This window comes from Genypterus blacodes, unplaced genomic scaffold (genome assembly GCF_046128005.1).
Source record: "Genypterus blacodes isolate CSIRO-AG114 ecotype Tasmania unplaced genomic scaffold, CSIRO-AGI_Gbla_v1 ptg000021l_1, whole genome shotgun sequence".
Taxonomy (NCBI): domain Eukaryota; kingdom Metazoa; phylum Chordata; class Actinopteri; order Ophidiiformes; family Ophidiidae; genus Genypterus; species Genypterus blacodes.
The window spans coordinates 5,294,185-5,366,273 of record NW_027466834.1 but is presented as its reverse complement, the minus strand read 5'-3'; the positions used below and the strand labels follow the sequence as shown (position 1 = coordinate 5,366,273).

At 43.7% G+C, this 72,089-nt stretch overlaps 2 protein-coding genes across 2 annotated transcripts; both read left to right on the top strand.

The window, feature by feature from the left end:
* Nucleotides 1-18,865: 18,865 nt before the first annotated feature.
* On the top strand, nt 18,866-40,677 carry sema3ab (sema domain, immunoglobulin domain (Ig), short basic domain, secreted, (semaphorin) 3Ab). The gene is made up of 17 exons (XM_076142104.1): nt 18,866-19,644; nt 26,912-27,072; nt 27,448-27,510; nt 29,941-30,060; nt 30,937-31,027; nt 31,828-31,947; nt 32,096-32,238; nt 33,822-33,936; nt 34,024-34,093; nt 34,205-34,349; nt 34,624-34,843; nt 34,999-35,090; nt 35,193-35,234; nt 35,616-35,773; nt 36,926-36,993; nt 37,717-37,862; nt 38,076-40,677. The coding sequence occupies exons 1-17, from the start codon at nt 19,530-19,532 to the stop codon at nt 38,610-38,612; spliced, it is 2,406 nt and encodes an 801-aa protein (XP_075998219.1). The 5' UTR covers nt 18,866-19,529; the 3' UTR covers nt 38,613-40,677.
* An 11,697-nt stretch (nt 40,678-52,374) lies between these two features.
* sema3e (sema domain, immunoglobulin domain (Ig), short basic domain, secreted, (semaphorin) 3E) lies at nt 52,375-70,526 on the top strand. Its single transcript, XM_076142103.1, has 16 exons — nt 52,375-53,242; nt 62,230-62,390; nt 62,686-62,745; nt 62,955-63,074; nt 64,926-65,019; nt 65,173-65,289; nt 65,569-65,711; nt 65,809-65,993; nt 66,075-66,219; nt 66,564-66,789; nt 67,086-67,177; nt 67,403-67,444; nt 67,707-67,873; nt 68,086-68,156; nt 68,565-68,698; nt 68,828-70,526. Exons 1-16 carry the CDS (start codon nt 53,095-53,097, stop codon nt 69,329-69,331), a joined length of 2,409 nt encoding a protein of 802 aa, XP_075998218.1. The 5' UTR covers nt 52,375-53,094; the 3' UTR covers nt 69,332-70,526.
* The last annotated feature ends 1,563 nt before the right edge of the window (nt 70,527-72,089 follow it).

Sequence of the window (72,089 nt, the reverse complement as noted above, 5' to 3'; positions counted from 1 at the left end):
ATATACACCGAGAGACAGAGAGAGGGGAGAGAAAGCCCAATCTGTGTTAGAAACAGCTGCTGCTCCACCAGCCACCACCCTTGCAACAAAAAACGCAAAAAAACAAGGAGCAAAAGGGAGAGAAAGAAAGAGGGGAGAATATGAAATCACTTTATTTCTCACTGATGCCATGCAGGCTTTGCTCTCTTCAGTTTGAATGTGTGTGTTCAGTATTTGACCCTTTGATCAGCGCCCTTGACATCTTCTGTCACCTTTCAGTAGCAGTGTGACAAATCCAAAACACACTAAAGACGCACTCTCCCTCACACTTTCTCTGTGGTCCATCTGTTTTTTCCATTGTGTACCAGTCACACAGAGACACGTGATCAATCACATTCAGTCAGTCAGGGGGTCACACACACACACACACACGTCAATTACTGGGCTTTTTACTGATGCAGGCTTGCACGATACCGTGAAGATATGAAAATGGGAGGATAAGACAAAGTTGTTTTTAATCCTAAAGGAGGAGGAGAAGGTGAAGAGGGAGATGATCAATCACTGATGAACACTTTTACACACCCAGCCAAACTGAATAGGGTTCAAATATGTATGATTTGAAGGGCTAGGAGATGGACAGGGTCACTCAAACATGATAGGGTTCATAGAAGTTTATTCCCTTACGTGATCTGTTGTCGAGGAAGCAGAATTTCTAGCATCAATCCCGGATGCAGGGATTTTAAGATCATCTCTTAAACTCACCCTAAAGTATATGGCATAACTGGGCTGTTGTCAGTCCAGCACAGATCTAGTTTCCAAACATTTCCCTCACCGGTTGGAATAATAAATAGTGAAGCTGGGCAGGTCAGATTAGAGAGACCAGTGTGTATTTTCCTACAGTTAAGACAAGGGCTGCAAACTATGACTGTAATGCCTCACAGATGGTTCCACTCATTTCAGTCCAACTACAGGACTTAGCCTCTCTCCGTCCCGGCTATTTGATATGCTGAAGCCAGACTCGACCTGTGATAATGTGTGTGTAGACATTCTGGGACGGTACCCTCTTTGCAGCGATTCGTTAGGGATTTGCTACGTTAGATCTGCCTGTCATGGCTCACAGAGTGCTTTGGAGATAAATCATCTGTCTCTGGTTGTTGGAATCAAGAACATTGAAAATAAATAATTGCAGTCCTTGCAGCAGGTTCACTTTAATAGAAGATTTGTTCTTGTTAGGAATGAATAGAGGCTCCAAACTCACATCATCTGTCCGCTGAAAACACAGAATCTCTTTTTGTTAAGTTTACCATTTCACTTCATTTTAATCAAGGACAAGGTTAGATTTTTTCTGCCATCACTCATACAGAATGTATTATTTTAATCATTTGTCTCTTCACTCACATTTCTATCTTCACCTTTCCATTAGCATTCATGCAGGTAGTTAAAGGGCATTTTGCAGTGACCTCATTGTGCAGTGCTCTTTCCAATGGAGGTCAGAGAAATGGCGTTTATGTGAAAGGGCTGAATGTTACCTTGCCTCACAGTTACTGCTGAGAAGTTTGTTACTAACAAACCACGTAGTTTCAAGTAATAGTAATACGTTTCAAATATTCCATCCATTCGACATGCGGTCAACAACTGTGACAGCATGACAGCATGTTACATTTAATTTTAACTTCTTGCTTGTAAACAGTCCTAAATTAGTTGCTGCTCTTCTGTTGTTTGGCCTCTATTCATTGGAAACTTAAATAACTGTTTACAAAATTCACCCACTAATGTGCCACACATAATCTCTAAAGTCTTTTTTCTGTTTCTTGGAGATTCATTTCCTTGAAATTCATTAGACTCGTGACGTTTGGGTCAAGGTAAATTATCTTGCCATTTTACAGTAATTTGATGCATATGAGATTTTGCTGATGGCATGGGTCATGCCTCATTCATCGTGGACTGTATTTTTTTATAAACTCTCGCACAATGGACAAATGATTCATCCCTGTTGTTTTACATAACGCTAATTAGAGTGGGCTCGTATGTCTGTCTGTGTCGCCATAGGAGGACAGACAGGAAAGACAGGAAAGACAGTACAGACGTTAACACAGAAGGGCTTTGTGCAGGGAAGCAGGAACACACACTCACATGTATGCATGCTCCCATGCACACACAGGTATGTCAGCTGCACGGCGGCAGGCAGTCCCACTCCGTTTGGGGTAAAAACACAGAAATTAAACGCGGCGTGCTTTTGGTTTTTAATTTCGCATGCTGACAGCCATCCAATACTCCTGCGGTGACTCTGGATAACTTTATGGCCCAAGCAGGCACAGACGGAGACAGGGACCAGGACAGACACCCACTCAGACACCACCCTCAACACAACCTTAGACTTCATTGAGCATTATATCTGAAAGTACAAAATTACTAATACAGATGTAGATTCTGTAGGGAAACAATAGATCTATTGATCCAAGCACACTGACATCATCGCTATGGTCCAAACTGGAAAATGAACAGACACGCAAACAATATGGTGCTGTGCCTATGTAGGTTATGGCAGTCTTTACTAATTATCTATCTGAGAATACAATACTGTCAGTACTGTCATGGACAATATGAATACCAGATGTGCACGTGTGTATCTTTGTGTGTGTACAATACATTGTTGTATATATGCACTGCTGACCGATGTTCTGCTGAGTGCTGCTGACTGCGTCATACTTAAGTTGTGCGTGCTGCATCTTTTCCTCATTATCATCGTCTCCTCAGCACAGATTTCAAAAGTGATAGTCAAAGTGAAAGTGTGAAGAGTAAACACGAAACTCTAGTTTAAAATGACTTCAGAGCCATTACCGGTGAGTAATGAAAAGAGATCTCACTCTGTCTTGGTGTCGTTACTATTGATTGGTTGAGCCATGTCATGAATTGGAGATATTGACATGCTGTCAAGTCTGACCGCTGTTTGGCAGTGATCAGTATGACCTTGAGGTCTGAGCTGAATATGTTGACACCACTATACTTACCACCATGATGTGTGATGATGACATTATTTACGTGATTTGTTCCCAGTGCAATAACTGTTACCGGCTTGAAAGAATCCAGACACATTTGGATACAGACACACACACACACACACACACACGCAATAAAAGAATACAGGCACACAGACACAGCAGAATCCATATGGGGAGACAAGACATTTCACGCACAGTGTGGTCCACATGTTTTCCTTTATGAATCCGAATATGGATGTACAAATAAACGAAGACGGGAGATATGCTGCCTGGGAGGTGGCCCTGTGGGATGTGTGTGTACGCTGTAGGTGCTGGAAATGTGGCTGTTCCATTGCCGCACGGTGGTGACAGTGTGTGTTGATGAAAACCACATGTCACGCCATGTGGCTGTGTGTATGTGTGTGTGGAAGCCAAAGCTAAATGGATTGCGGCGTAGACCCAGTGGGCATCACATTAATAGACTCCGACGGCGACTTGCATGTGAGAATTTAATTCAACTCGTTGACACGTGTCTGCAAATTAATACTCGGCAATATGTCTGTGTATGATTTTATGAATGAGGATCTACAGGACAAAGCAGGTCATATGAAGTCATGCGCTGGATTGCTGCAAAGGAAAGATTTGGTGCTGGAATATTGTGAAAGGTTACCAGGCAGCCTGTTCGACTGCATACAACACATTGGAGAGTTATAAATCTTTGTCATTTGGGAACCATAGACTTTACATACTGAAGTCTTTTTGTTCCGATGTGGCATATGGAACACACTGTCACACGCTCTCCACAGATGACTCACAGGTTATTCCTCATTGGTTGGACCTCTCTGGTGCAGTGTGAGTGCGCCCAGTCTTCGTATTTCTCCAAAGGGAGACATTCCCATCTGTGATTCCCCTCCTACACTCATTCATTCACTCCCTACACCTCCGTCCATGTCCTGCTTTCACGTTTTTGCCAGCTTAGCGAACACTCCCAGGCTCCCCACAGAGGCCGGCAGCAGGCAGGCAGCATGCAGGCAGGCCCGGTGCCAGGCCCTCTCCTCTCCAAGGAATGGCTGACATCACCATGCTTCTCCCAGGTGATTCAGCGAGACCCGGAGCGCTGTGCATAAACACGCTTACATGCAAATATGGCTTTTAGCGTTACAAACACAAACACAACGGTGTTTATGTTTAAGGGAAAGAGGCAAGGAGAGAGAGATGATCAGGGGCTGGCAGATGGTAGAGTGATGTACTGAGGACAGATATTACTGCCCACTTTAACTCATCTGCTGTTGCTCCAACCCCCAACAGGACTGAATGCTCCGTGCACACACTCTCACACACACACTCTCCTTGCCACACTCTTTTTGAAACGCACTCGTTCTCTTTCAGAGACAAGGGGAGTCTAAGCATCAATCTGGATTTATGATTGTAAGTGTCTACCCTTTTAATTAAATCCTTTTTCCAGGTGTGTTTTACAAGCGCTATGACATAGCTCAGTAAGGTAAGACCGTGTAGTTATTGTTGGTAATCCAATCGTTATGTGTGCTATTGTTCCCTCTGTGTAAGGAATTCAGTGATCACATCTTTTGTCACGGCTGTAAAATGTATCTCATTTTGCAGTTTGTTTGTGATGTCGGCGTGAGTAAATGATATGGAGATGGAGCCTGTAAATGCACCTGGGGGAGGGGGTGGGGGGTTCCTGGGATCTCATAACACAACCTAGTGTTTTCCTCTGTGTTTCACACCAGTAACTGGGAGAGAAGCTTTGTCTGTGTGAATGTGAGTGGAATTTATGACGGCATGGTTTATGGAATTATGAAGGTTTCAATGTGAAGTCATAACTCTAAGGCTTTTATGGAGTCTAGAGTCTCATGTTCAGTGAAAACACTTGCACGCACCGTTTCTTTTACTGGTTTCATTGGAACGATATTTTAAATTGTGGAGAGTCAATTTCAGAATCCAAAAAATTATCTTTTAGTGCAATATTACTGAAGATGCCACTTGTTCATGCTAAATGACCTCTGAGTCAATAGTACTGGAAACTACCGATGATCACTATGTAGAGTACACACAAACGCACACTGCCACACTCAAAAGTAAGCACCTACTTACTGTATCACTGGCTGAAGACTTTTGATCAGATATCCTGCTTCTGCCACATCCCTTAATCTCCTCAGAGCAATTAATCTTGACCCAGCCGTCAGCTCTCAAGGGATCGCTTTCGCAAAACACCAAAACATTAGTGTTGTAGAATCAAACACTGAATGCATGGGCGGCAGCGCTGAAACTCCATACAAACGAGGACTCAGGGTGCACTGTGGTGATGTAAATTCAAAATGTTAAGATGTAGAAGAACATAATTAAGGTTGTCGTTTGTTTTTAGTGTCTAATTAAATGCTATGTACAGTGCAGGGCTCTCTTTTAAATAAGGGGCTGAAAGGTGTGATGGCTTATTTACTTGCATACTGTTCTGTGGGGACTAGTTAAAGGTGCTGACAGTTGCCCGTGCAAGTACACATACTGTAGCGCACAACACACACTCACACTCACATCAGTAGACGGAGATAGATCGAGCACAGCTGCCTTGTCTCAAGAGAGAGAGAAAGAGGGAAGGGACAACAAACTAGTTTCCCTCACAAGACCACAACCTGAATTACAAACTAAAAATCAAGAGAGGAACAGTACAAGTGACGGATTTTCCCTCTTATTTGTACCTGAATGCATCATAAAGTGATGATGTGTACAAATGGCGCCAGCGTCATCATTGTGCTAAGTAGCAACCTGTTTTCTGGGATGTACAAACTGCTGAGTCTCATGTAGTATTTGGGCCATGGAGTACTGAAAAAGCATTGTGCGCTGGGTATTCAGTCCAGATTTGCCCCTTCACATGGTCAGCTGTTGCTAAGCCAGGCCTCTTCCTCGCACATGGTTTCTGTTTCTCCGGGCACAATGCAACAGAATACCTCTCATTAAAACATCGCTGACCGTTACCACATGGAGGTGAGGTTAAGCAGGGTTAACATAACTCTTCTGCTACTGCTCAATCAGACGCTGTAAAATGTGATCGCGCTCTCAAAAAACACTGAATGCTTAAACGTGAAATATGCTTGGACGCTGCCGTAGCCAGACAAGACTTAACAAGCGTGAAAGGAACCGAGGGAACCGCAAGTCCAGTCAGGGGAAATGTCATTGTTGTTCAGTTTCAACGCATTCAGAGATGCTACACCACAGCCCAACTTTGCTAATTATGTCCGTCTCAAAGGGTAAGCAAGCTTCTTCAGGCTGTATTGTCGTCACGAGGCAGAAAGCATGGAGTCACTTATGCTATTTCCTCTCATTACACCCTCTTCACACACTGTGTTAGGGTCAGCGAGCAGAGGGCTAATTGAGCCTTAAGATAGTTCAAAAGAAATGTGCTACTAGTTTACTTTCCACCGCAGGCCGCTGCTGGCATGACGGAGCTAACAGCAACTCCTAAGTGCTTGTTATGGTTTCGCTATGAAAGGGAATTCCTGTTGAACATTTGCTGACAGTTAAATATTTCTCTCAGTAGAGACTCTTTGTTACGTTCCAGACATAATCAGTCGTCTGTCAATAGTCTGGTTAGCTTCTCGAAAAAGGCTAAGAGGAATGAATGCTTGATGAATGCTTTGTGGTTGTAATATAAGCATATATCCATCACAAGTCCTAAAAATCTTTACATGACAATCATATCATGTCGCTGGAGCGCCTCCGACCCCAACAATACCAATATTTACCACAGGGGGAAGCACTGCCTCCTTCGTCAGTCATTGTTTATTGGAATGGGAGGAGTTGTGGAGGGGGGGGGGGGGAGCAAGAGGAGCAACAGAAATGAAGAAGTAAGAAGGATTTGTTCTAATTTGTTTCTGCGATTCCACCCACTCCAGCAATATTACACACAGCTGCTTTTAATTACAGCATGGTAATTAAAAAAGCAAGTTTAATGTTTTTACAGATCAACAAAGGTGACAAAAGGGATTGTATGGATTTATTTTCCAGATTCCATTCCAGTCATACCAGTCTAAGCCTCTCTCATTTCCTCTTCCAACCAAAGCCACTTCTTGTTTTATCCCCCCAAAAACAAAGCGGCTCACAAATACAGGTAACACCTATTTATGGTTAAGACAACATATACAATTTGAATCATCCAGTCATCCATTATGGCTGTAACGTGATCCTCTTGTGTCTAACTCTCTGACCTCCTGTCAGCTAACACCTCCAAGGTTATCTCTGAGAAACTCCCCCTCTTCATCAATGTCCCCCTACTCTAACCCCCTCAAACATCTGATGGACCTGAATTGTTGACTTAGTTGTCCTTTCTGATTTTCCACTTTTGTGAAACAGTGCAAACGTGCCTCTGGGATATTTGTTATCCAGAAAATCAGGTCAACAGTTTCGTCCCTGCCCTTTGTTCTTCCATCTTTGCATGTCGTCCCCTCCTGAGGAGTCGCTCCTCATTTCTATCCGACTGCTTTGCATTCCCTCCGTTACCTCCTTTCATCTCAGCCGCCCACCATCGTCCCCACCCATCGCCCCCCTATTGCTGACACAGACGGGTGCACCATAGCTGACCCGCTTGGTGAACCCCCTCCACCTCCGCCCCACCGGATGCTTCTGTTTGCAAACTGCAACAAAGTATCGGATTCTCTCTTTTCTGTCAGTGCAGGTAGCGTGGAGGAGGAACAGGAGGATCTGGGCATGTTTCTCTTTGTTACACACCGCCTCCCTCCTCCACCGCCGCCATCATTACACACATACTCACAGAGACATACACCTGCTCTCTCTCTCTCTCTCTCTCTCTCTCTCTCTCTCTCTCTCTCTCTCCCTTTCTCTCTCTCTCTCTCTCTCTCTCTCTCTCTCCCTCTCTCTCTCTCTCTCTCTCTCTTCTCTCAAACACACACCAACCTTGCATGCCAGGAACAAACTGAGTGAAAGCCTTTGCGTGTTGATGATTGCTCTAAATAAAAGTCGGTGAAGGACAAAGGCTTATTAAATTAAGTGATTATTTGACAGTTCCTAAACTCGCTCCGAGGCATTGAATGAGAACATGCAGTCTCTTTCATCTGCACACAGATATCCTATTTAGCTAAATGAGTCATTAATTTCGGCAGAGTTATTAAGATAAAGTTAATGAAGGTAAGACTAATTAAGACGTGATGAATTGGCATGTCTGATACACCCATTAAAACATTATCTACTGCTCCTTTGTTATCATGCTTATCTGCTTCTGCTACAGAATGCCTCCTGGAATTAGACATTAAAATGTCATTCAGTTGGTTTATCACATAGACTGACATTAGCTGAGACTTTCATAGTTTAACTTTTCTCTACTTAGCTAAGGACTTTTGCAGATCAGCTTTGCGTATATAGCGAATATGAAATGTCTTAAAAAGTCTTAAAGTAATAGTTTGGCACTTGTGGCTTGTTAATACACCTTGTAAAGTTGCACCCTGCTCCCTAAAAGAAATGAAGTGAACGCTCCATAAACGCCGTTGCCAGAACCTCAAAGTGCTGGTAAAATGTTCTGTACTTGAACAAGTGATGAAGTGATATATCTGCATTCTTTCCACCAGTAGCAGAGCATGTAAGCAGATCAGAGTAGACCTCAGCGATACTGGAGCATGGAGCCACTCTTTACACGTTAGATCAAGAAGTCCCAAACCGAAAATATCCACAAAGATGAAGAAGTGATTTATCTAATGAGCTAGAGTGCAGTAAAGATTCCTTGTAGAAACTGACACCATGCTACAAAGTCGAAAGCCAATAAGTATGAGTTTTGATTGTCTTTTACTAAAATTGTCTTCAACCAAAATGAATCTTCATTGTTAAATTTGATTTGTTTCCCCTTCTATGGCCGAAGTGGAACGACTGTCGTGATTAGCAGATGTTGAGGTGCTCAGAAGTGTGACAGTGTCGAATGCAGCCTGAGGGAACCATTTTTATCTGTGTGTTGTTTAGGAAGGGGAGGAAACCGACTGTATAACAACCAGACTAAGTCAGCGTTCCGATGACCCTGAGGTCCTGAGGTGAGGTTTCACTGTTATCACAAGGGTTCAGAGAACTCTCTAAGTGTGCCATTAACTCCCACCCGCCTGCTTAAAGTGCTGAACCTCTTCCCAGTGGAGTGCATGTGAGGACACCAAAAAACAACATTTAACCCAACGGTCTCCAGTGAGATTTGATTAAAAGATATTACATTTACACACACGTGCACACACTTGTGCCTGTCATGTGTGGGTGACATAAGCAGTCTGTTTAAGCTTCTTAATGCCATGTTTTCTAAGCAAATTGGAGATAGAGGCTTGGTTTAGTTACAGAAAGCTGAGCCGAATAGAACTGGACTAGAATAGAAACTCTCACGTGGATATTGTGGTGTGAAAAATGATTCAACTCTAAAACTTAAATGTGGGTCAGTTGTTTGTATTTGTATTTGCACGTGTTATTCATGTGCTGTGGTGTGATGTGGTCTGATGCCTCCTATGAGCTGTGTACAAAAAGTCTTAAATCAGACTCACGCCACTTCTTCTCTATTGGAGGCAGCACAACACGGTAATCTTATATGACAGCTGGACAGAGCTCGTCCCAAACACTGAGCCAAGCATGATAATGCACTGCAGCAGGATGGAGATAATAGCTCAATTTAGAGTTGTGGCTAACGTTGTGTTCTCAATTATGTTTTGTTGCGATCGAGTCAGAGTGATGGATTTGAGTCATTTTCCACTCAATTTGAAACAAAATATTTGGTGCTGGTACAATATTTACCACTGGGCTACATTGCCAAAGGAAGGCAATAGAGTATCATTTACACTCTTGGGCCTGCCATGCTTTACACAAAGTGGTTTTGCTGAAAATGTATGCAGCTTTATAGTGAAAACTTGGAACAGTTAATGCTGAGCAGAATTAAATGGAATCAAAACCCTCATTAACGATCATGTAAACTCTTGTCTGCAACTCTGCGCGTGAACAAGCACACTCAATGTATCATTATGATGATGAACACAACATGATGCGTTTACTCAGTGTTTCCCAATTTGGCCGGACACATGAAAGAACACAGAACATAGTGTACACACTGTGGTCTGATTGTAAATGGCGGGTGGGGCTCTGCGATGCTCTGTGACGCTCTCTGTGATCAGGGCAGCGGGACAGGACCATGGAGCTCAGAGGCCAGGGGGGCACTGTGAAAAGTGGATGTAAGGATCTTTAGCTCAGTTCTTTTGTTTAATGTTTGTATACAAACAGAAGCATTAGTTGATTGTGTCCGCTCACTGTAACGGCCGCTGCCTTCATGTTTATTGACCCGTGGGCCATCTAAATGTATACATCCATGGGTGCCATGATTAGGCACCCAAGCAGATGAACATGAGGCTTGGATGAGGAGGAGATAAAGGGATTAGGAAGAGGAAGGTTGGATAAATGAAGCTTTAGACTTGGTGATCAGTAACTGCGCTGTGTTTGATGCCCTGGCACAGGCCGGTGCCTGACTAATGCGGCGTGATACGGCGGGTACTGAAAGCAGGGCCAAGAGCTGCTTCCTGGGCATGTGTTTCTGTGTTGGGGCTTCTGCTTAATTAGAGAAAAGTGTTCTTTCCCTGTATATTTACACAGAAGGGGATGCTTTCAATGTGTCATCTCCTTTGTCTTCTTCTCAGCTTCCCTAATATTGACATTACCTCAGCATTGGGAAAGTGCTTGTTATCGGTGCTGTAATCAGAGATTGCGATATGTATATGTGTTGTTTCTTTCTTCCCTCCAGGTAACAGTTTCTCTCGCTCGACCATGACGAGCCAGGCAGTTATTGATACTTTAGCTAAGGGGGTCATACAATAATACCCCCTTCTCTTTCTGGATGTTGTAGGGGTCCTCCCCGCCTAATATAGAGCTGAGACTCTTGGTAGTCAGTGAGTGCCCTGTATTAACTTACAGGAATGCTGGTTGTCTACTTAGAAGAGAAACTTAACACACCATGCTTTCACTGACTTTGTTTTTGTCCGCAGGGCACTCATTTGAAAAATGCTTTTTGCGCAACACAAAAAATGATGTGTGTCATGCATCAATTAAATATCAGGTTCATTGAAAGGCTTTGGGACATTACACAAATGAAACTTGAATCTTGAATGCTACTTTCCCCATAATTGAGTTAATTTATGAGCTGGATGTTAAAAACCCTATAAAAATTCTACGTCTGCACCTGGCAGACAGCAGCAGAAGTCAAAATATGTGTTTAACAGCTGATGTTTTTAATACCTGTGGATGTAAGCTGAGCACCTGTCTGGAGTTTAGGGAGATGGAATGTTTTGCAGAGGGTAAAAGGTGAGACTGAATGTGGATTGAAGGGTTTAATTGTTCGTCTCCTATGAAAACAGATCAGATTTACTTAAGAGACTAATATGCATTTTATTTGTATGTTTTATGATGAGAATATAACAAAATGCTGAAATGAAATTTTCAGCCGTAAATGCTGCACCTGGGCTGGCTGGGCAGGGTTAAAGACGTGCTGTGTCACATATCTGCAGTGTGTCCAGCAATAAGTTCAAATGAGGTGCAATTTCCTGTTCACTAATTAGAGTTGGAAATGGAGGGGCAGTTTTATCAACGTCCCTGGGGCTCTGTTTAAACTCTGTGAGGTCGGAGGCAGGAACTGTCGAGCACTGAAAGCTGCTCTTGATGAGTCTTGGGCGGACATAGACGAGGTGTCAACAAGAGAGGGAGGGGTGACAGAGGACATCAGCCCACGGTTGTGTCCATTGGGCTGAAACACAACCCACCTCTTTGGTCTCATCTCTGCTGGAATGACACCAGAATGACACTCCTCAGCTCGGGTAATGTTTGACACTGAATAGAGCATTGATGGAGCCTGCGAGCTATGCATCAGGCCCCAAATTACCTTCTCCCTGAGAGGCTTTTTTGCACAATGACAGAGTGGACTCAGAGGGAGGAGGGCGCTGAGAGACGTTTAACTGCATAACTCCCTGCACAAACATCAACTAATGATCCTGTCCTCTGGATTCAATCTCGATGGACATAAATCACAGTTTTTCCATCTCATTTTGCTTCTTCACTCTCCACAATCCCAACGTGTTTTGTTATAGCACATGTTGCCCTCCCTTCATCCATCTTCCTCTCTTCATCTTCCGGGGTCCTGGGTGATTTAGAGCAGGTAGTTGTATTCACTAAGGACCGAACAGTCCAAGGCTGAATGAGGATTATTGGGTTTATGTCAGAGTCAAGGTTCTTCCTCGAGGTATAAATCTGAGAGGAAGGCCCAAGGCTCACAGATACCTCCGGTTTGACCTCAGCTTAACACAAGAAGCCCCATTAAGAGAGACGGCCCAGATCGGTCGATCAAGCCCCTCCCCCCCCCCAGTTATTGACAAGGTCAGTTAATCCGTTGTTAAATGTCAGAACATGCAGTGTTTATGGGCTGGGCTGACAGTGCTGATGTGCACACTCAGAGGTCAGTATCAACACTGGCAAAGCAAATCAACTTTTTAGTGAAGCAAAACTTTTGTAGCTCTAAACTCAGAGTTCAGGCTTAACCCAGAATGACGCAGCCTCTCCCCCCCCAAACACACACACCCTCATTTCTTATGAAGGACTCAGCAGGGGTTTAATCCAACAACTGCCCTATTGGTTTTTACAAACTGGAAACTTTAACCCCTGATAACACAGCATACCGAGACAATCATCAGTGGTAATTTAGTTTTTTTTCTCATATTTGCTGCTGTGTAATATTGATGAAAATATGCTGAAATATGGAATCTTGAAAGTCGGATGTAGAGGGGCCTGAGGAGGACAGACTATATCATGTAAGCACAGCATATCAGCAGGTTGGAACATTTTGGAAGTGCAGAAACAGTGGCTCCTGTGTGGGACGCTAACCACTGTGCCATAGGCGCAGCCCACAGCGGAGGGAAAATGAGGTTTTTGTTAGTCACATGTTTGCCTAGAAGTTATTGTTATGTCTACTTCCAGAAGGTATACCGTTACATGCTGGGCGAGGGTTGGTGCTTTATAGCTCCGTCTCTCTACTTTTTCGTTCACACACTCCGTGGCGTTTTACTCCACATACCTCCAGCTACATCGGCCATGCGGCATTAATCACCACGAGTGTGATAGAAGGACAAAAAGTGAAGTGTACGGCCGTGTCAATTCTGCACGCTGTCATGTGAGGGAAGTGTGCTGTGTGATGTCTGGACCCCTGTCACTCCGAGCTGAGTCAATAAACAGCATCAGTGATGAGTTTCGGCTTGCCTCTCCCACACACACACACACACACACAGAAAGGGAGGGAGGGAGAGGGAGAGAGAGATTTTCCCCCTGAAAGGAAAATCCTCCAGTGATTTATTGCTTGTACTGTAAATCTGTTACACTCATGCACTTTTACAATCGTTGTAAAAATATGCAATTTACATGACAGATGTTGTATTTAATGATGGATCAAAGTAGCCTAAACAATCACAACATGCTGTATGAAAACAGAGCGGCCGGAGGCTGGAGGCTGCATTTCATGCTTTGGTTGTGTCTGTCTCATCATCGCTGCACTGCTTGTTGGCAGCAGCTTGTTATCTGTAATTGCACTGTCATCAAATGCTATCTCTTTGCATCGCTCCTCCAGAATAAAAAAAAGAAGCTTTGTAATAAGGTTTGCATTACTGGTTTGACATTGGGCTTTGTTTCAGCATAGCGACACTAAAGTTTGGACTATTTCAGTACAGAAGAAAGTACAGACTTTTTGTGCTGTCAGATTCAGATAATCATCAGCAGGCCATTCAGTAATAGGAATTGTTTACACTTTCTAAGCTCGGTTTATGAAAGCGTATTTGGAAAAAAGGTCTACAGGATCACAGATCAAGTGTGATGGTTTCTTTCTCAATAGCACCAATGTTATTCTCAAGTTAATGCATTTAGAGATAACTTGTGCTGAGATGGTGCACGAATTAAGCTGCGTCTGTATGTCTGGACTGTGTCTCCTCAACCGTAAAAAGCTCAGCTGGGACAAATACAGTTTAGAACAGAGTCTGATTCACCATGATAGCCGACTTCTATAAAGGGAGCACCTCTCTAAGACTAAGCATGGAAAACACTGTCAAGGAAATTCAATGTGTCTGCCAAGCGGCCCTGCACGAGAACTTGGAACAGAGAGTGGAACTGTTTTGATGTTGAGCACCTTTGGCTATCTAGTATTAATCTACATGAGCACATTTTAAATGAAAAGTGTTTTAATGAGACAACCCATCCAGCAAATAGCCACACAACTATCCTGCTCTGCTGTTGACCCTGCAACCCCAAACTCCAGGAAGGAAGGCAAACCAAAACTATCATATTGCATTAAAAATACATGGCCTCGAGCCCTTGGCCATGGCCTTTTTAGTGAAGTCATCAAAACTTCTGCCTACAAAAATTACAAAGGCAGGACCACTATGTGGGTCAGCACTGTTTTCCAGGAGTCGCCCTTATCTACTGAAATCAGATTAATTGAAAACAAAAACTGATGCAAACACGACAAACTGGGTCCATTTTCATGTTGGGTTTATATGTGTGGCTACATGTAAGACTGAGAGAGTCTGTGTGTGTTTGTTGTTCCCTGTGGAGGTAAGAAGCAGGTAGCCTGAGGGCTGAAATATTCATGGCTGATGATAAATTAATGTGGCAAACAGAAAAGTGAAGCCGAACACCTCTCCTCTGATCTCAGTGTGGATGGCCGGGTGGCAATATTCATTATCGTCACTACAGCGTTGGTCGTTTGTTGGTAATTTACTTTAGGATCCTTTTTCTCAGCATCCCCATATGCAGCGTTCATACTGCACATTGCATAGAGCATAGGCCAGCTCTCTGGGTGTGGTCGCCTCCATATTTAAGGCGGAACAATGTTCCAAGTGATTTATTCATAGCTTTGAGGTTTGTGTTGTAAATAAAGCATAAAGCAAAAGTAAATGACCAACAGCATGTGGCTTTTTTAGTCACGAATACTTTATGGCATAGACAGTTACACCATCCTGTTACCCTTATTGACGCAGAAGAAGCAGAGAAAGGAATAATTGTTCCACGCTTTGATGACAGAGACAACAAATAGGAGTATCCCAGCTAGTATCTGAGGTCGTACTGCTGGTATTCACATCAGCTGGTCAGATTTGATGTGTTTTTCTTGTGTGCTATCTCTCAGTGTCTTCCCAGGGCTCTGGGGCAGGTCAGGCAGGACTCCCAAGGTGAAGAAAGGCCTTCCCCTCTTCCTCCATACCATGATCTGCCTGGTTGCACAGATGGCTTCCATCACAGCATGTCTGTGTGTGTGTGTGTGTGTGTGTGTGTGTCAGTGTGTGTGTGTGTGTGTGTGTGAGTGTGTGAGTCTGTGTGTGAGACCACAATACAAATGCATCAGTCCTGTCATATAACCCAATATTCATGTCAATGGGGTAGAAGTGCAGAGTGTCTTTTATCTTGCCTTGCTTATGAGAATACAATGTCATAAAGTGGTATTTTAATTCTCTAGTCGGATTCATTTCATGTATTGGAGCAAAAGACAGATGGAACATGACAACCCGTCTGACTCATCATTTTGTGAAACCATTCTCAACATGCTTTCACGTAAACCAGTCACATGTGGCTCGATACATTTCATTCAGGCTCTTTTTGAAGCTCTTTTTTTCTCGTTGCCCGTTTGCAATTCTCTACTCGACCCTGGTGGGTGGAAATACGGGTGAACTCTGCAAGTTAGTGTTGTCAAATAGGTGGGCGGCAAATGTGGTTAATTTGCTTGTATTTGGGCTTGCGGTTCATTTTGCTGAGCCAAATCCTCTCATTTAGAGGATTATGTTCCCCCGGCGCCTGTAGAGGTCCACTGGAGAGTAGGTGGAGGTGACTGGAATCAAAAAGAGGCAAAAAAAGAAGGAATGGACTGAGGAATGGAGAAAGTGATGGAAATAGGGTGGAGGTGCAGAGAGAAGGGAAGACATGGAAGCTGGGAGGAGGAGGGGGGGAATGGTGAAGGACTGAGCCGGGGGAGGTGGTGATCAGAGACAAAAGAGAGGAAAACAGCTTGTCTGTGGGGAGATCTGAAGGTTGGGGTGGTACTTGTGTGGGTAGGAGCTGTGGTGTGTGTGTGTGCATGTGGGGGGGGGGGGTATTGTTTAAGGAGGGCTGAGTGAACTCTGATGGTAGGGGGGCTCCAGCTTTCAATGGGTATCGACAGATCTCCTCTACAGGCATCCCTGCACCCCCCCCCCCCCCCCCCCCTCGTCTTCATCAGCCCGACTTCCAAACATACCAGGCCACTCATGAAATTAGAAAAGCCCCCCCCCCTCCCTGCTTGCACCCCTGCGTATGAGTTGATGAACTCTGAGATGGGCAAAGTACTCCAGACCCTCTGTTCTTGGTGAATAGGAGAGTTTAGACCATAAGACTGAATTGGTGCTTGAGAAAGGGGCGTTCTCCTTCAAGCACACAGCTCCCTTTGGACTCTGTAAAAACCCACACATAGTCAAGGACGTGTCCCCCTTTTTTTTGGACTAATGTTATTCAGTATATTTTTGAACCAAAGCCGAGCTGAGAGGTGCGAGGTGAAAGAGGACGAGATTCAGCACTTTTATAACACGCTGAAAGCTAAATAAAAATCTTGAATCTGCAAAGTAACACACACAGACACACACACACACACCCAGACACAGAAAGGACACTCAGCGACACCGCACGTTTAGAAGTGTGAATGAGGAAAACGATAAAAGTGGAGAAACAGAAAAGAGAATGAAGGAGAGAGAATGGTTCAATTAGATTTAGATGTGTATTAAGAGTTCAGTGGAGTTCAGTGGAGAAGTGGAGAACTCTTGAGTTTGGAAGCTGTGAATACCTCCTCTATGTCACCGGCTGGGACATTTTCACCACCTTCTCTCTTTCACTTTGACGGCCAATAGGATTCACAAGCCACTTTTCAAGTTTTTAATTTTCTAACCCACGCAAACGGAATGATAACATCTATTCTGTGCACTTTAAAGCTTCGATTTTACCCTGATTAAAACAACAAATCAATTTAACGTAACTGACAGTCATCATCATGCAAAGAGTACGGTCAGCGTGCGGACCAACATTCTCAAGCGGGCCCCCGTCTGGCCTTGGTTATGGCAGATTGTGTTACATGATCCTTGGAATAATGAACTGGTACGTCAACACTGCCAATCCCACATAGCAAAGAAAAGAATCAGTCTGCCCCAGCCCCTAATCCAGTCTGTTTGGGAAGCAGGGAACTGTGGTGTGACACTTGTTCCCTATAGTCTCCAGTGTTCTGCATGGAACCTCGGAGCGCCAGCTCATATTAGCATAACCGTGAGGCCCATCCACTCACTACAGGATTAGTTCAGCTCTCCTCCCACTGTCTGATGGCTCTTTATCCAGATGGATCCAGCCTGTTAGCGGTTTTAACCACACCATAGCCACTAAAGTCATTATCATTCACCATGAGAAGGAAGCAGCTCACTGAGGGTCTGCTGTTTAGAGAGAGATTGACATGTCATTTGGGATGGTTAGAGAGAAAAGACAAGGAACTCCCCTTTGGACTATGATAAAGTAGCGCATAAATGGTCAATCAACCTGACTTCATGCTTAAGTGATTATCTAAAACTGCCAATCTGAGTGAACATTTTGAAACGCAGCATTGTTGTTAAATCTAAAGAATTCTGAGCCTCACATTCAGGTTCTGCACCAAGAACAGCGTCATTGTTTTGGTGTAGAGATTTGTTGATGGTACAGAGTTTTATATTTTCATTTCAGTAATTTTTATAGTAGGGAACAAAATAGGTGTTTGTCATTTGTTATCTTGTTTTTGTTAAAGCTACAAGTACAACATTCGTCACGCTCTTTAGATGAACTGGATAACGTGCTGAAAAAGAGCCTCTTACTGGGAATCACTGCTGTCACCCATGTGATTGAAACTTGAGTGGCGCCTTCCCAAGCAGACAGATGGAACTGACAAGATGTATCTGTCTATTGTCCTGATAGTTCCATATAAAGCATGAGTGGCAACACTGTAACTTGCTGTGGGGTTAAAACCACCGCTAATTCATTAGACTCAGGTAAGTTAGATCAGTGATGTTTTGCATTTTGAAGGAGCCAGTTACAATGACTGCAACGGATGCAGATGTCTGGCTTGTATAAAAGGTTAAGTAAACTATATCTAATTTGTTGTGGAACCGCTGTTATCTTCTTCTGATAAATTAAGCTGCAATACTGAAAGACACGCAACCTTTTGGACTCTGACGTAGGTTGATGCATCTAAACAGACTTCCAAGAAAGAGCATAAGTAATTAAATAAACTAGAACAAGTGAAGTTGTATAACCAATTTATCTTGTAGATGTAATGACCCAGTTGGTAATCGATAATGAAATGGATGCATTGCAGTATCATTTAGAGAAGTACACATAATGTGCATATAACTGAGGACATTTTTCCTTGAAGGCATATTTTAATCATTCATTATCAATCATTACACATGAGGTGAACTAACACAAGCAATCTAATAGAAATCAATTGACATAAATAAATGTAGTCCTATGCGCACATAAAAAAGGCAAAATGTAGAATTTCCATGTAGGAAAGACTTTCCATTGAATCATCTTTCATGTCTTGTTGTTTTCTCTGTTTTTAAACTATTTCTAACCTCTTGCTTTGCCCTAATCTCCCTTCACCAACTATTTCTGCTTTCACAGTTTCCTTTTCTCTCGTGCTTTCTGTGCTCTCTCACCCCTTCTACCGCCTACACTGCTCTCTCTCTCTCTCTCTCTCTCTCTCTCTCTCTCTCTCTCTCTCTCTCTCTCTCTCTCTCTCCCTCTCTCTCTCTCCCTCTGATTACGCTGTCTACCTCAGCTGTTCTCAGTTGCACTGTGTCTGTTGGGCTGTGGGGACAGGACAGAGCTGCGCTGAGTGAGGCTGAACTAGTCCAGAGCAGTGTTAAGTAGAGAGTAAGGCAGGCAGAAAGACAGAGAGAGGGTCAGTGTAGAGTGAAGTGCGTGCTCACTAAACAGACTGGATTAACAGCTGAAACAAACTGGACCTGTTTTCTCCATTCAGCTAAAGGTAGAGACTGACTGGAAACGTGGATGGCTGTTTGAGAGAGCAGCTTGCTGGTACAAGGACAGACAACTATGTCAGTCACATAGAGACCTGCTCACTCTTCCTAACATCCAGTGTGTTGGAGCTCCTTTTTGTTTCTGTGCTTAGTCTGGTTTAGTTAACCCAGGACTAACTGCTCTGGGAGGCTCACTTGCTGTGACATTGAACCATAACCCCCAACTCTGCTTGCAGGTTCTGTCTCCCCTGCAGTTGGACTCTAATTTTGCCTTTTGACCCCTGGAACAAGAGACGGGTTCTTGATTTGGCAGGTCTTCTAAACCTGCTGAGAAGCAGTCTGGACTGGAACCAACAATATTCATCTATACTTACCGGACAATAGGAACATTTTTTCACCCAGCTGATCTCAGACCGAGGCTGAATATCTGTATGATCGCACTGGAGGTGTGTATTTAAAGGAGCTCTCTGCCCTACCTTGCCCCAGGACCATGGGCTCTCTGTGGGGCAGCATTGTGCTGCTGTGTGTGGTGGTTCTGCTCAGGACAGAGGGCAGTGGAACCCAACAGACCAAGAATGTGCCCCGGCTAAAACTCTCTTATAAAGGTGAGTCCCTTACATTTGTGTTCTCAAATCTCCCAATTAATCAATCAATCAGTTTAAATCAGTTTAAAACAATGTTGTTTGGGTTATAGCCTGCAGATAAATATGGTGTGTTGCTGAAATGACTTCGAGAAATACAATAAAAAAGCAATGTCCATAGAAGTTGAGATAACTGCAGGATGCCATGTGTCCTGTGAGGCACATGGATGTTGTAGCTGTGACCTGAGAAATGCCACAAATCAAATACATTGAATCTCTACATTTACTCTTAATGAATTTATTCCCTTCCAGCAGACTCTCTGGTCGTATGTTATAATGGATAGTGATCGTATGATTTAATTTCTCTATATACATAGAATGGTTATGTGATAGTTTTGGTCTGTTAAACACAAAACTTGTTTTATACAAGGTTAGATCAATTTTCTCTATTTTCTCTCAGAGATGATACTTCCAAATATAGAGGAAAGATTACAATCTGGTATATTAGTAGATTCACTGTTGAGGGCAAACAAGAACACAAATGTTCTTCTACTTACATTTAAAAGTTCGCAAAAATAAAAAGCATCTTGTGTTAAATAAACAACTGACACAAATCAACTGGGACTCATAAATAAGAAGGAATAATCAATTATTTATACTTAAGACGGTTTAGGCTTTGAGCAGCAGCTTCACTTTACAGATGTAATGAAGAGCTCATCTGAATGGTGTATTATAGAGATCTATCTGCTGCCTTCCCCTGATGGACTCCATCCACATCTTGATCTACTGCTGTTGTCATTTTTGGTCGTAAAAAAACAGCTCTAAACATGGCCTCTTGGCACTCAAGCGTCATTTATCCTATTCCTTTTTTCCTGGATGTCATTTTTCCGCTCTGCTCTTTCCTGCATGGTAATTATACTCAGGATGAATGGTGCAGGTCTGTTTCAGCAGATGGCTTTCCCAAAGAGAAATGTTTCTCTCTCAGTACTGGGAGATCCATAATTACACAGACGCATGTGCATACACACATTCATGTGTGAGTGCACACACATGCACACACATACATGGCCATCTGTAGATAGTTAATGATACCTGTGTGTAAATCAGTCATTTGAAACCACACACTGCCAGTTTGGTGAAACACGCCCATGCAGTGATATCTCTATTAGGAGTCAGGTCTGCAGGTACCAGTCTGCCCAGCTTGAGTATTTGGCTGCATTTCAATATTTTATCATTCCCATTAGAGCTCATTTGCATTTTGCCAGATGAGGGTAATATTTGGCTCTGTGGCTGAGGCGTGCTTGCCAAGGCATTGTGGGGAGGTAACACTTTCATGCCCAAAGCAACGTGTAAATCTGAATAACTTAATGTACCATTTCATCAAACAGTATTCCCATTTGGCAAATCATATGGTCTTATTTTAATATTAATTATTCAAATCAAGATGTAAATTATTGAAGAGGCTGTAATAGGTGAGACTGACTCAGATTTACTGGAAACGTGTGAATGGGATGATGGAGTTCTTTGATTTAAAGAGAAGCACCTGCCTGTGTTCAGACCTGAGGGCAACATATTTCACAGGCACAATTGGGAAGTGAGGGAACTCTGACCCCTACAGGTGGCTGGGAACACACAAACATTTCATCCCAGCATCGCCCAAAACATGGACTCTGTACTGTATCTGTGTCTCTGACCTTTTTTCGGCATCTGAAATCTGCACCTACACACACACACACAAACACACACACACACACACACACACACACACACACACACACACACACACACACACACACACACACACACATTTCTTTCACATGTACACAGCAGGGAGGTATTTATCTCTTAGCGGCAGACCACTGCTACTAAATATGAACTCCCGTTAGCGCACAAGGTAATGCTCACGACACATTAATACCATTTTCTCTCACACACAAACACTCAAGCATGCCTTTACATACATACCCAACCTACCCACTGATCTCCAGGAGATTCCAACTGATCTTTAGAAGGAAGGGTCAAAGGGGGCAGAAGGTCAGTGAAGTGGGTGGAGGGATAACAGCGATATCCTATGGCTACTAAAACACGAGCTGAGGTCCAACTGTATCAACAGCTACACGCCACCGGGTGATGATGAGGTATCAGGAGGCGGTGGATTTACAATGCACGGAGGAACCATGTAATGTGGTTTTACAAAGATTCCTCCTCGAGATTTAATCGATGCGAGATACATCCACACACCCTTGTGGTAAATAGATCCTGTAGGCCCGACGGTGTGCACTCCCTATGGTGTAGGGCGTTCCATATGGTTGGCGATTTATGGGCGACAAGAACTCGAAGCAACATCTTGTTTACCGTCCAGGGAAGGGAAGAGAGGGTACTTTAGTTTTATAGGATGTGGGTGTACTGCCAAAAGTACTCATTCTCTCCAACATGTCCACCCCTTTCCTCAGCATAGCCAAGCTGATGCACTCACACACACACACACACACATACACACATACGGACATGCACATACACACAGCATCCCAACTTCTTCCTAATTCCTACTCCTGAATGCCAAATAAGGATAAAGAGCCAAGTGTCGAAAGTTGAACCACCAGTTAACACACTGTGTCACTGGTGACAAAATTCTTCTTCTACTCAAAGCGAAGCCATTTAGCCTTTCTTTGCTTTATTTTCTTCTTCTTCTTCTTCTTTTGTGGTGTGAATTGTGTTTTAATCAGAGCAGGGTGACGGAGAAGTATTATTAGAGACTTTTAATCCATAAGCACGTTAAGAATCCCTGTAGCGGAGTTGGGTTTCTCGGGTGTGTACGTTATAGACTGTGAATGGCTCTGAATGGTCAATGGAAAGTGTCCTATACACTCGGAGCTCTTGATGTTTGGAGGCCTCATGTTCTGAATAGACCACTTTCTCTTACTGTGGTCTGCTTGGTTTAGATCTGCTTGGTTATGTTCTGATTTTGCACAAAGGCAGAAATAACTTCTTAAGTCATAAATCACATTGTTTACGACATAAATTGCATTGGCAGTGGCTGGTTTACAGGCATAATAATACATGATCTGGAAGTGTTTAGAACATTTTCCATTTTTTTTAATCTATTCAGAAATTTCCTAACTGTACCCTGTCATTTAATACCGCAGCAAATTGTGTCATTTTACAGACCAATAGCTCATATGTAAAATAAATAAATAAAAAAGGCTGAGATGATTTTTTCCTGCATTTCTGTTTGACACTGGGCAAATTAATTGAGTGGAGGAGCTTTGTGGTGTTTCTTGCCGTAGGGCACCAGTGAGTCAGTGAGTGATATATGCTGTGTTTTGTCGCTTCAATCATACACTCTGCCATGTGAATGTCAGGGAAGCTACTGAACCAAGGTCATCCATCAGTGTTCCCGAGTGCAACGCAGCTGCACACGGGTTATTGTTAAGACGTGTTTTCTGCTCTTTCTTAGGAAGCACTTAGATAACGCTCCCTATGCCCTCCAGTTGAGAAGGAGAGAGAGAGAGAGAAAGACAGAGAGAATGTAGGGTAAAAGAGTTTATTTTTATCAGTATCACATGGGACTGTTGATTCTTTGCATCCATCTGCCCCGTATCTCTCTCTCTCTCTCTCTCTCTCTCTCTCTCTCTCTCTCTCTCCCTCTCCCTCTCCGTTGCTGCTCTTCTGCCCTCCTGCTCCTCTGTTCTCGCTGTTCCTCACTTACGAACCCATTGCAATTAAATATAGCCGTTGAGTTCCGAGAGGAGATACTGAAAAAGTCAGAAAGAAAGCGAGAGCAAGGTGATGAGATGAGAAAAACAAAAGATTTAGATATGTGAACAACAAGAACAAAAAGGGGTGTAGTTGGTGTAGTCCTGTTTCTGAGATGATCTAGAGAAGTAAAAGGGGGTTGGAGTGAAAGTGAAAAACAGGAGAGAGAGTGATAGAAAGAGAGAGAGAGAGAGAGAGAGAGAGAGAGAGAGAGAGAGAGAGAGAAAGAGAGAGAGAGAGAGAGAGAGAGAGAGAGAGAGAGAGAGAGAGAGAGAGTGGTGAGTAACAGCTGGTGTAACAGCAGGATGTTGCTACCTCAGTGATTGTGGGGTAAGAGAGAATTTGTAAACTATGACAGGGCAGCAGCTGACACCTGCCACAGGCCACACATTTGCCTGTCCACCTGTTTGTCTCTGCCAGTCTGTCTGTCCTGTCCTGTCCTGTCCTGTCCTGTCCTGTCCTGTCTGTGTGAACATGTCTGCTTCTCTTCGGATTTAATGTCTTACTTAGCAGAAGGTCCCTTTAAATGTTGATATCGCCTGAAATAAAATATGTGAAAAGAATGTTGATGTTTTGGGGTTTGGAGTGTTGGTTAGTGCTCACACATACCTCCCTGTCACCCAGAGAGAGGACCAGTCTTGACATGTAGGCTAGGAAACGAGGCGAGGAAACATCCTGTTTCTTTCCAATAACACTCTCCACATGCTCCATAAACACTCACACACACACACACACACACACACACACACAAAGATCCACGCACAATACCCGTAGAGTATCGGTCTCTGGATAATTAGCTTTTAATAACTTAGAGGTAGTCTCTGTTGAACGGTCTGTTGCCATGGACACCACTCCCATGGACAATTTCTCCCAAACAGAGATGTGTACATGTCTGGTGATGCGGCTTTCTCCTGTCGTGTCACACGGCAATGTGGTTTGAGGAGAGGTGAAGCGCTGTCATCGTACCCCTGACAACTTCCTGTTTACGAAACACGTGTGTGTGTGTGTGTGTGGATGTGTGTCTGTGACTGTCTGGTAATTAATTGTTTCCTTTAGATAAACATATTACACCACACTAGACCTGTCTTTTATATCTCCCACCTGTCTCCAATCTTCCCTCTCTAGTATTCCAGGTGACTCATTAGAGTGTGTGAGTGTGTGTGTCTGATAGACACAAACACTCACAGACACACACATGCAGCATCATGCAGTTGAAAAAGGAGGGTCAGAGTTAGCAGGCAGGTGTTATCGGGACTGTCAGCAAATGACTTACAGTGAATCTGCTTGTGATTGATCACCGTGGTTACAGAGGTAATGAAATCTGGGACACACAGCTTTTGGGTGGAGTGAGCGATGTTTTTCCCAAAACTTCTAGTGACCTTGAACTTGTTTGCGTTCTTCAGGTAGTGGCAGTGTTATACGCAGCCCCTTTATAGCTTCAGACACATATATCTAATTCAGCCAATAAAATGTTGTGCAAGCCCAGAAAATACCATAAAGTTTGACTGAGTTACTGTCGCATAAAAACATGCAGTATTTATTTTCTCATTCAAGTTTCCTGATAGGGTCATGCATACCACAGCTTTAGTTTATGTTGCTTTGCTTTGGAGACAGTCTCATCACGTACCTGAGCGCTTAGATCTTCCTCAACAATTATAGCACTGCCATCACATCTGCATGGACTTGAGTCTGGTTTTGGTGGTGGGATTCTTTTGCAGACTTTGTAGTGTGTAGTCATAGCGCCCGAGGGCTGCGTCACAATGCACCACTGGTTTATGTTCAGGAGGCCGTCTGGATCTCTGCTCATCAGCACTGAGCCTCTGCAAACCTGCAAAATCACTGAGATAAAAAACGAGCCATTATCTGTTACCTTGTGTGTTTGTGTGTACATATGCATGTCGTTATAGTGCATATGTGTGTCTGGCAAGCACATGTGCTCTGTTTTTTCTTTACATTGCATTCCAGTGGCAGGTTTTAACATCATTACATAGAATATTTAGCACCAAAGTTCTTGTACACCCGAGCTACATTTATCATGGTAGTTAGCATGTGGAGGCCTATTAGGCTCTTATTTTATCTTAATGCCCTTTATTGCTTTGCACTAGCCACTTTGCTGCTGTAACATGGGAATTTCCCCGTTGTGGGACTAATAAAGGATTATCTTATCTTATTGCCGAAATCATTAAAATAATATGATAAAAATTAAAAATGGACACACACATTGACTCAGGTCTCATGTTACTGTAGCTCATCTGATTTTCCCAGTATTTTGGTTTTGTACTGACGAGAGTGAAAGTGAAATGCATCCATGGATCCCATGAATTGTTAAGCAGTTTCACTCTCTTTTCCTGTTTTCGTTTCTTTTCTTCCAGTTTTTGTATTATTTTTCTCTCTGGCTCTGACACACTTCACGGGGGGCATTCTCCCTGCTAAAACATTCATGGGGCATTTTTGTTACCCACTCCCAGAGAGAGAGACAGACAGACGACACACACACACACACACCATCCACACAGAAAGAGAGAGAGGGAGAGATAGAGCATCTTTCTTTGATCGTCTTTATCTCTTCCGTTTCATAACTCTCCACCCTTTTGAGTGGGTGTCAGAGGGAGGGGGGTCACAGTGTAGGTAGACTCTGGGTGAGAACAAAATGCAAGAAGGATGGAACATGAATGTTGGTGTGCGTGCATGTTTATGAGAATCCTCCACAAAATGTTTTAAAAGAGAGCCAGACAGTGTCGTAGACATTATTCCACCTTTGGATGATTCCATGAGAGTAATGAGATCCTCAATGTGTTTGTGACAAGTTTGGTTTTCCACTGTGAGAGCGAATCTCACTATTTGGTCAGACTTGGCACAGCCGCACATTACACAGCAAAACATGAGCTGATGCTTGCTAAAAGTAGCCCGTATTAATGTGACCTAATAGTTGCTGTGGTTTAGAGTAACCCTGCATTTTGGACGGTGGAATACTAGCAGAGCAATATTACATGATACTGTGTATTCCTCCCAGTTTTCCACTGTGGGTGTCCAAAGTTTTGCTTGGCTGCTCTGGCCAAGGTCACATCCCCATCAGGACTGTTTGCTCATTGGCTCTGAGTCCTGGCATTACCTGCCCTGTCCCGCATGACTTGGCTGTGGATCCTCATCTGTCAATTTCCATGCATGCATGTAGAATAAGAGAGGAAAGCTTTAGAAATGAGGTTGATTTAGAAGCGGAGGATTCAAAGTGACAGATGCTCACAGATTTATCTACAAAATAAAACAACCTAACTATAAACAACAATGTTATTTTTTGTTTATAGTGTATTATGCTGCATTTAATCAATGTATGTTGCAGTTGCCCTGACACTTGTCAACTGTGATTTTTTTTATAACTGAGCAGTAAGCACTCAGACCAGTGTATAGAGAGGTAAAGCTACAATCACAGACAAATTTAACTCTTGGCAAGAAATGTAAACTCTACTCTTCTGAACAACATCTGTCTCTCTCTCACTCTTCCTCTCTCTTTCTCTCTCTCGATTATTTTCTGCAGAAATGCTGGAGTCTAACAACCTGGTGACATTTGAAGGCCTGGCCAACAGTTCGGCTTACCACACTTTCCTTTTGGACGAGGAGAAAGGGAGGCTTGTGGTGGGAGCCAAGGACCACATCTTCTCATTTAACCTCCTCAACATCAGCAAAGACTATGTACAGGTAAGATTCAGCATCTGACTGCTTCGGGTGTTATTGTGTTGTTGTCTTGTCGCTTGTGTTTTCTGCCCAGCTATCTATGTTGATCATGTGCATCCTCATCCAGAGTGCCAGTCAGAGGTTCAGGTATCTGGGGACTTTCTAGAGAAAAGATCCTCATGAATATTTCAGACTGGAGCTGTCGCACACGATCACACGCTATGCCAGGCATGTTAGCCGCTTTCAGCACACCTGGATGAATAATAGACTAAACTGAAACAAATGGTGAACAAATTGCATTGTGACCCTTTCAGCCCCAGTATAATACACAAATGCACACTGCTGTCACACTGGTTTATCTGTGGACACTCCTAACATGTGGCTGTTTCCGGATTGTAGATTCCTTGGCCGGCTTCTCCCACCAGAAGAGACGAATGCAAGTGGGCAGGAAAAGATCTCTCGGTAAGATCTAAAAGCGTCCACAATGCAAATGGGTGTCAGCATTTCTCTCTTCCTCACTCACTCACATATGATTTTTTTTCACAATCGCAGATCCTTTAGCGATAAAGTGCACTGGGATTAAATTAAATAGGATTTTTCCAGATTCTCCTGTAGCTTGACATATGTTATGTGTCATATGGGCGAAAACACCAGCTAACTCGCTATAGGTCTGATTGTAATCTCTGAGCTATAATGTAGACCATCGTTTGACCTTAATCACTTATCTGCAATATCAAGCTTCTGGATACTCTATTTAATGGACTGAACCCTGGGAAATGACTGTGCTTATAGTCAGACTCAGTACTCCACTGTCACATAGTAAATTCAGGGATTGCAGGTAAAAGTATTCTCATATTCTCATATTTCTTCTTGAGTGCAAAAGCAAAAGCAAAAGCCCGACCCCTAGGCAGCTGTGCAATGTATTAATCAATTTAGAAGGCTAAGTTTGTTTCATTTAATTGGATCCAGGGCGTCCTCACACAGTTTAACCTCACTCAACCCCTTTGCATGACAATTCGAAGCAGCAGAGTGCAGTTTCCGAGCAGCTTCGGCTCCTTGACTCTGTGTAAACACACTGTGAGGCTGTTCTTTTTGGCTGCAAGCTGTCTTATATGAATTCCATCTTTAATAGACCCCAAGGCAATGTGTCCGAATACAAAATCCCTGCATTGCTGTTTACGCCTCAGCCCTCAGCCTGGGTTTTGTCCAGGAAAGGTTGAGTTCTCTCGCTGCTCTGCTACTCGACAGCATACGGCTGATTTGAAGGGACAAGGGAGGGTTCTTTTTTTGGTCTGTATATGTTTTCTGTAAACACTGTGGCGTGGATGAATGGGGCGCCCTGAGGGGTGGTCTTTCTAGAGCGAGTTCACTGATGCCCCCTGATACAATGAAAGCAAACACTTGACGTGCCGGGGCGAAGAGGACGGAGGAGAGATAAAAAGATAGAAGAGTGAAAGCTGCTGATTGACGACTCAAAAGAGAGAGGGAGGAAGTTGCAGCTCGCTTGCAAATGTCCAGGCAATCACCAAGTAATATGAGGAAAAGGGAAAACACTCAGTATTCTTCACTCAGAACTCTTGTGACGCAAGATGCATTCACGTGTGTGTTTTGCTCGCTGTGGTTTAATTCACGGTAGATGTTTTTATATCACTCTATGTGCTATGATTGTATTTTTGACTCTGATTTTGTCTTTAGGTGTTTATATTTTCAATGACGTCGCATCCCTGTATTGTCAGGTATCACATGCCAGTTACATTTGAACAGGCGTGTGTGATTGAGTCATATTTTATCTCTAAATTATTATTAAATGATACCAGAGAGTGAAAAAGTGTTTTGAAGAACAATGCGTGCTACTTCAAAGCTTACATAAACATCAGCTGCTTTCTGCCTCTGACCTGGTAAAGCCAGATAAACTTAGTCATGCATAATTTGTGTCGCTCTCCTTCTCCCTCTTCTTTTTTCTGCCCTTCTTCTCTTCTTCTTTTGTCCATATGTGATGACATGTTCATTTTAATTTGAGGTCAGGTCTGCTCAGGCACGTGCGGGCAGAGCACGAGGAAATACGCCACGCGGCACTGGAGCCCTGCACACAACACATACAAATGCCTATTGTGTACCACACACACACACACACACACAACACACACACACACACACACACACACACACACACACACACACACACACACACACACACACACACACACTCCATCAGTATTAATTGGAAACCAATGCAGGCCTGGATTATTCTGGTGTAGGATTGTGGCTCTGTTCAACCGTTTCTGTTTCTTTTTTTTCCCCATTCTAATTCCCTCCTGTGTGGATTTCACAATCCTTTTTGTACAGCTTATATATGCATGTTAAGTTCTGTGGCTGGAATTAAATATGTCACCGAGTTCAAGAAAGTAAGGCTGAGGTACATCTGTTTGTGAGATGAGAAGGGCCGGGCTGGAGGGAAAGAAAATACAGAGTCATAGATGCTCGTTCTTAACAGGATCATGAAATTATTACAATGCTGAGGTGCTGCAGGCTATTCTGTGGGCATTAAAGTAGATTACAGAAGGCTGAGCTGTTACCATCACAAATCCCCTCCGCTCTTTCATTCTCAAATCTCTCTGTGTCTGTGCTGTCAGTAAAGTCTGACCTGTTTGTTCGGCCGCAGCAGATCAGCAGTATAATGGATTGTCTTGGCTTTCCACCGCTTTCTATTCTATTGACCCAAATGGGACGAGTGCTGTCGTGCCAGAGCTTGTTGGCGACCAATGTCACTAATGACATTTGTCTGAAAAGGCAAAGGATGATAAAAAAAATGTTGGGGGATTTAAAAAGTCAATAGCTCGTCTTGATCCTACAACGTTGAGTATAATCTGTGCTGTTTTTCTTCTTTTTCAGAGGGAGTGTTCAAACTTCATCAAAGTGCTGCAGACGTTCAACCAGACCCACGTTTACGTCTGTGGGACAGGGGCCTTCCACCCTGTGTGTGCCTACCTGGAGCTGGGCAAGAGACCAGAGGTACACACACACATACACACACACACACACACACACACACACACACACACACACACACACACACACACACACACACACACACACACACATTTATCTGCCTGTTTTTGTTTGGGTCAGTTATTTAAGTAATGTATTAAGAAAATGATTAATTCAAAGTTACTAAGGACCATCTCCTGTCAAGTGTGTGTGAATTCTGCTCCACTTAATGATCTGCTAAGTATATAAAAATGGTTTCATTCACCAAAATGAGGCGGAAAATTAAACACAGGGTTACACGTGACCGACTTCCAATTCATCCCTCTAATATGGAACTGCTGGATGTGTGTGTGTGTGTGTGTGTGTGTGTGTGTGTTAATTTGAGTGTATGAGAGGGAAATTTGCTCTCTTATCCTCCAAATGTCACTGAGTCAGCCTTGTGTGTTTCCTTTTCATTAGACAGCTATTTACAGACAATTAGAGGCAGGAAATGTCCCTGAGAAAAACAATCTAGCTGGTATAGATCATAACCGAGGAAAGTGCTTCATCTGTTTCCAATGAGCGTTGAGGTTCATTCGTCATGTTTATTGTCACTTCTGTCCTCCCACAGTGTAGCTTTGCGGAAAGCGGGTTGGAAATTGAAACTGTCCCACAAAAATCTGTCTTTTTTTTCTCATTTTGTGACGACGTGTTTGCTCCAAGAACTCTTCCAAAGAAGCATTGCACTTATTAAAGCCGTCGGTGCTTCATCCCATATAGATTTTTCTGCAACATTTCAATAAAATATGATCTAGGTTTAGCACTTTGATTGATTGCTGTAAGTTTTAACAATGTTTGGTCTCTCCCGATGCAAAAATGGACCTTCTCACGAATCTTAATGTGTTTGTCTCCCCACATCAGGACAACGTGTTCAGATTGGCGCCTCCCATCGAGAACGGCAGGGGGAAGAGTCCCTACGACCCCAAGCTTCTCACTGCGTCCATGCTAATTGGTGAGTTTAAGAGCGGATTTGCGGTGCTGTTCCCCTGCGTGTACGCTCGTATAAAAACCCTAGCAGTCGCGATCCACTCTCGGCCTCGCTCTCTCTCTCTCATTTCACCAGACGTGCTGCGTACGAGGTAAATGCAAATAACAGAACAAGGACATTTCTGCCAGTCATTATGAGCGGCTTTGCTCTGTAGTTTTGGAGTTACGCACCGTGAACCCCTCATTGGCCCAGATTGTAAACTCTATTTCAATCTGGATGGATCTCGTTAAAATGAGGGCAGTGTGTGTGGCAGATGACACTTTGTTTGCTTGTCTTTGTGCTTAATCCCCAATTTTTGGCAAATAAATCAGGGTCATACGAGCATGTCGTCACTCCTTAACCCCTAATTATGGCAAGTCACATTGTGTTATATCACAGCGTTTAAACTAACAGATGGCTATTTTCCAGCCCATCACCCTTCATCTCCTCTCGCTGCTTTCTCTTTTCTCTCAACCACATTATTATGTACTCCCCCCTGTCTCACACCTCTGTCCTGTCCCTCCTCATCTGTCCTTCCAGCCCCCCCCCCCCCCTCCACACACCGCCTGTCCTGCCTCTTGTGTTAATGTCAATTTCACACTCCCGATGTTCATGGCGTCAGTCCCTGCGTGTGTGTGTTCTCTCAGGGGCTCCGGGTCTACCTGTACTGCTAAGTCCCCGAACAATTCCTGTCACTTTGCACCTGCATCATCGCTCTGTGATCAACCCAGACTGTTTTCCCATCCAGTCGTATTACATTAACGTGCTCTCCTTTCTTACCTCAGATGGGGAACTCTACTCTGGGACATCGGCTGACTTTATGGGGAGGGACTTTGCCATCTTCCGCACGCTCGGCAAGCATCACCCAATAAGGACAGAGCAGCACGACTCCCGCTGGCTCAATGGTAAAAGGAGAAGACGCAACAAAAATGACCTCAAAATAATTTAAAGGGTCCTTAGATCAGTTGTACTGTATGTCAGTTTTGATTTAGTTAACTTGGTCACGTGACTGGGGGCTTCAATCTCAAATGTGTGTGTTTGTGTGTGGTCTAGATCCCAGGTTTGTCGGTGTTCATCTGATTCCTGAGAGTGACAACCCAGAAGATGACAAGGTGTATTTGTTCTTCAGAGAGAATGCTATAGACGGGGAGCACGCTGGGAAAGCCACACACGCTCGCATCGGGCAGCTCTGCAAGGTGTGTTTACTGTACATGAGCATACACGCACAAATGGAGAGAGAGAGAGGGAAAGAGAGAGAGACAGACACACGCTGACATTATATGAAATAGCGTCTGTATCTGGAAAAGCACTTGACGGGTGTCTGAGTGGCTTTCATTATGGCTGCTTTCACAAGCTGTTATCTGTCAGTATTTTTAGCCTGGAGAAGAGTGGGCTTTGTTAAGCTTGAGACAGTCGCCCCTGAAGACGGAAACCTGAGAGAAATGTTAAATGTCACCAGAACCTGAGAGGCCCAGACGCTGTCAATAGCACCAGTGTTATCTTAATGCCAGGCTCTGGCACTGACTGACTCTGCTACGCCCCGCAGCTGGAGGGGACGGCTGAAGCCTTGTAACAGTTTTCAATTTCCAAATCCGCTCCTCACTCATTAAAGTGGAAATCCTCCGAGCTGAACTGCAGATAAGTGTGATGTCGGGCCTCCACTAACCAGTTAGCGGCTCGGCGTGCTCGCCGCATAACGGCCTGATTCCACAGAATGTCAGGAATCCGCAACGCTCGACGAAAGACAATCCAGCCATTATGCAGGGCGCAGCGTTTATTTAGGCATAGGCATAGTTGGGACAATTCTAATATGGTGTCATAAATCTGCAGCACGTGGGACATGCTTAAGTCTGCTGCTATGTGTGTTTGTGGATGTGTGTAGCCTGAAAACAACACAGACACATAATACCATAAGGCACTCACATTGCAAGAGTGTGCGTGTGTTTGCTATCATTCTTTGTCAAAAACACAAGCCTGGGTGTTTTCTTGATTGACTTGCTCATTAATATACGCTTACTAATCAAGACAAATGTGATTGAACTTCAAATATTAGCACCCTAAATGAAAAGTAGCAAGAATACAGTCCAAAAATACACACACACATTGAGTATTTGACAGAAAAGCTTGTTATCTGGGAGGAAGGATGGTTCCTGCTCACTGCTCCTCTGCTCTCCTTCTGATTTCACTGAGAGGTGTCACACTGCTCACCAATTACATTTACCACTGACAAAGCTCTCTGTCTACTTTAAACGTGTGTGCTCTGGTTTATTTATCCCAAATTAAATGAAATACTAGACCAACTAATTCTTCACTTTACATATTAGCTGTGTTTGGGTGAGAGAGATAATAATGGAGAACACACACAACTCAGCTGAGTTGAGAAGATGAGGCCTTACATTAGCTCCACTCCTTAGTGTCTACAGCCCCAGTCCTCCCTCAAATGTCACATATGCCATTTAATTGGGTGAAAATGGGAGTTTTCAGACTTCCAAAAGCCAAACTCCATTTTGTCCAATGAGATATAGCACGCTTAACTTAGCGGAACAGCAGAAAATGTGGGTAAGAAATCCTCATGGTTCATCTTTAGCCTCTTCACCTCATCTATCCAGGGCGTAGTGGCTAGACGGGCAGAGAGTTCTCAGTTTGCAGCCTGGAATTAGCCAATGTATGGTCTTTATTACCTCTTTTCATTACATTTGCAAAGATCCTTAATTTCATCGTGTAGAGAAGCTCTCGTTTCTTCCTCTCCTCTAACTCTTTCATGTGATCTGTCCGGCAGAACGACCTGGGAGGTCACAGGAGCCTGGTGAACAAATGGACCACCTTTTTGAAAGCGCGGCTCATTTGCTCTGTGCCGGGCAATAATGGAATCGACACACACTTTGATGAACTACGTGAGTGATTTCTCCCTTCACATAGATCTCTCCCACGCAAAAGGAGATACAGTGTTTGTAATCTATGCTGCCCTCTTTGGCTTTCAGAGGATGTTTTCCTCATGAGCACAAAGGACCCCAAGAACCCCATCATCTATGCAGTATTCACCACTTCCAGGTACTGTGGCTGACACTGTGATAGTCTTGGCCTCAGATATTGATTGTGTGACCCATGTTTTCAACAAGAACCTTTTCTTTGCTTCTCTGCTTCCTTCTTTCTGCCCTTCAGCAACATCTTTAAAGGTTCAGCCGTGTGTATATACAGCATGACAGACATCAGGAGAGTATTCCTGGGGCCTTACGCTCATCGAGATGGACCCAACTACCAATGGGTGCCCTTCCAGGGACGCGTTCCCTACCCACGGCCTGGCACAGTGAGTACTGATCTTACATTACATTACATTACGAGCATTTGGCAGACGCTTTTATCCAAAGCGACTTACATTACATTACCACCCTACGCAGAGGGGGGAGCAATTGAGGGTTCGGTGCCTTGCTCAGGGGCACCTTGGCAGGGACTCGAACCGGCGACCCTCCAGTTCCCAAGCGGAAGCTCTACCCACTGAGCTACTGCCTCCCCTATCTTACCGCTAGGATCTGTTGTTATTATTTATAAATGATTGCTTATAATATCATATTTTCTCACAGTGCCCGAGCAAGACATTTGGAGGATTTGATACAACCAAGGACCTTCCAGATGAGGTCGTGACCTTTGCCAGAAGTCACCCAGCCATGTTCAACCCAATCTACCCCATTAACAATCGACCAATCATAGTCAAAACAGATGTGGACTATCAGTTCACCCAGATAGTAGTGGACAGAGTGGAGGCAGAGGACGGCCAGTATGATGTCATGTTCATCGGCACAGGCATGTTTACATATACTGGGAATATAAACAGTACAATGCAGTCATATATCCATGGGTATATAGCATTAAGTCTTGATCAAAGATAATAATCTACTATACTATATAGAAATACTACTAGATATTAACCCCTGACACTTGCTCCTGTTGTGTTTTAGACATGGGGACAATCCTGAAAGTGGTGTCCATCCCCAGAGGCTCCTGGCATGACCTGGAGGAAGTCCTACTGGAGGAGATGACAGTCTTCAGAGTATGTTCTTCTCCCCATACTTCTTAAGGTCAGGATAGGTGCAGCATCAGCGAGTGCTACTGGTTCTAATCACACTTTTCTTTTATCTTTATTTTTTTCCAGGAGCCAACAGCCATAACAGCAATGGAACTCTCAACAAAGCAGGTAACGCATATTCAGCATAGTCTGTAAATCTATTTTATAGCAACGCATGGAGGAAAACAGACCACACCAAACCTGAGTGTAACCTGAGTAACACACCCTTCAGGGCAGGAGGACACGTCTTTCTATATCCTCAGATCTCCATTGTTGACTTTTCAACACACAGATCATCACCATAAATAGAAGGCAAAGGAGAGACAAAAGCAGTGTGCTAAGTGCAGGACAAACCTGAAACAGATATTTTCAGAGCACTATAATAATTTAACAACATAATCAAACCACAAAGTTCACGTTGTAGTTCCTCAGGGCAACACAAATGTGAATGTGTTCTGTACATCCTGGTTCTCCTCTTACTGTGATTTGTCTCCTTCTCTGCCTGCATAGCAACAACTCTACTTGGGCTCAGCCATCGGTGTGTCCCAGATGCCTTTGCATCGCTGTGAGGTTTATGGGAAAGCCTGTGCTGAATGCTGCCTGGCCAGGGATCCTTACTGTGCATGGGATGGCACTGAGTGCTCCAGATACTTCCCCATGGCAAAGAGGTACACATACCTGAATCTTCAATCTCCAAATGCCTACTGTACCTGCCCTCACTGCCATGTTCTGATCTAACGTGTGCATGATAACTGTCAATGCTACTGATCATGGTACTATTAAAATGAAAACTTTACATTGCACAAAGTACAACAGAGTGTTTTGGCCACTGTTGGACAAAATGAGGAGATTTCCAGAGCAAGAGCAGAATGTTTTAGGAAAGAACTCCAAGAATAAAGTTTCAATGTTTAAAGAATGGATGCATTCTGCTGGCATGTGAAACCTGGTTGTAGTACTTCACGGTACATATATTGTAAAGTGCTTAACACAACATTGTTTTAGTTTTACTTGTTGAGCACATAACTGAAGGGAATATGGCATCAGATGTGTTTTTATGCACAGATTGAGGACATATGCACACGTATAGTAGCGTCTTTGTACGGTTGCCAGAAAGCCCTGAAGGTAACCGAGTCATCTTCCTACCGGAGAGCTCGAAATATAAGCGGCCTGGTGTGTTTCGCTGTAAATGAGAAGCGATGTCAGTGATGTCTGGAGGCACAATCTGTCTGGGTGAACTGACGGGGAAGGAGGTGTTAGAGGTTCCGCAGTAGTAGCGGACTGATTGGGTGTGCTTGTGTTAGTGTGTGCAGCCTCCCACTCATGAAGGTCTGTGGGGCTTATCGATTTGAACGCCAGCCGCTCAGTATCCTATTTTCGCTGTTAGTTAGACTCCAGAGTCCAACATTCAGAGCAAACTCCAGTTAGAAACAAAAGAAAGGGGCGGTTATAAATGCATAATTTTGGTGTCTCTATTGTTTCTACATTTGTTGTTTACAGATGTTTGAAGCTGTTGTTTGTGTATTTGAAATCCATCTCTCTTTTGCATCTGCTCCGTAGACTGACAGAGACCACAGAGACACACAGGAGTGATTGATTAGTTTTGAATTCCTCTGTCAACGCAGCCTATAATTAAAGCTTTTCTGCAACACTTACTGCTGTTAATGTAACTATTTGTGTTGGCCTCTGCTATCGCTCCACGTCCAAACCACACTCAAACACATGCGCGCACACACACACCCAAAACAAACTTGTCAAGATGCTGAGTCAGAGGATGCCTGATGACTGTGTGTGTGTGTGTTTATGTTTATGTGTTTCTCCAGGAGAACGCGGAGACAAGATATCAGGAACGGAGATCCACTCACACAGTGCTCCGATCTGCAGCACCAAGGTACATAAACAAGAATGAAAGACTGTTTGTGTGACTAAGAAAGCAATCATGAACGTTACAGATTTTTAGTACATCTAGTAAATCTGTTTGATTTTTACATAAACAGTGTGTCTATGATGATTAACATCAGGCCCCAAAAGTATGGTTGCATTCCCTTTTGGTACAATAAAGTGAATACTAATTAAAAGCATCATAATTTTCCCAATTGTGCAATAAAAGGGCATTGGCTTTGATGATTTCTTTTGATTTTGTACAAGCTACTGCTGGGCTTTTCTGAAAACAACCAAAGACAGAGAGAGCGAGAGAGAAATCCAACCGAGACCAAACCAAATGTGTGTGTGGCATCATGTGTGTGTGTTTTATATGCTTCTGGTGGTGTAAAGATTAGAGTAGGTCCATGTGAGGCTTATAATTAACGTGGTCAGGATTCCTCCGAGCCTCCTCTATGTCGCCAGGCCCTCTGCTCTGTCAGCCGTCTGCGGAGGGCTCGCAATTTCTGTCTACATCTCCTTCAAAAACAAGTATGAAAACACCCAAAACTGCTATTTAAATGCCTTAAATGGGAAATTAGAGTGAGAAATAGAGTTTCATACATACTTGACTCTATAAAACCTATTTTGAGTCACAGCCCATTTCCTTGAGTGTGATAAGAAAAATGTGACTCAGTAATGTATAAGCAATAAAGTAAACTTGTGTGACTGACACATGCTGTGTTGGGTTTAGATGAACTCAGCGGGCAGAGCACTCTGCTGGATAAGACTGTGTATGGCGTGGAGAACAGCAGTACTTTTCTTGAGTGCAGTCCCAAGTCCCAGAGAGCCCTGACCTACTGGCAATACCAACGCTCCACTGAGGACCGCAAGCAAGAGGTTGGCACTATTTTATCAGATTGTATTTTGTCAAAACTGACTCAAGACAGCTGCCGAGTAGTGATAAATGATACTTGAAATCAAGATTATTTTCAATAGAAGATCCAATGCTATCAATATTTAATGGCTTACTTGATTGAGCTGAAGTAAATAACACATAATGAAACAAGCTGATTAGTTTGATGTCTAATTCCCCTTTCTCTCACGCTGTAGATCAAAGTAGAGGAACGCTTCATCCGCACTGACCAGGGGCTGTTGATTCGCACCCTTAACAAGAAGGATTCTGGGATCTATCTATGCCAGGCAGTGGAGCACGGTTTCATGCAGACTCTTTTGAAGGTGACCCTAGAGGTCATTGACACAGAGCGCCTGGAGGATCTGCTGCACCGTGATGAAGAGGCGGCTCCCAGCCCCCCGGTCCACGACCTCTCCCCCCCTCGAGAAACGTCCCAGAAGCTGTGGTACAGAGACTTCCTGTCTTTAGTCAACCACCCGACTCTGAACAGTGTGGACGAGTTCTGCGAGCAGGTATGGAAGCGGGAGAGGAAGCACAGGAGGCAGAAAGCTCACCTTGTACAACAAGTGCAAGCACACCACCAGCAGCAGCAGCAACAGCAGCAGCAGCAGAAGGCACCTCACAGCCACATGCACGCTCAAGGACTAGCAGCCAAATGGAAACACCTTCAGGAGAGACAGAAGGGACGCAACCGCAGGACCCATGAACTGGAGCGGGCCCCTCGCAGCGTCTGACTTTCAAAAACTTGACCTCTAACACCCAACAACCCCCAAAAACCACACCCAGTCCTCCATCCTGTAACTGATTAACTCGTTATTGTTGACTGTTTACTCCTTCATACTGAGATAAGTTAACGGGAAAATAATGCAATACTTCTCTGATCTGCCAGCTGGTGTGCTATGTGCGTGGGCAGCCATGTTTACAATGTGCCGGTGCAAAGGACTGCGGGAAACCGGCTGCATCACGCCAGTCCAATTGGAGCATATTATCTCAGCTGGCCTCTGTGGTCCCAGCGTTTTCCGAAGAACAGCGTCAACTAGTACAAGAACTGGATGTATGTGGTATAGCATTGTCTAATGGCATGCGAGTTAGGTGTCTTTGTCATTGTGCAACTAAGTAGATACCTGCAAATATCTTTCTATTCTGATACACAGTTCTGAAAGCAGAAGTGGGATTGTATTAAAATAGTCTGGAGTGGTACGACAAGCACAAAATTAATTGATATTAAATCAGCAAGAGATAGAAAAATGCCCAAGCACTGCAAGAACCTCTACTGGGAGCAACAGACATGATTTGTAGACAAATATAATTATGTAGCTAAGTTGTGTAAATACTGTATTCTATGACATCTCCACATACTAAAGGGAATGGCTTGTGGTCTTCTTGTTACCTTATGTTTCCCCCCGCGAAAGAAATTTATTTAAGAAGCAGTTGTAAACAGGATTTTTTTATAACAATGTCTAAGCCGTAGGTAAGCTTCTCAAACAAAGAAAGATCTAAATTATTCTGCTTTGTTTCCTTAAATTCCTCACAGTGTCTTTCCAGCTGCATCATCTCAGTGTATGACATGTTATTGTGAGTTCTTCCATGCTTAGTTTAAGTATGCAACTTTTACACTTTCCCCACTACATGTGTATTTATTAATATACAATAATGTACATTGTGAAAATAGTTTTACATTTTCAATCTATCTTGCCTCAGAATACTATTTTTTGTTCCTTTGATTTGATTCATCCCATTTACAGGACCAATCTTGAAGTAATTGCATTATTACAAATAACTCAGACTGACCGTGAGATATGTTTCATTCTTGTCAGTAATTTAACATTACATATCAAACACACAGAGCAATAATCTAGTATCCATATCTTCCCCAGTTTAGTTTCACATTTGTTGCCTTTTGATATCCATAGACAGTTTATTTCACTGCATGTAACAAAAACAAACTCATTTGTTCTCATCAATGTATCTATAAACCATGCGCGCACACACACACACACACACACACACACACACACACACACACACACACACACACACACACAAAGACATAAAACCTGGAATGTAGCTGTGAACATTATGTAAATATAAATATTATGGTCTATGTTCGACAAGTATGACACTGTGTACTGTTGCATGTGAATGCTATTGTAGTGTATCTGTTTTGATATAACAGTGATATACTAGTCTGATACGGCCCAGTTATTCTGTTACTCTGTTTGCTTATGCAGTACACTATATTAACTATTTCAAAGGTGTAAATACTATAACTATTAGGAGTGTAATCTCCACTACCAGTGATAATTCCAGAGGTTGGTATTCCAGAAAAAACACATCATCTGCTTTCAGATACACACAGGTCTTCTAAACAAGATCCCGCTCAAGATTTCCATGTGTACAGACAAGTTAGTAACAATGAACAATGTCACTGGAGCATTGCAACACATCAGTATACTGTCAGACGGACTGGCACTTGGCCCGGGTGGTCCGTCCGCATATGTGGCTGACACAAGAGGAGAAAAAAGGCTGAAACCAGAGAGTGATTTTAGACAAACAAGATGAGATGGACACCAGAGTGGTGTAACTGTCAGTAGAGATGAATTTATGACAGGATCCTCGTTTGTAAAGAGAAAATATATGTGTGCCTCACTGCATCTGTGTTAGCCGTACGGTCAAAGTGAGGGATTGAGGTGCTGCTGCTGTCGCTGCTGCTTTTGGGCATGATGATGATGATAATGATGATAATGATGATGATGATGATGATGATGATGTATTCTACTGATCTAATAAATGTCTCTTCATAAGGTGCTGAATTCCACTAAATCTGTGTCATCAACTGTGCATCACTTTCTAACCTTATTACTCTGCTAATTGTTTGGAAGAATTCATAAAGAGAACCCTACTGACACCTACAGGAAATCACTGGAACTGCAATACAATTACACCAGATGTTTTCTTCACTACAAACTCTTCACCATAACATACATCCGGTACAACTAAAATCTACACAGATTCAGTAGTGAATACAAGAAAGTAATGTAGGCTATAAAGTATTGAATCTTTAGTTTCTGAAAGGTATTTTGTTCAGTAAGAAAATCTATTATTAACAGATGTAATCATGTTGCAACTGCAGCCATAAGCACAGTTAGTCCGAAGTCCTAAGCTACATCTAGTGTAGACAACAGTTTTTTCTTTCTACTTATTTTCCAAACCTGCATGGAAAACTTTGTTAATACTTAAAATCTATGAATGTATGACCTTGCAGATGATTTACCATAGTGAATGTGTATCTAAGGCGGTGGAGAAATGACTCTATGTTGTAATCAAGACCTTGATATATGACGTAACGCAATAACGCTACGGATCCCAGAAATATTAAAGTAAAATACAGCGGTTATATGAATAGAAAGAGAAGAAAGAGAAAGAGAGTTTTACGATGAGAGGAGGTTAAATGTGTCTTTTGCTTTTTAAAAACACAAAAATCAAACATCTTGAAATCAAATCTACATACGCATATTGTAGTTATTAAGGGCTGGGGAATGCAGTTTGATATCTCTCCTTACAAAATTCTGTAAAAAGCATAGCAACACACTGCTCTCTGGTGGTGAAAAAAGGAAATGGTTATGCATTGAAGAAAAAGTTTCTATTCTGCGTCTGTTTGAATTTTGAACAACGCCAATACCATCTATTGCTTAATCTTATGAAAAGGTTTTTTATGTATATATAGATGCTCAGGATATAGAGGTATACAGAAATAAAGGTTGTTTTTTTTCAAAGCTCAACAGATTTATAGTGTCAAAACAGAGTTAACGTTGCTGTATCCAAGGTCAAAGGTCAATCTATGTATGTTTCAGCTGTATTGTGACCTTGACCTGCGTACTCAATTCAATTGCTGTTGTGGGAGCTTGTGAGGCTCAGTTCAAAGGGCCTCAGATGCTGTAAAGGCATTGACTGGAAGAGCTCACAAACACACACACTTGCTACACACGCTGGAGCATTTGTAAAGCGACCTGCTGTGATGAAAGAGACCAGGGAGGAAAAGGAGCAGGGAGTAACATTATTTATATATTTATGAATACATATGAGCATGAGGATGTCAATATAGTGAAAATTAAATTTTAGGGTTGTGATAAGTTTTATTCAGAAAAGTCCATATGTGAATTGGCTGGATGTTTGTAGACGGAAAGAAAGAAGTACACACGGATCTACTCAACAATCCAATATAACATCCTTACTATAAATCCTACCACTGTGAAGCTGATGATATTCAATTTCTGTTGATGTATCAGAGAGGATTTGATTCAACTCAGTGGTAATTGTGGCCAAAAGTGTTTCCAATATTCTGTCCCCATCGTTTATGTCATTGGCTTGGAACAAACACCTTTCAACACGATGCAGAGGTTGGATTTATAGCAAGGGTGTTATATTGGGTTGCATTGATTATACAGGTGCATCTAATAAAGATGTCACTGAGTGTATATGGATCAATAAAGGTCATGATCCTGCCCTTGACCAAGACCTAGTGCTGCTCAGGCTTCCAGCCGAGATGAGATATTTAAGATGGATGCATAATTCAAAATCCCAGCACACATACTTTCGTCATGTTTTCATTCCGGTCCTTGCTATGCGCAGCTGCTATTTGGTAACATCACACCTGTAACACAGGGCGTGACTGCCCCCCGGTGGCTGAGGGGGACTTCAGCGTCATTACGGTTCAGCTCCAAGGTCCCACTTGGCCTAATGGAAAATAGCAATCCCCCCCACACCTCTATTCACCCCAGCCGGGGTCATGGATGAGTGAGAAGGACCGCCCTGACACACACACAAAGGGCCAATACACTCAATGGAAAAACTGACACACAAATGACAAAGTGGGCAAGTGAGAATAGAGAGATTGAACAGAGGTCAATTACGCTACCATTAAGTCATCCAGAGCACTGACACAGACCGGCTGTTTTGAAGCTGTTAGTAAAGATTATTCAATCAGAAGTTATATTTACAGCAAACATATCATCTTACTTCTCTCTGGGGTGTCAGAAAAAAAGCTTTACAGATGGAAACCGGAGTAGGAAAGACATCCGGCACAAGCACAGACATTTGACAAGGTGTGGATTAGTGGCGATGACGCTCTATCTGACAGGTAGTTGAGTGATGTAAGAGCACATGTTTGCATGCAGAGACACATAGTGGATTTGATTATTTGATTCAGACGCTCATCATTTTTACAGCAGCTGCATCTGTTAACCCGCAGCTGCAGGGCAGAAGTATCAGGAGGCTCGGGGAAAAATGCAAAATGGAGCAAAGATAAAGTCGTTTGTTACATACTGGTGACAATATGTTGGGTGGACACCTCACTAGGCGCAGTGGGGCTCTGCTGGAGACATGCATAAACATGACAGAACACTGGTGGCTTTCAGCTGGTTTGCATCTTGGAAACATCAATTTGTTTTCTCTGGTAGGTATTTTGAAAAATAGCAAAAAGCTGAAGATTCAGCGCTTGTATTTACCCGTCACATGCATCTTTGGAAATAGGTCATGATACAAACCATGGAAACAACTGAGGTTCCTGAAATAGTGTCTTTCTTCATTAAAAGGAGTACACAACTCAGGCTGGGAGACGTCCCAATCAACCACAACATGTCTGACATGATCCCAACTACAGCGTGACCCCTGACACCATCCAGCTCATTACCCAGGCCGAAAAAATGACAACACTTAGTTGTACCACAGTAAGGCAGAGTATATGCTATATCACAATGGTCTCACAGTGAGGTAATGATCATTTCTATTCTCTCCAGCTGTCACTTATCAAAAGCTTCGCAGGATTCTGGCCGCGTCCCAGTCTGCTGTCGTCGAGTTAATAGCGTTGGTTGCTTGGCTGTGTGCGAGTGGGAGGGTTAGAGAGGAGGGAGGTGGGAAAGGACTGATTTGCTGGAAAACCTAATTTTGTAAGCTGGGGCGGGATTTACTTGTTCTTTGAGGGATAATGCTTTTGAAGCCCGGTCAGGTTGGCGCGTGTCAGTGTTCCCCCTCTGACTCTGGCTGCACTGATCGCATTGTGTTAGCATGCAGGGGCACATCCCTCTGCCTGGGGTGAACCAGAGGACAGTGCCTGTAACTCTGGCAGCCTGGATTGCAGGAGTGATGGCGTGCTGTACATTTTACAGGAACCTTTAGTTTCACATTGCGCTATAAGTGACATCATGGCACACTGGAGGCATTGAGCTCATTTCCTATATGGAAAAAGCAACATTTAGCGTTCTGTGACATACTGTACCCTCGTCGAACGGACTTGCATTGGCATGTTCTGTAATTTGACTATTTATATTCCACAGTTGTTGACTTGAATATCTTAGAAATGTATTTGTTAAAAATATGACCGTCTTATATTATATACTGGCATTTATTTTCATTACATTACAGTCATTTAGCAGACACTTTTATCCAAAGCGTCTTCCAATTATTGCAGGGCAGTCATTATTCTGCACCCTGGAGCAGTTAAGAGTTCGGTGCCTTGCTCAGGGGCACCTCGGCAGTGCCCTGGAGGCAAACCAGCAACTCACCAGCTACCAGTCCACTTACTTGGTCCATACGGGACTCGAACCAGCAACCCTCCGATTCCCAAGCGGAATCCCTACCGACTGAGCTACTGCCGCCCTACAGATATCCTCAGATTTAAATGTAAAAAATGTGAAAAGTGTTGTTAGGTCAAAAGAGGATCTGTCGAGCTAGTTTATCCTTGATGAATTTTATTTTGAAATGTTGAAAACGCCACAACTGTGGACTCCTTGAACTCCTTCTCCTGCTTCACCTACTTCACCTTACTGCCTGACTCCATCAAGTGTTCACACAAACATACAATTACCTGGGAGTAAACCTCAACAGGAGCGGTCAATCACTTTGTTTGTAAGCTCTGTGAGTGGTTTATGCTGTGGCAACCATGTGTGCAGTTGAACAGCTGTCTGTTAGTGTTGGCAGGAGTGTGTAGCTTCCACTCCAGGGTTGATGGTCACGTTGATTGAGGATGGCCTTGCTAAGGTATTTACACAGAAGGCATCGCTGGTTGTCAAGTAAAGTTGCCAAGACTCATTTATGCACGACAAGTCAGTGTTGAAGTATTGAATAGAAAAGAAAAATAAATAAATTTCTGAATATCTCCCAAGCCTCCAAGCAAAGTCTGCTAAGACAGCAGAAACAGTTAGCAGACTACATGCCAAAAAATAATAAGATAAAAGAAAGAATGACACTGGGAGGAGATGCAGAGATACGATCAAACGCTGCCCCCAGCTGACCCTCAGACAGGTCAAAGGTCCAAACATGAAAGCAGAAGTTGCGTCAATAATGACTGATTGGCAGCCTGCCTCTTGTCTCAGTGTTGCTCTGCTGCTCCCCTCCACACGTCCAATATTTCACTAATTGGAGTGTGTACAACCTCGATTTGGCTGCATCTCCCGGAGCACACCGGCCAGTTTACAGCTTCTTCATCCTGCTGTGGAAATCGTGCCTTGCATGCAGGACAACAAATCGGCCTCCTTATTTGTCGGTTTGGCTTAAAGGCAGCGGAACCTAACACATTTAAACTTCTATTTCAAAACTGAATTTAGTAGTGTTTTTCCACCACTAAGGTCAGTAATGATTTAAAACGATTATACGGCCAGTCCTTTCAGCCTTTCGCGATCTAATTATATAGTTGTTTGATCCAACGTCAAACACTGTGCCTCTCTAATGAGGCTTTTACTTGAAAGTTCAAGTAAGTAAAACTTAATTTAGTACATAGTTTCCTTCCATAGGTTCATTTAACTTAAAATGTCCCCTTCGGTTAATTTAGTAATTTGAGTAACGTTTGCAATGTTCACTTGAGTAAATGACCATGACCTGATTAGGGTAACTTAAAACTGAAGGACAGATGGAAATGGAACAATAAACCACATGAGGTGTTCCACTGCTTGAGCCTAAAACGTCTAATAAACCATTCTGCAAATTTGGCTAAACAACAAACACTTACGGTGATGCGGCCCTGTTAGCATTGAGCAAACCTAAAACATTTTATAATTCCTTTTTGAAAGGGAAAACTGTTTTCAGCCGATGCTTTGACCAGCAAAACTCCTTTGTCGAACAAAAATTGTGCTAAAGTGTAACGGGAGCTTTTATTAAAGGTGTTTACTTCACCCAATCCAATTTATGAGTCTGTTGTGTGTCTTTGCCACAGTATCCAGTTTGTGGTCAAGGCCATGAAATCTTCACTGTAATTTGTGTCCACAACACGTAATCTGCTTTTCACAGTGCATGCTGGGTTTGTTGATGACTGGCCTCAAAATATGTGACCCAAAACAAGAGTGTTTTCTTCCAGGAAACAAGTTTGTCAGTTGACTCAAAGTGTTGATTTTATTGACTTTGCAAACCAAAATGTTTACCTCAAACTGCCCTCATCGAGCCAAAGCGGATCTTGGGTTTTTGTGGAATTGTCAGTCCACTAATTATGCACACAAGAAGTGAAAAACACAAGGCTGGAGGGTTTTAGAGGCATGAAACTGAGAAACAATGCAGAAACCACTTCTGTTGGAAAATTATGCCATCAGTGCCACACTGGCGTCAGTCTAAAACAAAACCTATTAATTGTTTTATAGTTTCTTTATATTTATGAGGACTTCGGAGAAATGTCCAACATTACAGTCTTTTATGTGACTTGAGGTATTATGTATTTGGCCAAGTGAAGGAAGTGTAAATGTTGTTTTTTCCGCGGTTTGAAATATTTCATCTTATGTTGGTGTGCTTGTGTGCAGCTATACTGTGTGTGCTCAAATATGTAGGTGTGCTTGTGTTTACATGTCACACTCTGTCTAAATGACTGCCAAAGGTTATCAGTCAGAGTTAAGGGGGATGCGTAAACTTGGTGACATCTGGAGATGAATGGACAGGAGCTTCTGACAGCGGTCACTGATAGAGCCAATTAGAGCTCAGAGTGATGTAGTGAAGGTGAACAGGTCAGCTGATATTTCTGGCAGAGCAGAGAACAACACATCTGGAACAAACATTAGCCCTTATTCTGTTCTCCTCACTCGCACCATCCTTCACGTTTGGCGGCGTTAAGCACATTTAGTGTGTGTCAGTGTAGTGCAAACAATACTGGCAACTCCAGCTCATTATTATGGCGGGGTCGTATCGCACCTCTGTTCCCTTGATACAAATCGAGGCCGGAAATCTGACAAGTGTTGATTTGAATCATCCCTGGATTTGTCAGAGGCAAAATGCAGAAGCACAACACATCCGCCCGTGATTTACTCGGATACAAATCCAGCCTATAAATTTGAGCCTGTGGATACGCCCGTAGAATGACTCACACTCCCAATGCACCGATGTGGATGAGTCCTTTTTCGAGCATTTGGTCTCAATTAAACTCATTTTGTCTTCAGACTGTTTCCTACATCAAATGGGGGTTCTCTCTCTCTCTCTTTTCATATAGCGGGATGTTTATTTCTTAGATTGCTTTGGCAATTAATGTCAGGGCTCGAACATTAGAGTTAGACTTTATTGGTCACAGGCAATCACTCTATATTTGATTTTGACAAAACCTCACTGTGTCTGAGCCACTTCAAAGCACATCAACCCCCAAAATGGAAGCAGATAGAAAGTGCCACAACGTTTCCCTTATATTGCACGGTGGTCTTGCCCAGGGGCATGGTGAGAGTACTTTGATTCAATTTACATGTCACTATTCATATTTCATAAACACAGACGTATATGTAAACAAACGCACGCAGCGTCTCGCATGCACATACGTTTAGATCGAGTTACGCCAAAAAAAGTTATTTGTCGAGGTAGGTTAGAATGCAGCAGATTTTAAAGCTTATTTGCTGCTTTTTGCTTGTATTTCAGCTTTGGTGTATTAAATTAAAACTAAATTTATAACCTTGATTCTTTGCAGTGATTAAATTAGATTCTTTCGAGTCGTGAAAAGAGTTTTGTTCACTGATTTTTTTATAGTTTGCCAACAACCTCAACCTTATTAACCTGTTGCCTATATTGTTTGTGAAGATTGAACTTACATAGTGAGTTTCTTTATTATCAACAACAAATTCACACAAGAAACTTCTAGAATGGTCGGATTTTGTTTGCTAACGAAATCCCCCAGTTTTGTTCGTGTTATGTCTGACATTTCTGTGTGGGCAACAAATGCACCACAGAGCTAGGATGAAAATAGTGGTGACTAGGTGTTGAAGGCGGCTGTTTAGTCTGCACTTGTCAGCATTGTTATTACATCAACTTCAATTATGTCTGCAAACAGTGACTGTAATTAACCACATGCAAGACAAAACGGTTGGTGGCAATGAAATACATAAAAAACGCTTTTCACCATGCCTGGTTTTTCGATTATTTCCCCCAGATTTGTCTACATAAATACACTCATGTCACCGTGCCAAACATGATGGATGGCAGCAGGGTTGAGAATGAATGGGCTCTTCCTCGTGCTATTGTATGTTGTTATCCCGTGCACATATGCGAAACCTTAGCAAAGCTTACCTGAAAAGACATAAACACAGGCGCATAAAACATACGTACACACACACACACACACACACACATGCACACATACACACACGCACCTGTAGATTTTGTGACTGCGGTTACCACGATGATGGATGAGAATACACAGGAGAGCAGATGGTCACTTCCACATATCACTCCAGAGGCGTGACCCGTTCCTCCTCTACGCCATCTGTGACCGTAGAGCGGAGAGCCCGGTCAGGTCTGCGTTTCCCATCACTCCACCTATAACTAAGAAATACATCCAGGGGAGATGAGTCACAGGAAGGAGAGGAAGCCAAGAAATGGTGGACACAGCAGCCTCCCTGATAGTGACTCTGCGATCCAGTAAGATGAGACGACACATTCTGGCATCATGAGGAAGGATCTCGCACACTTTGGCTCAACCGTGCAGGAAGTGACTCCACTTAGGTTCTCACCTGAGGGCCTGAGCTCGGAACAGATAGAAGATGTGGTAAGTTAGGAAATAATGGAGTGTGACAGAACACACACAGACCTCTTTCCACTTATCCAAGGACTCGCTTTTAAGAGTATGGAGTGGGGAACATAAAGGTGGGTTTTTATCCCGTAATGTTCACACTCAGCAGACACGACGGTGCCAAACATAACACACCTGGTTTCTCTGTCAGACCGAGGGCCTGCATGCCTCTTTCCCTCACTCTTGGTTAGCTCATCGCCATCACGCATAGCTTACAGGTCACAGTGACTCCCTCTCTTCTCTTACGGCTACAAAACATAAACATTTGTACATCCTGGTGATTTGGTTGTTACCCAGCCGTGTGTGATACTTTATACTCTCTGATATTTTGATGCACGGCGTGGAAATACTGTAAGCTCTGTTACCCACTTTCAGATTGTGAGTGATGTCTCTTTAGTGAGCTGCGGGGACAAACCTCACCGGCCATATGATAGCCACCTGTGTAAACGGCGCGGCTATCTAGAGCCTCTGAAACACTGGATCCTTAGAGTGCTGCTCTTGTTGCCGCGGGAGACCAGAGACCTGACCTCTCTGCAGCTTAGGGGAGAGCGCTGCAGGCGGTCAGTTGTACATACACAAGTGCACCCATGCGTATATACACAGACACACACACACACACACACTTACACACATATGCTTCTGCATATCTCACTTTTAATCTCTTTATTTTCTTCTTCCGCATACTTTGTGACGCACTCATAATGCACATTACAGTTGAATGCACATATCTGTATAAGCTCTTGCATGCAGTGTGTATATGCGTCTGTGTGTGTGTGTGTGTGTGTGTGTGTGTGTGTGTGTGTGTGTGTGTGTGTGTGTGTGTGTGTTTGTGTGTGTGCGTGTTGGTAGGGGGGCAGGAGGAGTGTGTGTGTTTGTGTGTGTCTACATGTCTGTCTCCGTGGGTATAACAGGAGGTGGAGGGGGGACGGATATTGACACAGCATTAACATGAATGAAAATATTTTCTATGTTCAGAGAGCATGAAAGGAATACCGACAGACGTTTGCATACGGCTTATTAAAACAAACGCTGGACATCAACACTCAATCAAACAGTCTTCTCACACAGCCGGACTTCCAAAAAAACAGCAGCATGAGGAAAAAAGCATTTAGCTCTGTGTCAAGCCGCAGGTCAAATATTGCAGCCATGAATATGAAAAGATATTTGATATTCTGAAGAGATGATTCAGAGGCAGTATGTCCTCTGCACACTGTATGCATGAATACAAAATTGCAAGTATTATTCCAGGAATGCCAGAGATGCATTGAAGAGGACAGACTTCCATTTGGGAGAGTAAAAAGTGTGTGTGTGTGTGTGCGCGCGCGGCTGCTGTGACGGTTACATTGTGGAGGACTGCAGCGTGGGAGGGCCTTTGGTACAAGCTACTGCGGCAGGAATCACACTAATGGAAACTTCAAGGACCGAAAGTGCAACACAAATCAAGAAGAGGGGAGGGAAACAGGACAGAGAGAAAGAAAAGAGAGAGAGAGAGAGAGAGAGAGAGAGAGAGAGAGAGAGAAACAGTAGAAAGAATGGGAGAGGAGGGGGATGGGACTGTTTGCTGTTTCTGTGAGGCAGATTTCTGACTTATTACCTCAATTAGAGTGGGTGAAGGAAACACACACCGATTCAGTCACCGAGGAGCCTGTGCGAGTGACTGCTGCACACGGTTGCCGGTGAGCATTTGTCTTGAAACGCTGTTTAATCCGAGGTACTGGCGCTTAAGAAATCAAAAATGAAAAATCTTCCAGGGCAGCTTCTGTGCAGATTGATCTCCTGCCCTTCGGCCTTGCGTAAACATCTGGGCTGGCTAAGTGTGTCTTAGCTTGGAAATGATGAAATTGCGTGTCACACTCTGTCAGATAGTGTCAGCTCGAGGAAAGGGCTGCCTTTGAACATTTGTCTTCACTCTCAACAACAGATGATCGGCTATAATTGCACCAGAACGGCGCTGAAATAACACAGATAGTGTATGTTACGAGACCTCTGCGACAAAAAGTCCTTCTGTTCTGGAAAAGAACAGGTGCGACGTGGGAGTTGGAGTCATCAGATCCCGGGGGGTTGGTAGGGGTGTGCAGGAGAGGCGGGAGTGGGGGGGTGGGGCAGCTGCTACACAACCTAAATGCAATCACTTCCAGCTTCCATATTAAGCATTTGAATGGAAAGGCGTGTTGTGTGTTGATAGATACACATTCTTCACATGAATCAGATTCTGCCTCTGTGTTGATTTCTTTCTCTTTCGCTTCTTCTGTCTCTCCATTTGCCGCCCTACTTTTCCATCAACTTTGAAGGCGATCGTGATTTTGCTTGTAGTGAAATCTACAAGATGTTGAGCTAAGAACTTAATTCTAGCCTGAACCAGACACAGAACTTTTTTTTCACGACAGGCCGACGGAATTTTATAGGAATCCGCATGACTTAACGTGTGTGTCACCGCAGAACCATGAGAAGGAGACGGAGACAGAGAGAAACAGATGTATTTCACAGGGCTTTACCGGAGACAGACAACGCTCTGCTCCAGTAACTGAATGCTTCTGGGACATTCCTCTGGGATATGTGCAAATTCAATAATGAATCCAGTCGCGTCTCGGGCATTTCTTTTTTTTTAAAAAAGTGTGTGTGTGGGTGTGTGTGTGCATGTGGGTGTATTTCACTAATCAAATTCAGAAAGCTGAAGGTCTCTTGGTGGACCTCATGTGAAGAGCAAAAACAAGGACAGCAAAGACGCGACACACATGCGGATGACAAAGCAGTCAGTGTAAATACTTCCCCAGAATTAACTGGAATCATTCATATGAAAGAAGGCAGTGGCAGCGACGACGTAATAATGAGAGGGTTTCAAAGACTTACTGAAAGATGGATAAACAGATGAGAGTCATTAAATGAGCAGGGGAACTAAAACTGAAAGAAACCTTGTTCACCAACCTTCACAGTACAAAGTAATTACGCCAATCCTTATGGAAATGCACAAAGAGGACAATGATTGGAGATGAAGGAAGAGCTAAAGTTAAGAGTCTGGAGAGAGAGAGAGAAAAAAAAAGCTTGGCTCAGGTCCATGTTAATGCAGAGGAGGTGGGAGCAAAGTGAGGGAGGAGGGCAAGGGGAGAAGAGAAGAAGTGACGGGAGGTCTTAGGAGTGACATGAGAGCTGGGGAGAGAGAGAGAGAGAGAGAGAGAGGGGGAGAGAGAGAGAAGGAGAGAGGGAGAGGTCTCTAGACAGTCTTGAGGAAGGAGCAGGCAATTTTCAGCCCCTCAAACTGACACACACTCACCACATTACACCACAAACAGGCTTATCCTTTCACACCACAAAATACACACACACACACACACACAATACGCACACCCTATCCTGGCAGGTGTACTCTATCCAGATCAGTAGCAGTGGTAGAAGGCATGTGAAGTGAGTCACTGAGGTTTGGAGTTGAGGTTTGGATCCTCCCTGCCCACTCGAGCGTGAGCAGAGTTGAGGAGCTGTAGCCTCACTTTCCTCCCCAGTGCAGAGAGACCGCACGCCAGGCACGAGGCTCCCCACTCCTCCCCTCTACCACTCTTCCTTTTCCTGGGCTCCCGTCCAGAGAATGACTGGCTCCAGAGGACCCCAGAGGAGCAACGCAGCCTAAGGATACAGTACAGCAGCTCTGCCAGCCTGCTGGACAGACAGACAGACAGACAGACAGAGAGAGAGGCACAGAGGTTTCTACAGAGCTGCAGCCCTCAGCTCCAACATATTCCTGAATTTGCTTCTCTTTTTTTTTTACCTAAAGACTAAAGAGAGTGGATCTGACAAACAGACGGACTCACATATGGACAGATAGCAGTGGGCACTGCGGCGTGAATGTGGCAACTGGACTTCTTTTCTCCCTGGTTACTAAGACCAAAGAAGGATAATAGCCAGAGTCCGATCCTGTCCACTGTGCTGGTGGGTGGATGCAGCTTTAAGCAGACTGCTATAGGGGAAAGTCGACTGTATAGAAGACACAGAGACTGCACTTCCACATTGTGGTGATCATCAGAAAATGGATTGTTGCATCCAAGCAGATTTCTATTGGATTCATATCTGAGGCACTCCTTTATTATTAAACAACCGCTCAGAGAAACTTGCAAGGCGCAGAACTGCCGACTCCTCATCTTTCCAGAGATTTTGCTGCCCCTGTGCTGAATGGACTTGCCAGTTAAAGGCTTTCTGTGCAGATGAATGTGGAGTGTACGTATGTCTGGATGAGGATGGCAGAGTGCATCAGGAGTGTGTATCTGACTCTGATGCTGCTGTGTTTGGTTCTGCAGAGCACAGCGCACACAGCCTACAGTATCTATCCTCGGATACGGCTCTCTCACAAAGGTAAGTGATACCTGATGTGTTGCTGTGTGTGTGCGCGTGTGTGTGTGTGTGTGTGTGTGTGTGTGTGTGTGTGTGCGTGCGTGTGTGTGTGTGTGTGGGAGAGAGAGTGTGGATTTCTTCCGTTGTAGTTTTATACACATTTCACAAAATTTGACAGCGTTTAAGGTGATACAGTACCGTGTTTAAAACTGTCCAGACTAGTCAGGGCAGCTGGAATGGAAACTAGCATTCTTCCCCCAGTGCCTTCATGGTAGATTGAGACTAAGACAGGTGTAACAAGGCAAACAGAATTTTTCACACTTACTCTCACACACTTTGATGGACTCGTATTTACAGTATAGAGGCTGGAATTTTTACAAACAATTACAAGCAGAGTTTAGTGGTGCACAAACCCAAAGTTCAGCTTTCCTATCTATATTAACATACTCAACAAAACATGGACATGGATTTGATTTAATTCTATATATACATAATAGACGTAACATATAACCCGACATGGACTATGATGAAAGTTAAGCATTATCCTCTGCTTCATGATGCTTCATAGTGTCACGAGATGATCAGTGGAGATCTACATGTCATAACAGTCAGCAGGAGGCTTCTAAGAGGGGTGAACCTCTGCTGCCACTTTGTCAAGTGCATACTTCTCCCTCTGGCTGTTGATGTTTCAGGAGCCTCCTTCTGGTTTGTTTTGGTCCTTCGGCCATGGTGGCTGAGAATCCACAATGTGGCTTTCTCTCAAGCCATCGTGGTGGAGCGATGGAGGCGGTGTTTGGACATGGGAATGGATGTGGCTGTGTTGCGCACAAGAGAGAGAGAGAGAGAGAGAGAGAGAGGGAAGTGTATTTGTGTGTCTGTGTGTGTGTTTGCCTGTGTGTGGGAGTATCCAATATAGATATGCTCGCACTGGTATGCAGACTGATTGTTTACTGTATCTCATCGAGAGAACTGAGGTCCTTTCTCTTTGTAGATAAAAGTCTTATGTAAACAGTCGACATTCACTTTTTCCCCTCTGTTGCTTTGATCCCTATAGCAACAGAAAGTGACGATTCCACATAAGCCTGTTAGTCATGGTAGAATATAGGTGTGGAATTTGTATGGTCAATAACTCATAACTAAGCGGTTGTGAGTCGGTTAATAAAGTCGACAACTGACGGTTCATAAGCTTCACTTCTGACTGTTTTTATATTGTGGAAGACACGAGGGAAGGCCTGCGGTACATTACAGGGAGGGTTTTTGAAGGTGCGCATAGAGGAAGTGAAGTGTTTGTAATGTACAGAAAAGAGGAGGTTGAGGAACAAAAAGGCGAGGGAAAACAGATGATAGATAAAGGCAGAGGTCATGTATCAAAAGGAGAGCGAGCAGAACAGTGCCGATGTGCTTCGTCACAGATGCCAGATCAATATCTGATAGGATGAAGGTGTTCATATATCAATTCATATACCGCCTGAGGGCGAAGCTGCGGAAGTGATTGACATTTCTCTCCTTCTCTCTCCCTCTGACTACCTCTGACTCTCTCTCTCTCTCTCTCTCTCTCTCTCTCTCTCTCTCTCTCTCTCTCTCATACATGTTCTGGCGAGTACATAGACCTACAAAAATCTGCAGTTGGAGCCTATCATTATGGAATGAAAAACATCTAAGCCTTAATATATGCCTCATGGGCTCTGCCAGTGATTTTTGCACACACCCTTAAGCTCACACAGACTCGTACATATACACGCAGACAGACGCACGCGTACTCACACACATACACACACACAGCCGGAATTGTGTGAATTCTTCACACGCTGATGCCTTGGATGAGATTCAGGGAGATGGAGAGGGATGTTGTTTTAACTATTCAGCCTCAATGCTGAAAAGATTTATTACCATAACATCTGGTACCAAAACAGGTTTGGGTGGAAATATTTTGGTTTTTCTATCCGAGGGAGAGATAGCGAGTGTAATGTAATTGTGTTGCTGTTGTAATCTACAGTATTCTTGATGTGGGACAGTCGGAGGAGCAGATGGTCGTGTGGGATCAATAGACGTCTTCTGCTTTCTCAATAAAGAGCCGTTCTCAGATCAACTTTCTTGTGGTTTCTGGGAATGAATTCCTTTGGGCGCATTATCAGATGTTTCAAGGGCAACCTTACCACCATGTAGTATGGATCCCTGTGAGCCTTTGATCTCAGCCACTTCATACATGACTTGAAATTATCATCTCTCTCTCTCTCTCTTTCTCTCTCTCTCTCTCACTTTCATCTACAATTTAACTTCTTCCTTCTTGAACTTTTGGACCAGTGGAGATTTTCTTTTTTCCACATTTCATTCACTTTAATCCTAAACACTCCTTTCACTTGCCCACATTCTCAATTAACTCCAAAAGGTTGATACCTAAATCTCATGGGGTGTTGGGTTACAGAGACACACAGTTTGCCGTCTCAAGAGCAGAATTGGCCCTAACGTTTGACTTAATAGCCGCCAAAGACCATAAACTCTGAGAATGTGAGAGTCGGTAATAAACCTCAATTATTTGGACTTTTGTGGACTTTCAGCCAATCAAAATCCTTAATCCCTGGTTTATTATATGTGAAAAAGCCCTGCAGTGAGCACAGAACTTGAGAGTGTATGTTTTGTAATATTGTTTTGTACCTTTTGGCACAGATCCCTGAGATTGGGATCTGAGTCTCCCTCATCTCGCTCGCAGGCTTCTGGCATCATCTTCACTCAGATCTCCAGGCCTGTGGAGTGAAATGATGAAATGTGTGCTTTCTTCATTGAGAACCATCCGTTCTGTGTGTTAATGAAGCTAACGCTCTGCAAGCATGCGTCACTTTCGTGGCAGCGTGCACGTAGGAGGCCGGGCTCAGACTTATTTCTACTACTTCAACAGCTTACATCATGCTTGGCTTCAGATGTAAACATGTGATGGTGATACAGCAGTTTTCAAAGTAGTGATGACCTAATCTGACCAAGAAGAGATTCCCAAATAACATTGCACACTAGTACGCTCTCAATTATGGATGGTATTAGAGTAATCTCCTGCTTTTTAGGACTGAATAATCGCCTTAGCTTCTATGAATGACATCAAACTATACACATTCAACAACAAGGATCACATCAAGATATCTAGGCTACTAACTGAGCCATGTAATTATAGTAATTCTTTGTAAAATAGAGGCTTTGCTTATATTGGAGACATGCTGCCATCGACGCATCAATCAAACCTGTGTGTCGCATTCATAAATGTTCCAGAAATTCCAGTATCCAGGTTGTGTTGACATGAAATTCTAGCTCCTGTTTGCAGTTTCGACTCACAGCTGCAGGGTCTACTGGCTCCAAAGTGAAACGTTCCCAAACATGGGGTAACCTTTGACCTTTCCCCACTCTGACCTTCACCCGGAATGCAATTGCGTCATAATTGGAAGATCGTTGATAATGTTCAATTCATTGTAAATGGCCTACTTTTCATTTCTATTTTAATGATTTCCGAGACGATTTTACAGGGTTTTACGTTATTTACTTAATTGTTTATACAGTTACGATGAGGAATTTTGCAGCGGTTTCTCCAGCTCTGCCATCTCACATCAACAAACAACAATGCATTCAGGCAGAGTTTCACCACACCCACATAATAGATGCCTGTCCTCAACGACTCCGGTACCGTGCACTTAGCAAAACTATTATCCATTTAAGAAAGTGTATAACACAACAACATAAATCCTCTTCGCTCTTTAGTGGATCTGCGAGAGTCTGAATGTCTCGGCTGCTTCTTTTTGCCTTTGAAGTAAAAATGCATTACCTGGTTTGAGAAGCGAGCAGTAATGTAGAAAAAGTTGTTGGGTTGAATTGACAGGAGTTGGCATGTTTTATAGGTGGAGAAAGAACGTGACTCTCCTGAAAGCATGTCTGGTAAAATGTGTGTGTAAGTGTGTGTGTGAGGCCAGAGCAGCTACCATAAAACCTGTACATTTTTGCAATAATTAAGGAGAGGGGGCATTCCCACAGTCATGCCTGCCAAAAAAAGTGTTTATTTAAAAGTCATAATCATTTAGTTACATATATAAATATTTTTCCTGCGTGATATTCCAATGCTTTCCAGTGATGTTAAGGTGCTTTGACAGGGTTAACATGGCTCACGTCGGCCTGTATAAATAAACTTGTGTCATTTACCTGTTTTAGCCGAGCGTTTACCTCACCGAAAATTCGAAAAGCACTCAGGACCCGGATTTTATTTTCAGCGAACGCCTCACACGGTGATGCATTGTGTGTATGTGTGGCTGTGTGTGTGAGAGGCGTATGCTTATTTATATGGGACTTTATTTTCTACAGCAGTTCTTCTGTGTGTGTGTGTGTGTGTGTGTGTGTGTGTGTGTGTGTGTGTGTGTGTGTGTGTGTGTGTGTACTGGGGACTGTTCTCCATTTCACAAATGGAGCTTCCCAGTGATGAATGGAGAGGGGAGGGGAGGGGAGGGGTCGCCCCGGTGAAACATAAAGTTAATGTGGTATAAATAATTATCATAAAATTTATATTGCGGTACAGGTAACCTACTGCATACAGTTGCATTTGTCCGTGTCCTGTGTGTGTGTGTGTGTGTCGGTGCATATTGGTGTGTGAGCCTTGTGATTACTCAGGTAGCATTCAGTTAAGCTGTAATTTCAAACCTTCCTCCGCAGACAAGCAAAGGACTCTCTTTATATTTTTACAACCTTGAAATGGCCGTGGGTAGGATGAGACGGGAGGGAATACCCCGGTGTAAAGATGTGCCTGTCTGAAATGAAATAAAAAGGGGGGAATTTTATTTTTGGGATTTAAACTAATGTGCAAAGTGAGAAAGTGAGATTAACTCTGTTCGCATGTGTGGAGAGGTATAATTAACATTTACCACTTTGGATCGCAGCCACGGGGCAAAGTCATAGACCTTCTATCAAATCATTGGAAAAACACAGGGTCGGACGATGTTAAGATAAATCACAGCCTTTAGGTCTGTAAAGGGAAAATGATCTTTTCCAACCCCCTCCTCCACACACACACACACACGCACACACACACACACACACACACTCCCTCGCTCTCATTTTGTGCATCTCGGCGTCCTTCTCTCTCCCATTGTGCCTGCGTGTGTGTGCTCTCCAGTTCATTAATGAGATGTCCAGAGGGGAAGGCAGCTGGTGAAACTCTAATATCCTTTCTGACCTTTTCTCGCTGTAAAGGGAGCACGGAGAGGCGCAGAGCAAAGTTTGCGTTATGTGAAAAAGGGAAGAGAGGGCGCACAGATTGTTTGATTCTCCGGAGAGAGCATGTTATGATGTTAGAGAGGAGGAAGAGCAGGGATGATGAATAGGGCGAGCACTTCCAAGACACTAACACAGAGCCGGCGTTGCTTATTGTAGGCTGGCAGTTAAAAGCAAACCAAAGCTTGCCTGCCTAATTTCTCCATGCCAACTGGTGGGAGACAGAGGGATCTCTGGTCTATGGTTTAAAAACAGACACACACATTTAGAGTTGTTTTGTATACTGTAACTAAATCAGTGCTTCAGCAATTACATTTACATCCATACACATGTTAACCTGGCCTTATAGCCTTATATTACACAAAAGCGAAATGTTTGCATGTTAGCTTTGTTCTTGGAATCAGTTTCCAGTTTGTTCAGGCACTAAAGTCTGGAACAGATATCAATCAAATATAACACGCAGTATTTTGAAAGCATATCAGAATCATATAAGACAAGTCGCCATTTGGAACAGTTAGACCTCCTCGTAAATAGAGTTATTCTTACGACAGAAACAGAAACACATGCCTCTCTCACTGGCTCGCTGTCTTTTTTCTCATCCTCCCTGGATGCTCCATGTGGCTTTCATTTTGCTCTGTGACATCATTCTCGCCCCCCCCCCCCCCACCCCCGAGCACAAGGGGATTCAGCAACACAAGGCTACACTGATAATGGTGCAACACCCCAGCCCTCTCACTACTCCTGACCACACACTCCCAGGGAGGCGGCGGTGGTCTCCAACGGTCTCAATCAGGCCTCAATAGCACAAAGTCACGCAAACTATTCATGTCCGCCTCACCCCATCCCTCCAAGAATTGTCTTTGTGTCCCTTCCAGCACAAGTCCCATTACTCATTAAGCCAAAATAGGTCGATTTCTCTGGAGATATTAGAGTGCCTGCTACAAATTAAAATTTTTCCGCCATGAAATGTGTCGTTAACTTTGGCAACAGATCACATTGTGATAGAGAATTTAATTTGCGTTTCAAGTTTCCTGTGAAAACTTTTTGTGATCTCTTGGGTGAATTTATCTTAGTTTATTTTACTGAACTTGAGCATTTTCCTCCTTTTTGAAGAGACATGTAATCATAAGTAGGTTGCTACTGCACAGGCACAGACACAGACACAGACACAGACACAGACACACACACACACACACACACACACACACACACACACACACACACAGACACACACATACTTCTTCACTGTGAGGAGGAAACCATGTGTCCCTACATGGATAAAGGGATCAGAAAGTTTATTTTGATTTCACCAAATCTTCTCAGGCATCTCTCTGCACCTCCCAGCCAATGAAAGTGTGTCTTGAGGGAGACCTTTTTTTTTTTTTCTTCCTTTCTTCTTCAGTCTGTCTCATTTGAAGTAGGACCACACTAGGGCCATGTGTCTCCCTGGCTCACTCACTGTTGGAGAATCACCCTCCCTCACTCAGCTGCTCTGCCGACGGCAAGGCCAACGGCACGGCCTTCGCTGGCTGCAGATGGAGGGGAGATTCGCGGGGGGGGGGGCGGGGAGGGGGGACATGGAGAAGGTTAAGACAGGAAAGAGGAAATGTGGAAATCCCCTCTTCAGTCTGAGGAGGACGAGTAGTGAATGCAACTGTCTGAAACTGCGCCACATAATGAAAGAGGAAGACTTTTAAATGGCATTGTCTGACACCAAGCACTTTCTTTCTTCCTGCTTTTCTTTACAGCGTATTTGCAATTAAACGTGTGCCAACGCAATTACCAACCACCGTGCATGTCCGGAAATGACTAAGAAAGAAAGACAAAGCGTGTATCCGTGCACGTCTGCTCGTTTCTCCGTGTGAACGTGTCTGCGTGAATCAGCTGCCATGTGATATTAACACCAATGTGGAGTGAAAAAGCGTGCGGAAAAAAAGGGGTTTGGCCGCCGCGCTGTTTACTCCGTCGCCCTCAGTCTGAGTCTGAGCTGTCATCCCAATGAGAGCTGGCAGATCTGGATTCGCATAAAGAAGGAGCAGATTGTTCCAGGAGCAGCCTAACACCTATAGAAAAGGTGCAGTGGAATGTTAAAGGGCCACTGTCCTTGATCCAATTTTGGGTTTCAGAGTGAGTGCTGGAGGAGGGGGGGCAGGGGGAGGGTCACAGAGAGAGAGAGAGAGTGAGTGAGAGAGATTCATGTGTGTGTGAATAAGATAATTACAGGAAGCATGTCTAAGCCCTGGCAGAACACTGCTGCCACATCCCCTCAGTCTCTGCCACCTAACCTCACCCCTACGCACACACACACACACACACACACACACACACACACACACACACACACACACACACACACACACACACACACACCCACACACACACACACACACACACCACACCCTAGGGATCTAATGCTAGTCAAACAAACACTCGCTCTGTCTCCACCATAGATATCTTAATAGCAGCAAAATATACATAGGCACTGTCTCTCTATGGAGATTTAATTCCATTTCAAACAAACAAAGCCCTCCGCAGAGTCTGTGCCGTTGCTATGAGTGACCTGACTAAATGGGATAAACACTCTTTGCCTCTATCTTGGGGATCAGATGTCGTTAAAGAAATATACAGAGCGTAGGAAAACAAATTGCAGAATTACCCCCTGCAACCCCCGATGTGGACGCCTCAGCGTTATTTGAGGAAGCTGAGAGGTTGGCAGAGGATTACAAGTAGTGTTGGCTTGAAGAGAAGAAGTGCCTGCATGGACTAAATGGTCTAAAGTTGGCATGTAAAGTTGCCTAACCCTCTCTTTGTGAATCTGGTCTGCTAACACACACCAGATCCCCCTTCCGTCTTTCACAAGGACACCCGTTCATGTGATCTCGGTCCCAATGGTTTTGCAGTGTGAGACCCACAGGAAGGGCACAGCTCTGGGGGCTTTAGCTCTCAGATTGGATCCTTCACCCTAAACCCTGCACTCCTCAAACTCACACAGAACAGGTACACAGTATAGAAGTGGCCTGTCACGTTCAATCTAAAATCTTTAAATGGGGTTTGTGTGTGTTAGTGTGTGCGAGCGGTACAATTACATATCACTCAAACTATCTTAACCTAATGCACGATAAAAGGAAGATAAAGTGGATTTTGTTTCCTGTCTGATGAAAGCACTTCCTCCTTGTGACAGAGACAATTGGTCAAGCTGTGTGTGGACCAAGTGTCCCCCCCCAATCAATCACACCATCTGTTCCAGGACATACATCCCACTTGTTCGTCTGACTTTGGGAAATGTCTACTGTGCACAGCGTCTTCATGCCTGAGTGGTGTTGACAGCGAGAAGTTTTCCACTTTTCACTTTAGCTGTCACTCTCACCCTGTCATCTCTCTTTCCACGTGAACTTTCAGCGAAAACAACATGTTTTCCCGTCTACGATGGAGTTGGTAACACAGCTGAATAGAAGTGAGCGGGTGTGCAGGGAGGAAGAAACGAGATGGAGAGATAACCCTGTTGTTGCTTTTCTGTCATTCTCTGGGGAAGACATGAATAAGAAACACGTGTTGCAATGCGCCTGTGGCAATGGGAGCAGCTGAGACTCAAAGGTTACTGAGGTGGATGGAAATCAGTTGAGCAGCGGAAACTGATCAAATGATCCATGCAAAATAATCCCCTTCAATCTAATTCAAGTGAAAATTCAATCCTATCATGCTTTGACTTCTTTCTACATCTTTGCAAATATTGGTCTTTATCTCTATGTGTGTGTGTGTTTGTAATGCAGAGTTATGGCAGCTGAACAGGACCTGGGTGTTCCAAGGACACGGTGCCACACTTCAGCCCCAGACCATGTTGGTGGATGAGGGCCACGAGAGGCTCTATGTGGGGGCCAAGAATACTCTGTACTCCCTGAGCCTGGACCGGGTGAATGCACACTACAGAGAGGTAGGCCTGCTTTTATCTGTCCTTGCCTGACCGTCAGGGTGGAGGCAAACTGAACCACTCCCACGAGGAAACTGTGTGTGTGTGTGTGTGTGTGTGTGTGTGTGTACAGAGGATATGACTTGTGTTTTGAGTTATTCAATTAAAAGAGACGGGGCGACCGTGTGACCTGATTTCAGCAATGTGACCCATGGTGTTGCAGAAAACATAGTTGCATAACCAAATATTCACTATAATCTTGTTTTTTGAAAGCTGATGTCCATTTCTATTGATGTCATGAAACTGTGCTATCCCTCAGATCCAGTGGGCCAGTACTGAATCTCAGATAGAAGAATGTCTGATGAAGGGCAGAGAGAAGGTAAGGGACTAAAATGCTGTTAGTGTAAACATCTTAAAACATACACACATTTATACATTTTTATGCTTTATTTATGTCGTAAATGATATCAGATAAACAGTAGGACTGACTCCAAACTGAGTTCATATCTCACTGTGTTACACTGAAGCAGTAAAATCACACACACATGGTTCCCACCCGCTGCTTCATCCCTGTGTTTTCTCCTGCAGCCAGAGTGTGCAAACTACATCAAGGTCCTGCAGCCGTACAACCAGACCCATTTACTGGCGTGTGGCACAGGAGCCTTTAACCCCGTCTGCACCCTGATCAGGGTGGGACACACAGGGCAGGTGAGTCCCAACGTCAGAGTGAGAGTTCAGTATCTGAACAATTCATTTAAAGTTACGATTGAGGAGTTCCTCTGCACACGATCTAAGTTTTCTTTAGAATTCATTTCTTTATGTGGATGTGGCTTTTACTCGGGTTGTTTATCTAAGGAGATTATTATACACAACCAGCCGAGTTCTTGTGTTCTTTCTACAAACTGTGCTATGGATAATGAAACCTTGAAGTTAATATAAATAAAACATTTTGCACACTTCATACTCCCAGCCACATTCCATATTTATTCTGCAGTCTTCTCTCTGCAGGTCGTGGCCAAACCACAATGTTTTTGTGTTTTTAGGCAGGAATTCCTACAACTGTTCGTACTGATTGAATCCTTGAGATGCTGAACAGTTTGCACATTCTGCTGGATTTGTTTATCCTCCCTAGCAACAAGGAGGGGCTTTGTCACAAAGCTTGTTGATATTATAAATATTAGTTTTTCATATCAGAATATGAAAGCTTACTGACTTGGATAAACTATAATGCAGGGTAACAGGTAAAACAAGGAAGACTGGAGGAGGAATTTAGTGGTTCTGACAAGATACTGCAGAGTTGTAAATGCGTCAGTGTGTGTTTGTATGAGTGTACTATGGGTGTGTGTGGGAGGGCGTTTTGCACGCATATGCAAGTTTGGCTTTATGTCAGTGTGTGTGTGTGTGTGTGTGTGTGTGTGTGTGTGTGTGTGTGTGTGTGTGTGTGTGTGTGTGTGTGTGTGTGTGTGTGTGTACAGTATGACACCTATTCCGCAGTTGTTAACACTGAGCAGCCCTATGTGTGTTTGAGTCTGTGATGTATCTAGAGAGAGACAGAGCGAGAGAGAGAGAGAGAGAGAGAGAGAGAGAGAGAGAGAGAGAGAGAGAGAGAGAGAGAGAGAGAGAGGAAACAGATTTCTGCTCTGCATTCCAGCCTCAGTCCAGTAGGTCATGCCAGTCACACCTTCCAAACAGGAACCACACTCAGCCATCACTCAGATCATTGGAATGCTCAAAGCTACAAACTCTCAACAAAACAGGAAACATTTGCCTCTGACTACTTCATGTTCACACAAACTAATCTCTGGATGACAAATGACTTGTCTCCCATTCATTTCATATCCGTAATATTGCAAATGTGATGATGAAATACCATCACGATGCATCAACCCAACTAATGAGTAAAGAGACTGAAATAGCTAAGCAGCAGGCATTTTAATAAACGAAGAGTAAAGCCCATTATACTAAGAATTATATTACTTCAAACCATTTTACTTTTAGTTTTGATAGGCACGGTCACATGATGGATGAGTTTGAGCCTGGATCTGACTTCTGTTACAGTCATACACGGGGCTTTAGTCACCGCACAGTGGGGCTCCGTGCTCCTCATAAATCAATACACGACATCCCCTCTGATCTGCCGGTGACAGTCATAAACGTTGTGGTGGGCTGTAACTTATGAGCTGTGGTTCCACCGGGAGTTCAGGTGTGTGTGCGTGTGCGCGTGCGTTTGTGCGTCAGTGTTTGTGTCTGTGTGTATTTCTGCCACCTGCTGTGCGGGGCAGCAAGATCAGACGAGTAGAAGCAGTAAACTCAGTGTGATATAAGGAGCATACCATAGTTGGCTCTACACATTCAGACAGCACTCCTTCATTTGGTCATCCATCACCCCATGTCTTATCTATCTCCCTTCCTCCTCCTCATCCATCACTTTTTGATCTCCTCTCCCTCTCTTAAGTCTGACGCTGCCTCTTCGTCTTACCTCCTGGGGTTTGTCTGGAGGCAGTTGAGTGTATGTCTGCATGTGCTGTGTGCATTCTAATAGTGTGTTTCTGTCTAAAGGAAAAGCAGTTTGTTCTTGAAGAAGAGAGTATCGCAAGTGGGAGAGGACGCTGTCCGTACGACCCCAACAGTCCCTGCACCTCCACACTGGCCAGTAAGACACTGTTCACTTTGACAACATTGCCATCTTGTGGCCGTTTTTTTTTTGCTCTCGGGATTTTTTAATTCCTGTAAAATGGTTTAGAGTTAAATGATGTGTTAAGCATTATTTTGTTTGATTGTGTGTCTGTGTGTGTGTGTGTATCAGGGGGGGAGCTGTATGTGGGCCTGTACACTGACTACTGGGAGAATGATGGAGCTTTGTGTCGACTCAACAATCAGACCTACACACGGACCGAGAGAGACGACAGACAACAGCTCAATGGTTTGTGTACATTTCAGGAAAACAATAATTTCTACCTTGAGCTACACTGTGAATGGATCAGTCTAGTATCAACTTTAAAGTATAGGTATATGCAAATTTATATGTAAGTAGAGTTGTTATGGTTCATACTGTAATATCTTGTTTTCCAGCTTTGATCCTGCCCAAGTCTGACACTGTAGCTCCATGATTAGCACGATTAAAAGGAACATTGGTAGAGCGATTGTGTTGTTACATACGTATGATAACTTATTTTACGCCTCTTTACTCTTCTTCCCACAGAACCTAAATTTGTTGGGTCGACGGTCATTCCTGATAATGACGACAGGGAAGACGATAAGGTTTACTTCTTCTTCACTGAACGAGAGATGGATACCGAAGGAGTGAACAAGGCCGTCTACACCCGTGTGGGTCGAGTCTGTGCGGTAAGACTGCAAACACAAGAGTATCTCTCTGCATATATCAGCCAAAGTCAAATTATTTTCAGAGCAACCCTGAGCTGTGACCCTCTCTCCTCTTCAGAATGACCAAGGAGGACAGAGGATGTTGGTGAACAGATGGAGCTCTTTCCTGAAAACCCGTCTTATCTGCTCTGTGGCCGGGCCCAATGGCATCGACACACACTTCGACGAACTTGAGGATGTGTTTGTGCTAAAGAGCAAGGATCAGAAGAATCCAGAAATCTTTGGCCTATTCAGCACAACAAGGTCTGTGGTGGATGATCTGCGTGTTCTACAATTGCAGTTTTCTTCTGCTATGTAACCACTAATCCAATCAATCCCTTTTAGTGCGGTTTTTAAAGGCTACGCCGTGTGTGTCTATCACATGGAGGACATCAGAGCGGCCTTCAATGGTCAGTTTGCTTACCGGGAGAGACCTGAACATCACTGGACACCCTATGAGGACAGGGTTCCCTACCCTCGGCCTGGATCTGTGAGTGAGACAACTTTAAAAAGCAATATTTACTGAATTTCACTCTTCGCTGCACCGGCATTACGTATTCACAGCACTCTCCATTCGTCTGTGTCTGTGCCAGACGCCCTTTGAGAGGAAGAGTGTTAAGAGTGTGTAGGACAGCTCTGGTGAATGTCAGCGCTGTTGTATCTCCCTCAGTGGGTCACACAGGGACAACCTTAGCCAGATTAATGCATGTCACCTTTTTTCTAACTACATGAAAAGGCAACGTAACACCCGGCTTCTCTCCCTTCACCCCCTCCTCCCCCCCAACGCTCCTTCATCCACTCTCTGTGTTTCCACCCCTGGATTCTCTTCTACAGTGCGCCAGTAAGATGAATGGCGGCGGCTTCTCCAGCTCCAAGGAGTTTCCTGACGAGGTCCTGCGGTTTGTGCGCTCCCATCCTGTGATGTATCGTCCCGTCCTCCCGCTGCACCGTAGGCCCATTCTGCTGCAGACGGAGCCGGGCAGGAGGAAGCTGACTCAGATCGCTGTGGACCGGGTGCAAGCCCAGGATGGACACTACCACGTTCTCTACATTGGCACTGGTACACATAAAACTCTACAGAATGTGTTATTTACTTATCTTTGGTGAAGTAATTACACTTGCTCTACCTGCTTACTTTCAAAGGTATATGCCACAAAAACTAAAATGGAAAATACTCAGAATGCTTTGGATTAGAAATTATTCCTTAGTAATTATAATTTTGAAGGCGATCACAAACTCATTGTAGCTGTTAAAATGTCTTAATTATTCAAACACTGATCTCCTATTAGCAATTTAAGCCTCACGTGTTATGGAGGCAAATACCCATGGCTATTGTTTCTTCTTCTCCTTCCCTAGATGACTCAGTGGTGTTGAAAGTGATCACCATCTACAACAAAGACACAGATACTGTGGAGGAGGTGCTGCTGGAGGAACTGCAAGTATTCAAGGTAATGTGGTTTAACATAAAGCACGGAAAAGAATTGATCTGGGTCTGATTTTGCAACATCCCATCTGCTTAGATCAGGTTAGACAGAAGAATGATGGGAAGCCTCCACCATGAGAACCATTTCATGTCAGCTTTTTGTTCTTTTAGCTTTTAGTGAGTAATTGTTTCATTATTGCATTGACAGCAATGATTTGTTGAAATACAGTGAAATGTTTCCTATTTGCAGGTGCCAGCACCAATAACAGAGATCATAATCTCAGCTAAAAGGGTAAGAGGAAATGAAGCAGCTCTCTCTCTCTCACTCTCCACTCTGCTGTTGATACCTGCAGTTCTGCTGTTTAGCCACAAGATGATAACATTGCAACACTGTGCATCGAGTTGACATAATTTACTGTTTATGAGCCTGCAGCCTACTTTCACTTGTGTCAAAGTGGTACATTTGCATGGAGATAAGACAGAAACATCTGGTAAAAATAGATACAATTTGCATTTGACCTTGATATCAGTCCTCCATGTTGTTGGTTTCACAGCAACAGCTGTATGTGGGCTCAGAAGTCGGCGTGGCCCAAGTGAAACTGCATCAGTGTGACCTCTATGGCTCAGAATGTGCAGACTGTTGCCTGGCCAGAGATCCCTACTGTGCATGGGATGGCCTCACGTGCTCCAGATTCTACCCTGCCGGAGTCTACACAAAGAGGTAATAACACACACACACACTTTGAGCGATATCACAGCATCTTACTTCTTATTTACCAATCAATCTTGTAGATTAAGAGCTGTCAGTTGTTGTTTAATGCACGTGATCACCCCCAATCTTGCCGCTATTGCCTGTTTACTGCTCTGCTTTCACCCATCGTGAACATCACATGCTCAAAATTACTCTCTTTATTTCCTTCTCCCCCATTTCAGCAGGCGATTCAGGCGGCAGGATGTTCGCCATGGCAACGCTGTACAGCTGTGCAATGGGCTGCAAATTGATGGTTAGACATATTTGTGTGATGTGTGTGTGTGTGTGATGTGTATGTGCGTGTGTGCGTGCGTGCGTGCGTGTGTGTGTGCGTGTGTGTGTGTTTGTGCACGTGTTCATGCTTGTGGTATATTGAACATTTTCAAATAGTCTTTAGAGGTCGGTAGCAGGGACCTGATGCAAGGTTTGAGAAACACTAGACTGAGCACAATAATAAAATATGAGCTCCTGATGTGCCACTTTAGATAGCAGGGCAGGGAGAGTGTGCTGACATTGTGCTGGGTGCTCAGGGTAGAAGAGCAATCTCCTCCATGTGTATCAGCTAATAAAGGGTCACAGGAGTTCAATGCCATCTCAAGCTTTGTACCGTTATCTGTTATGAAGTGTGTATTTGTGTGTGTTTGTGTGTGCCATTGTGTAGATGAGCAGTGGCACAGAGCCAAAGAGAAGCTGGTGTATGGTGTGGAGAGCAACAGTACATTGCTGGAGTGTGTCCCTCGATCGTTACAGGCCAAAGTCCTCTGGTTTTTGCAGAAAGGAGGAGAAAAAGAAGAGGTGAGTGGAATGGCGTCCGGTTTAGTAATTAAGTATCACATATTTAACAGCAGTGTAGCACAATGACTGTAACTAGATAATGGCTACATTAGTGACAAAATCATTACAGTCAATCATTTCTTCATTTAGGTTCGAGGTGATGAGAGAGTTATCATGACCTCCCACGGGCTGTTGTTCTTGCACGTGAGAAGCTCTGACGCTGGTGCATACGTGTGCCAGACGGTGGAACACGGATATGTACACACATTACTACGCATTACTCTGCACGTGCTCAAAGGAGAGAGGGTGGAGTCAGCGATTCACAAGGCTGAGAGTGCTGGTCGTGGGGAGGGAGAGAAAGCTCCCTGCCACTCGTCCATAGGTCTCCCACCAGGCCCCAGCATAAGCCCCAGGTCTCTGGTGCCATCCTCAGTCCCGGGCCCTCACTCCAGGCTGTGGTACAAGGAGTTCCTCCAGCTGATTGGCTACGGGGATGCCCAGAAGGTGGAGGAGTACTGCGAGCGAGTATGGTGCTCTGATAAAAAACGCAAAAAGAACAAGCGGAGGTATGTTCCTCCAGGTGGTGAGAAGCGAGGCAAAGGGAGGGGGGAGGAGAACTCCCACCGAGCGCCTCGCCACACTTTGGGCACCTGAGGAGAACAGAGAGTGACTGGCACACACGCACGTACGCACATACATACAGGCAATGCACACACACACACACAAACACACACGCATAGAAACAAAAGGTCAGATTCACCCTGTGTCTGCGCCATCTAAAAGGTTTTCACTTGCCCCTCAACAAGAACAGCAAAACAACAATAACAGATCGTCTACCTAGCGACTGTAGCCAGATTTATCATTCAGATCATTCATTAGGCAGTTTGGCTTCCGCAGCTCAAATTTGGCTAAGCATTCCCTCTTGTCTCTCCACATCCTGTTAACCGATGGTCTGCTTCAGGCTCTGTGTAGGTATTTAGTAACGGCAGGTGTCATTTAGCACAGGACCTTGGAGCGGAGGAATGACTGAGTGAGTGACAGCGGCTCTGATCTGAGGCAGAACGTATTTATCAGCTCCTGTGGACTGACCGTGCCCAACCCAACTGTCAACATATTGACCTCATCGCTGAATATATTGAATTCTAAAATCCCAAAGTCACAAGAGAAAATTGCTATGTCAGAAAAATAATGCCCTTCTTCTTGTTTTGGTATGATATTAACTTATTTTCTAGATTTCCATTCCATTCCTTTGAGTTCTGTAGTTGTTTAGATGTCATAAACTGGAAATGTAGTGTTGTATTGTTTTTGTTAAGTGAAAACGCTTTATGATTCTGCTAATTTCATAAAAAGGTGGTCAGTTATTGCTACAATACATACAGTAAGATGTTGTAATACCACTATTATGGATATTTGGAGGCATGTTTTGATTACTGTCCTCGGTGAAATGAATAAATATTTAAGCACTTGCAAATCCTGTTACCGTAAATGAAAAGTGTTTATATCGGTGGATGTTATATGCCGCGTGTCTGCAGTCACATTTACAATTGTGATCAAATGTACCAACAGTATTGTGTGTATTGTATATTGTATTTATCTGAAATTCAGAATTCAGGGTGGTCTTTTTGTGTAGACATCTAGTGACTGTAACTGTGTATTCAAAAAGTCAACGCTCTCTCTCCCTCTCTCTCTCTCCCTCCCTATCTTGCTCTCTCTATTGTTTGTCCTTAATGATAATGCAGATGGGATTCATAATTGCTACCACGCACAGAGTGGAACGCTGCATTTTTCTCAATAGAAAAAAAAAATGGAAGTTCGTGTGACCATCCAAGCATGTCATTGCCTAAAATGATGAGTCAGCCTCATGAATAGTCATTTGTTCCTAAAATGACAGAAACATTAAATTATGTTAAATTGAGGATTATGTCTTTTCCATGCCGTGCCTTATTTCTCTTTTCATTGGCACTTCTTATTTGTGAGCTTTTCTTATAACATGAACAATGTGGTGAAAACAATCGCCTGGTCTCTACCAAGGCCTGACATGTCCAACGATGAGTAATGAATTATACTGAAAAATTGTCTGCTATGTCCCCTATATACATATGTGCCATTAAAAAGATGGACCATCTTTTGCTGGTGTCACATTTGTAGGTAGAACCAACGACAATGACAAAGCAAAAGCAAACACAACTGCACATATGGAGAGGCTGCGGAGAGCCAGACAGCAAGAGAGAGAGAGAGAGAGAGAGAGAGAGAGAGAGAGAGAGAGAGGAGGGGAGGGGAGGTGAGAGAGAGTCAAAACATAAACAAAGTAAAGTAACAGATAAGTGATGAGACATTTCATGTTCCATAATTCTTTCATGTACTGCTTTGGTTTCTTCAATATGTCAAGCGAACATGTCAGCATATACCAAATGTCATAAAGCAACACCATAAAGATGTGTTGATCCCCCACGTGTTGAGCGGGGGGGGGGGGGGGGGGGGGGGGTGCTAAACTCATTCAAATTCTGCGAGAATCTACCTTAGTCAGTGGGGTGCTGAAGGCATTTGAGAATAGAAGCAATGCTGCTGATTTATTCCACATGGCTACCATAGCAACAGGCTCTGAACTGGTTTAGGTCCCCACCTCATCAAAGCTCCCTCCTTTCGTTCTGTCAAGTTAAGTGTTGCTTCCATGACTCTGCAGCCCCTCTAGCCAGTGGTCCCTGAAGCCACTTATTTATCATGCTCCAAGCAATTAGTCCTCTCAGTTTAACACACCAGTGAGTTACTTTCTTCTAAGACAGAAGCATTAGAACACTAATGCCTCCAGGCTTCACAAGGGAAATTTGGTTTGAATAAAATTCAACAAATCAATGCATTGATCTACTAAGGAATCAAAGGGTCAAAGGTCAGTTGCATAAAAGGGCTGGTTTCTGCTCTGTAGAAGAGGACAGCATAGCTCTTTATCTATGCACACCACCTCTCCTCACTCTTCCTGCCTTCTCCGTTTGTTCCTGCACAGTGCAGTTTCCATCAGAGAGCAATGCACTGGAACGCTTTATCGCTGGTGAAAATGTCAGAGGGGAAGGGAGAGGTTATGATGCAGAGGAAAAGGAACATTAGAGGTTGAACAGTAAACAGGCCTGTACACAGTAAAGCAAACAGCCTTGATGTCAATACAGTGCGTTTGTGTGCATACTTTTGCCCCTCGTGTTTGAGTTTGCAGGTACAGGCTTTCATAAATGTGTGTCTGTGTGTAAATACCAGCTGGAAAGCAAACAGGCAAATGATCTGTCTTTGTCTCTTACTCACGCTTTTCTCAGTGACATGCGAGGCTGACCTGACACACACAACGCTACAACATCCATACATCCAATCCATCTTATAAACTATTGGTTCATTTATCTTAACCTGTAAGAGACCCATTATGCAA

Bases quoted from the DNA above. Each gene is read 5' to 3' on its own strand.
- sema3e (XM_076142103.1), top strand. From the start codon at position 53,095: ATGAATGTGGAGTGTACGTATGTCTGGATGAGGATGGCAGAGTGCATC. The intron at 65,020-65,172 runs GTAAGACACTGT...TGTGTGTATCAG, and splicing joins CTGCACCTCCACACTGGCCA to GGGGGGAGCTGTATGTGGGC. The intron at 67,874-68,085 runs GTAATAACACAC...CCCCCATTTCAG, and splicing joins GCCGGAGTCTACACAAAGAG to CAGGCGATTCAGGCGGCAGG.
- sema3ab (XM_076142104.1), top strand. From the start codon at position 19,530: ATGGGCTCTCTGTGGGGCAGCATTGTGCTGCTGTGTGTGGTGGTTCTG. The intron at 27,073-27,447 runs GTAAGATTCAGC...TCCGGATTGTAG, and splicing joins TCAGCAAAGACTATGTACAG to ATTCCTTGGCCGGCTTCTCC. The intron at 35,235-35,615 runs GTAACGCATATT...CTGCCTGCATAG, and splicing joins TGGAACTCTCAACAAAGCAG to CAACAACTCTACTTGGGCTC.